General features: G+C 40.6%; 6 protein-coding genes across 6 annotated transcripts in view; 3 read left to right on the forward strand and 3 right to left on the reverse strand.

Annotated features, from left to right (window-relative positions):
• Positions 1-6,761, forward strand: part of LOC141004071 (zinc finger protein RFP) — an 8,705-nt gene extending 1,944 nt beyond the window's left edge. Inside the window, exons 2-15 of the mRNA XM_073475566.1 lie at positions 624-765; positions 1,519-1,780; positions 1,901-2,118; positions 2,497-2,601; positions 3,084-3,179; positions 3,993-4,226; positions 4,316-4,463; positions 5,088-5,135; positions 5,254-5,280; positions 5,455-5,519; positions 5,741-5,851; positions 6,223-6,341; positions 6,430-6,526; positions 6,609-6,761. Of these exons, the coding sequence (XP_073331667.1) occupies positions 625-765; positions 1,519-1,780; positions 1,901-2,118; positions 2,497-2,601; positions 3,084-3,179; positions 3,993-4,226; positions 4,316-4,463; positions 5,088-5,135; positions 5,254-5,280; positions 5,455-5,519; positions 5,741-5,851; positions 6,223-6,341; positions 6,430-6,526; positions 6,609-6,761 (1,824 nt within the window). The 5' untranslated portion in view covers position 624. The remainder of the gene's footprint in view (positions 1-623; positions 766-1,518; positions 1,781-1,900; positions 2,119-2,496; positions 2,602-3,083; positions 3,180-3,992; positions 4,227-4,315; positions 4,464-5,087; positions 5,136-5,253; positions 5,281-5,454; positions 5,520-5,740; positions 5,852-6,222; positions 6,342-6,429; positions 6,527-6,608) is intronic.
• Positions 6,762-8,404: 1,643 nt separating this feature from the next.
• cmasa (cytidine monophosphate N-acetylneuraminic acid synthetase a) lies at positions 8,405-13,759 on the reverse strand. Its single transcript, XM_073475329.1, has 8 exons — positions 13,399-13,759; positions 12,438-12,580; positions 12,181-12,336; positions 11,245-11,378; positions 10,874-10,971; positions 10,547-10,718; positions 10,297-10,462; positions 8,405-10,200 (listed from the first exon to the last, which is right to left on the reverse strand). The coding sequence occupies exons 1-8, from the start codon at positions 13,611-13,613 to the stop codon at positions 9,989-9,991; spliced, it is 1,296 nt and encodes a 431-aa protein (XP_073331430.1). The 5' UTR covers positions 13,614-13,759; the 3' UTR covers positions 8,405-9,988.
• A 7,481-nt stretch (positions 13,760-21,240) lies between these two features.
• Positions 21,241-30,079, forward strand: ovol1a (ovo-like zinc finger 1a). The gene is made up of 5 exons (XM_073475330.1): positions 21,241-21,763; positions 28,408-28,637; positions 28,779-28,982; positions 29,163-29,307; positions 29,393-30,079. The coding sequence occupies exons 1-5, from the start codon at positions 21,664-21,666 to the stop codon at positions 29,713-29,715; spliced, it is 1,002 nt and encodes a 333-aa protein (XP_073331431.1). The 5' UTR covers positions 21,241-21,663; the 3' UTR covers positions 29,716-30,079.
• A 1,834-nt stretch (positions 30,080-31,913) lies between these two features.
• On the forward strand, positions 31,914-36,957 carry mus81 (MUS81 structure-specific endonuclease subunit). Its single transcript, XM_073474973.1, has 17 exons — positions 31,914-31,966; positions 32,228-32,378; positions 32,727-32,856; positions 33,352-33,437; positions 33,683-33,820; positions 33,911-33,991; positions 34,094-34,182; positions 34,383-34,574; positions 34,652-34,813; positions 34,886-35,013; positions 35,129-35,241; positions 35,430-35,549; positions 35,672-35,767; positions 35,888-36,025; positions 36,164-36,267; positions 36,613-36,696; positions 36,818-36,957. Exons 2-17 carry the CDS (start codon positions 32,238-32,240, stop codon positions 36,882-36,884), a joined length of 1,869 nt encoding a protein of 622 aa, XP_073331074.1. The 5' UTR covers positions 31,914-31,966; positions 32,228-32,237; the 3' UTR covers positions 36,885-36,957.
• A 1,378-nt stretch (positions 36,958-38,335) lies between these two features.
• On the reverse strand, positions 38,336-43,635 carry tmem185 (transmembrane protein 185). The gene is made up of 7 exons (XM_073474974.1): positions 43,464-43,635; positions 42,026-42,202; positions 41,705-41,912; positions 41,479-41,562; positions 41,208-41,384; positions 40,663-40,786; positions 38,336-40,571 (listed from the first exon to the last, which is right to left on the reverse strand). Exons 1-7 carry the CDS (start codon positions 43,499-43,501, stop codon positions 40,321-40,323), a joined length of 1,059 nt encoding a protein of 352 aa, XP_073331075.1. The 5' UTR covers positions 43,502-43,635; the 3' UTR covers positions 38,336-40,320.
• A 1,812-nt stretch (positions 43,636-45,447) lies between these two features.
• On the reverse strand, positions 45,448-51,145 carry LOC141003406 (myelin-oligodendrocyte glycoprotein-like). Its single transcript, XM_073474738.1, has 5 exons — positions 50,965-51,145; positions 48,927-49,304; positions 48,243-48,326; positions 47,133-47,236; positions 45,448-47,031 (listed from the first exon to the last, which is right to left on the reverse strand). The coding sequence occupies exons 1-5, from the start codon at positions 51,053-51,055 to the stop codon at positions 46,969-46,971; spliced, it is 720 nt and encodes a 239-aa protein (XP_073330839.1). The 5' UTR covers positions 51,056-51,145; the 3' UTR covers positions 45,448-46,968.
• Positions 51,146-70,121: the final 18,976 nt, after the last annotated feature.

The following is a 70,121-nucleotide window of genomic DNA, read 5'->3' on the forward strand; positions in this document are numbered from 1 at the left end:
TTCATTCCTGACGTCTTTTGACCATCCATATCTGATTAGTGGCGACAGACGTGATTTGTGTGTGTTACATAATGTGTCTATTTTCCTTATTTATTTGAACTTCAGCCTTCCCTCCATTAAGCTTAAATTCTTGACCGCTTTCAGTCAACTTCTAAATGAAACAGCAACTAAAAACCCTCAATTTTAACCTTTGAACGTCACTGTTTCTCACCGGTTTCTCCAGATTCAATAGATAAACCACTTATGTAACCCTCTCCAGAGTTTAAGGACAAGCTGCTGTCACATAACAAAGACAGCTGGACTGAAAGGTGACAGGGTTAAAAAGCTTGTCTACCTAGCTTCACAACAATCTGCCCGTAGGTCTTCTTATCTAAATGGTGATATTTTGACCTTAAAGTGTCACTGGAAGAAAAGCCAGGGGTCACTCAGGAAATTCAAGATTGATTTCTTAAAGATGCCGTGAATATGTCTGGTTCTGGCGGTTTGCTTTAAATATATAACATCACGGGCAAAAGTATTGATACAAACAAAAAAGCCCAAGCTCATTAAAACCAGTAGAGATCACCTGCTGGGACCATTCAAACCAGATTTCACGCCAACTATTACTTTCTGTCTCCGTCTAGGATGTCCTTACACGGTAGCTTTCTGTCTGATGAGCAGTTCCAGTGTTCGATCTGCCTCGATGTGTTCAATAACCCTTCGTCGACACCATGTGGTCACAGCTTCTGCATGGGCTGCATCAGCAGATACTGGGACGGAACGAAGGTGGGTGGTTTGTCTTTGACTTCCTCTTTCTCTTCTTCTATCCTTGTTACCTCACTTTACTCTTCCATTCCCTCAGTTTGTACCAAGACTTCCTTTTTTTTTGTCTGTCTTCTTCTTTCCTTCATTTCATAGCAGTCGCAAACATTGCACCAATGTACGAGCTCCATTCTTAACATGTTTGCACGTAACATGTTTGGGGATGTTAGTGATTTTAGCCATTTAGTTGCTTCAGTATGGGTTGGATTTTGTTGCCAGTTGCTGAAAAGCGACAGATGGGAGCTTTGTAATTAAAATGAAGTCATTATTTTGTGTTATTTGCTTTAAATTCAAGTAATTTTATGTTTACTTTATCTGTTCTTTCACCTCCTAATGTAGCCGACTCTGACTTTACATCAAACATAGATTATGTCTGTGGTTAAAACAGATTTCTAAAGGAAAAATATATATGTATATATATATATATATATATATATATATATATATATATATATATATATATATATATATATATATATATTATTAATGATTCATTAAATAAATTACTTAAAATTTGCATCCCTGACAAGCGTCACATCAAGCTAATGTTATCAAAGACAGATACTGGAGTTAGTACCATCAGGCAGATTGTGTCTCTTGTTTAAAAATCAACCGTCTAGCCGTTCATCCTGACTCTCTCTGCTCTTGCTTCCATCTTTCCCCTATATTTCTTTCCTTTTTTCACTTCCTCCCCTTAACATCCATCCCTCCCTCCAGATTTGCCAGTGTCCTCTGTGTAAGAAGACCTTCCAGAAGCGACCGGACCTCCAGATCAACAGGACGCTGCGAGAGATCACCGAGCAGTTCAGATCCATGAGAGGAGGTGGAGGACTGGGGAGGGAGAAGAGAGCGATGAAAGGAGGAGGAGGAGGAGGAGACGGAGGCTTACCGGACGGTTTATTTGATGAACTGAAGAAGAAGCTGCCTCGACCTCTCCCAAAAGGACCTGTGATGCCGACCTGTGAGTCTCAGAGTAATCGTGGGGTAGAGTATAGAGAATCTATGACGGCTCTTCACGTCCTGTAAAACCGTAGACCTCATCATCTTAATTCAGTGAGTCAGGACGTTCTCTCATGTCCTGTATCTTCTACCTTGAAAGGTGAGCCCGTCCTGACTTCATTTTCAGCCGTCCCGACCTCTCTGGCTTCTTCGGTACCCAGCCACAGTCCGATCGCTGCCATGAACCAAAACGGCGCACCACCACCACCACCACCTGCCACCTACTCTTACTCCAGAGGCCGGAGAAGGTTCACCATGTCTGGGGCTTCAAGCGACCAGAACCTCCCTGTCTGTGAGACCCACCACAGAGGAACAGTGGTACGGTACTTATACCTCAACCCAGTCGCCAAAATAAATGTAATGTAATCAGTCGTCCTTTCTACCACGAGTCCCTCTTCCTTGTCCTTTATACCTCAAGTCACTCCTCAGCTTCCTTACTACCTTGAGTCAATTCCCACCTCCTGTCCACTTCCTGACATAAAAGTCAGCTTATCCATCCATGATTTGCAGAAACGTAAAACATTTTACGACGTTTGATCCTGGTGACTGGGCTGTAAACCTACATTATAGACCAATATCTGTCATTGATTGTCGACTTTTCAGAGTTAGATTTTAGGTCTCTAAACATGAGGCTGTTTATATTTTTAATGGCAGATGAAGGTTTGACGCTGCAACACTCTCTCTCACCGATTCCAGATTTACTGTCGGACTGACCGAGTATGTATCTGTCCTGAATGCGAGACCCTGGACCATTATGATCACGACACAGTGACCGTCGAAGACGAATGGTTGGAAACCAAGGTCAGAGAAACACAGGGATGTTTGAAGCGAATCATTCAGACTTGTTTAGTGTCTTTGTTCTAACCGGAGAACGACGTCTATAAGAGGAAGAACAAAAACAAAGCACATCTGTGACAAAGTAGGTCACGGTTGACACGTGTTTGTAAGAATTTCCTCATTTGAGTATCTGAGCCAGACAAAATAAATTTGATAAAGACAAAAAATAGTTTGCATGTAAAGGATAACACCCTCCAAGATGTACGTTTCCTTGATTGGAATGGATGATGTGGAGGCTAAAAACAACCCAACATGACATCGTTCGTAGCCTCGAACATACAAACTTAGAGGGTATCTATTGATTTCTTTATAAACATGGACGGAGCTCACAGATCTGAAAAGAGTTATGAACCCCAAATGTCCTGTTGCATGCTCAGAAATGAGGCAGAACTATAAATCCAATAGATGAACTTATTTAAAAGTGTGTCTACGTGTTGTGTGTGCAGGCTCAGCTGAGTGTATCAGAGCGGGTGATCCAGGAGATGATCAGACAGAGGATCAGGAAGATAGAGGAGATCAGAATGTCAGTGAGTGAACTGGAGGTAAGACAAACACTTCTGTGTAAATACCACAGCCATGTGGCAAAACCTGTAAATCCTCCTGTCAGCCCTTCATCAGATTGTAATCAGAAGACACACTCCCATCAACTTCTTCAGGTTTTGTTTCTCAACAACATTGACAAGTATATTTTCAATGTTCAAGGTTTTAAATCCGTAACTTTGGGTATTTATTTCATAATTCCCTGGATTTTGTCTGTACTATCAGGTATATTTGTGAGTTTTCAAGGTTCTGCCTGCTGTTTTATTTGACTTTTGGGATTTAAACCATACTTTCTTATTTCAATTTTCACCTTCTTGAATTTTGTTGGTTTCTACATGAATGTTTGGGGATGTTTCAGAGCTTTACTTGCCTTTTTAGGTTTATCCTTACCCCATTTGGCCCAGATTTGGTTTTACCCCAATTTTCAAAAGCTACATTTACCCATCACGGTTTTAATTCCCTATGCAGGAGATTTTTGCCTTATTTTTGGGGGATTTTGCCAATACTTGTTTGGTTTTAACCATATATTCCAGGTTTAACTTCAATTTTCAAGCTTTTAATTCCCTAATTTGTGGTGTTTATTCCATAAGACTGAGGGTTTTAAAGAAACTTTGGGATTTTAACCATTTTTTAGGTGTATTCTTGTTGTTTCCTTTTCAATTTTGCTGAAATTTTGGAGTTTTACCCTGGTTTTCAGTATTTTTTCTGGGGTACTTGTTCCATTATTCTTTCACACAAACCTTTAAGTGTATTACTGACTTCTCAGGGTTTGTGCCTGGTTTCTGAACTTAACTCATCACTGGTAAATTTCCCAGCTGGCAGTGGAGAGAGAGACAGCGGGCAGCGTTTGCCTGTTTTCTAAGCTGGTGTCGGCCATCGAGCGCTCCCAGGCAGAGCTGATGGAGGTGATGGAGATGAGCCGGAGGGCGGCCGAGCACCAGGCCGACGCCATGATACGACAGCTGGAGCTGGAGGTCAAAGAGCTGCGGAGGAGAGAAATCGCCCTCGCCGAGCTCGCCGAATCAGACGACCACATACACGGCCTCAAGGTTGGTGAAGATCTAACAGAGTTCAAGCTGATCCTATACTGACACTGTGGGAAACATCAACGTGTCATTTATGTCTACCTTCCTCCTAGACGTTCCCCATCCTCTGCAGCCCTCCAGCTGCCAAGGACTGGTCCGGGGTGTCGGTGGACACCGACCTGGGAACAGGAACCATCTACAGGTCGCTGGCAGCTCAGATGGAGAAGTTCCAGGCAGAGCTGAAGAGAATCACAGAAACAGGTGAGTGAAGTGCAAAACACAAGATAACAAACAATGAAGACATGAAGATCAGGAGGAGAGAGAAGCTTTTCACTGGAAAGGAAGGAAGTAAGGAAGGAAGGAAGGAAGAAAGACAGAAGGAAGGGAGGAAGGAAGAAAGACAAGGAAGGAAGAAGGACAGAAGTTAGGAAGAAAGAAAGCGAGCAAGAAGGAAGGAAGGAAGGAGGCAGAAAGGAAGAAAGAAAGAAAGAATGAAAGAAATAAAGAAAGAAAGACAGACAAGGAAGAAAGGAAGGAAGGAAGGAAGAAAGACAGAAGGAAGAAAGGAAAGAAGGAAGGAAGAAAGACAGAAGGAGGAAAGGAAGGAAGGAAGGAAGAAAGACAGAAGGAGGAAGAAAGAAAGAAGGAAGAAAGGAAGAAAGGAAGGTAGACAGAAGGAAAGAAGTGTGTGAGAAGTATTTAAATGCTGCCCTCTGGTGGTCGAGCTCAGTACGAAATGTTCATGTTTATTTACTCTGAATAAAAGAAAACTGTACAAAACTTTACAAAGTTAACTATATAACTTCTGATTTCTCCAAACTACACAGAATAAAATGTTTGAATTTCAAGCGTTCAACACTTCGCTGTCTTCTTCTTCCTCTCCAGGATTTCCTGCCTTAGTTCGTGAGCCCAGTCCGGTCCGAGCACAACCCAGTGAGTGTCCACTCCCACTCCACCTTAAACAGGCTCATCATAAACATCTTTACTAACCCACCTTAAATGAGTTTTTAACAACTTTTTGTCTCGTTTAACTGAAACTGTTTTCCTGCAGGGATGAAGAGGGTGCAGGACTACGCAGGTATGTTACATCCACACAGACTGAATCAAGAGAATTTGTTTGAGTTAAACCCGTCTAAAGTCACATATCGAATGTTAACTAACACCAGCTGTAATAAAGCATCTAAACAATAATAATAATTAAAATAATACACCTAATTTGTACATTTCTTCACGTTTTCTTCCTTCAACACAGTGGATGTGACGCTGAACTCCAACACTGCCCACCCCAGGCTGGTTATGTCCGAGGACATGAAGAGTGTGAGACACCTGTTAAAATTAAGTCATAACAGGATATTTCTTTTCAGTATTACATGTGTGAGCTTGTTTCTGAAGGACGAGAGGGAAAATTGCATAAATCAAATGAGAGATTATTACATTATTACATGTTTTGTCCATTTTTTCACCTGTGGCCGTTGAAGTAGATCATTTAAACTGGATATAAAATGACGTTTCGTATTAATTAAACTGTGTTTCTGCAGGTGAGGTGTGGAGATCGACACCAGCTGCTTCCAGACAACCCAGAGAGGTTTGACAGAGTCGTCTGTATACTGGGGCGGGAGGCCATCTCCTCTGGGAGACACTACTGGGAGGTGAGACGACTTCCCAGTATGTCTGGTCATTGACACGTTTGGTTACAAGAACAGAAAAGCACATTTCTGGTGTTTTTGCATTTATTTTACAACTTTAACAGAATGATCACCGTCAATTATCAACCCTAATCTGATTTTAATGTAACAAGATTATATTTATGAGATCACACACATCTGTTTTAAGTATTAAGATAAAGAAATATATCTATTTTCAGCTGACCGTAGTTTTTCATCACCAGACACAGAACGTTTGTTATGTCGTGATCACAAAATATGTTTTTAAAATAATAATCTCGGCACTGACGAGACGACAGAACAGGATCTTTTACATGTTTCGGTGTTTGATTGTGTTTCCTGCTTCCTGTGAACAGGTGGAGGTGGGCGGGAAGACGGACTGGGATCTGGGCGTGGCCCGACAGTCGATCAACAGGAGGGGGAAGATCGAAGTCACCCCGAGCAACGGATACTGGTTCCTCAGCCTCAGAGACAAGTGAGTTGTAGGTTTAATTTAATTTAATTTAATTGCCTCTGACGTGAAATATGAGTTTTGGGTCAAACTCCTGTCCTCTCTTTTTCAGGAACAAGTACGCCTTTCGCACCGAGCCCTCCACAGACGTCCAAATAACCCTCAGACCCAATAAGATCGGGGTATTTGTGGACTTTGAGAACGGACAGGTGAGGTCACGGAAACACATTGTTTTTACAAACATCGAGGCGTTTATGTTCTGTTTTCAGACGACACAGCGTTTCTTCGCAGGTGTCTTTCTACAACGTCGACGCTAAAATCCACATCTACACTTTCAACGACGTCTTCAACGAGTGCATCTACCCGTTCTTCAGCCCGTGCACCAACAAATCTGGGAAGAACGACGGGCCGCTGACCATCACACCTGTAAACAGGACGGAGTGACAGAACACCTGAAGTTATTTCTTGTTTCTTCTTCTTCTCTTTTTAATATAATTACTGTACTTATACACTTTGATTGCCCTGTAAGTCTTATTACATACTACTAGTCATATTTTTATAGAAATATTCATTGTTGGCTTCTTTAAACTTTTTGTTGGTTTGATGTTTTACAGCTGAGATATTTTAATGTTGTGTTTTCAGTGATTTTCTGATCATTTAATAAAACAATAAAATGTTTAAAAAAATATTTAATATTATTCTTGAATTATCCAAAGATTGAGCTTTAGTTCAACTTTCACTTTCTCGCCAAATTAGATTATTGATACTGTCACTCTGAAGCTACAGTCAGCAGCCTCGTAGCTTAGCTTAGCATAGAGACTGGAAACAGGTGGGAACAGTTAGCCTGGCTCTGTGCTTCCACCTGTCAGCACCTTGAAAGCTCATAGAGGATTTGTTACCTACCATTTTTTTTCAAGCTCTCAGCTGTTGTTCAGTAGTTTGAACACCAGGGGGAAGATTTGTTTCAGATGTGGAGACACCAGAAGTCACCAGAGAGCCAATAATATTTGTTATAACACTTATAAATGTCCATAGTAAGTACAGTGAGCACATTATTCCAGTACTTTACTCCTCTAAGGTAACTGTACTTTACACCTTTTGTCTGGAGAAGTCTTAATTTGTAAAGAAACAGGTAACTAAAGCTGTAAAAGTACAATATTTCCCTCTGAGGTGTGGTGGTGCAGAAGCAGAGGAAGGCATGAAGAGGAAAGACTCAAGTAAATGTTCGTACTTAAACACAGTAAGTTTTATCATCTCACTGGGATTTATGAACCCTGATCCAGAGGGTCTTCAGGAGGTGTTTGAGCCCTAATTTTAAATTTCATCCCAAAGCCAGACAGACAATCTGCTACACTGAGGTTAAAAATCTGATTAATCACCAGATCGAGATGAAAAAAGGGGGACAACACTTGAGGTGACATAACATCTGGCACAAGCTCATCTTCACTGCACTGAGATGACATTTATATGTGCAGTTACACAACAACATAAGTAACACACCCTTTTCTATCCGTCTGTCTGTCTCCAGTTAACTACTTCTGTGTTCCCTCCTCCTCCCATAAACACCAGACACACAGGATGAATCATGTACAGAGACAGTTGTTGGGACTATTTACTGAAAACAGTCGTCAACAATTGTACCATTTAGTCCTGTTTGAGTAACGTTTGCTAAAACTACAGTGACCTGCTGTCTTTTATAATATTTTGTGTTGTCGGAATTATCATTAAATTCAAGTGAATGCCCTCTAAAGTCGGAACAAAAGCTCGGAAAGTTGAGAAAATTTAAGTGCACGAGTCGACTTTATACGACGATGAAACATGGTGGATGAGAGTGAAAACAACGTCTGTTTGGCGTCCATTTTGCTCCCACATGAACGCACCGAAAAAACTCGGGAAATGGGACCATCCGAGGAGCACTTGAATGCAGCATAAGGTCCCATTGTGGTCCACCGGAAGGGGCAAGACTTCGCTTCTCTGTTAGCTTAGCTTAGCTTGAAGATTTAAAACAAATGTTTTAACAAATCTGTCCAAAGGTACCAAATCTTACCTCTGTCGCGTATTAAAAACAAAAACACCACAACTTTCAGTTATCTTCAATCAACGACTTCATTGAAAATGATTCACACATCAAAATCGCTCCCATACACAAATATTAAATAAGAAAAAATAAAATCACATTAATGAGCCAAATGACACGTAAACATTACAACAAAACAATCAATCATCTCTGAGGAGGGTGGAGAAAAGACAGAGAAAGACAGAATATTATATTGCTGTACGATATTAAATAGAGCAGACACACAGGTCGTTGCTGTTTCACTGTCCTGCAACATGTGAAACCACCCAAACCCACACTTCACCTGAAAATCATCTGAAAATATTTGTCTCCAAACAAACAGCAGCTACAACCTAAAAACATTAATCCTCCCGTTTAGAAACAGGAAGTTAGCGTGCAGCAGCAGGCACCGTCACAAAGAGTTAGCATAATGCTGCTTTCAGGTGCATTATGGAAAATGTGATTGCAACAAACAAAACACTTTTATTTGCTTTCTTGCCAAAAATCAGATGAAAGGCTCAATAGCACTCTCATATCTAGCTGGTAATAAGCTACCAGCCGCTTAGCTTAGCTTAGCATAAAGACTTGAAACAGGTGTAAACAGCTAGCCTCGCAACGTAGTTGTAGTTTTACAGGAAGTAAGTGCTCTGGGCGATGAAACAGTTCCTTATAAACCTTCTGTAAAACCATAAATTGCCGATTTTTAAACTTTTTGTGTGGAGATTAAACAAACACGATATGTTACTAAATTATCGAGTTTTAAAAGTGATGCTTTGGTGGATTTAAGTATATTTAGACAAAGCCAGGCGACCAGTTTCATCCGGTTTCCAGATTTGTTTATCAAATTAATTGAGTTAATGCTTTTATTTATTTATGTTTTGTTATCTATGTTTGTGTTTTATTTGATCTCTTTGTAAAGCGCTTTGGTCACAATGTTTGTTGTTTTTAAATGCTGTCTAAGTGGCCTGATTTCATGCTAAGCTAAGCTAAGTGGCTGTAGCTTCATATTAAGCGCACACACATGGACGTGGCATCGACTTTTCTATCAAATTTTTTGCAAGAAAGCGATAATCTCACAAAATATCTAACTATTGATTTAAGGGCACGTGAGAAACATAAACAAAAGTGCGTTCAGGACGACAGGGTCAGTTTTTTTGTCAACACTCGAACATTTTTTGGAAACTGAACGTGTCGCATTTTGGTTTGAAATGCTCCAACTTGTATATAAAATATCAAGGCTTTTAAAATTATAAAAAGAAATATCTCTAATGTTACAAATATAATAACAATAACACATGTTTTCTGTTTAATACCATATTTTTTGATTTGGGGCACTAGTTGGTGTTAATTCCTTAAAAAAAAAAAAAGGGTTTCACATTTTGGAACTTCAGTTAAATATCTAAAAAATAATAAATCTCAATTTTCAAACCACTTATTGCATCAGTAATCACTCCATGCTCACGTATTTTGCTGGTTTGAGTTCAGTTGTAGTGTCCGACTGACCGACAGAAAAACTTACACCGTAAACAAAGTGAATTATTCTTATTCTCAATTTAAATACGTAGCGTTTCATTTTTTTCTACGAACTCTCCTCGTAGATTTACTGTGTTTAAAATCAGCTGCTGCTGTCGATGCGGTCCTGCTTCATCTGGGACTTTCCTTTCTGTTTCTGCAGCAGAATGTATTCGGCGAACTCCCTCATGGCTCCCTTCCCCCCGATGCCGTGGCAGGTGTACTTGGCGGCGTTAATGGCGACCACCGGGGCGTCACCGGGTACTGCGCTCAAACCCGCCCTGTTCAGACAGTTCACATCTGGTTTGTCGTTACCTGAGAGAGACGAGAAGACGTGAGAGAGGATTAAAGACTGTAAATAGAGATCCACGCTGTATTCTTGTCAAAACTTAAAGGTGCAGCTTTGTTTACCCATGTACGCCACGTCCTTCCACTGCAGCTTCCTCTTCTCCACCATCGGGTTCAAATCGTCCATCGGCTCCTCTCCCACCTCGATCACCTGGCAGCCCGTCCTCTCGGCCAGTTTGCCAGCCAGCGACTGGGCCACGGGGTCCTCGCTGCTGGTCAACAGCACCACCTGAAGGAGACACACAGAGGGTAGCGAGTGTGGTCGTACGATACGAGCCAATACACCAAATCCATCTTTCTCTCAGATTCCAACCTCCACTTCTTCTTTCTGCAGCATGCGGACGCCCGTGGTGTCTCTGGTGTTGATGGACAACATCTCCTCTCCGGACATGGACAGAAAGATCCGTCCTTCTGTCAGACATCCGGACACTTTACAGAACATCAGACGGACTACCTCTGGCGTCTCCCGGCCGAAGTAGCCATACCTGTGGAGAGAAGCACAGGCTGGGTGATACCTGCTGTTCTCAACTATCAGTATTTGAAAACACCATTAAACCGATGAGTTGGATTTTTCAGACAGTCCCTGACGCATTGGATCGATTACAAGCTTATTGACAAGAGTTTTTATTTTTTATCTCACCTGAGAACTCTCTGCTCTGCCACAGGCCAGTCGATGTCCACGTCTATGTCCACGCTGTGCTCTGGCAGCATCTCGTAGTAGCTGATCTTCTTGCCGCCCTGCAGAAAGGGAAACAGAAACGTCACCTAAACACGTGAAAGCACAAAAACAGTAACACCAACAACCATCACACAGACTAAATAAGAAAATAGAAGTAAAGGAAGGAAGTCAGATATTTTCAGATCCAAGACAATCCTCCTGTTCACATGTTGAGTCACATGTTGAGTCACATGTGATGTCACATGAAGCACATGATACACTGTACTGGCAGGTTTAGGAGATATTAAAGGAGTGGAAACAGGAAAATACAGCTCACTGTGCTCCCCAGTTACCTGCAGGACTCCTTTCTCGATGAGCTCCCTCCCGGTGATGTAAAAGGAGCCGTTCTCACACAGCTCTCCATCCCAGTCCTGACGCCGCGGCCGGTTCAGTGGGTCCAGATTTAACGGCTTCGTTGGCTCACCAGCTGGAAGAAGAGAGACTAAGAGTTAAAGGTCCATTCAACAAGTATCATTAAACATCCTCTATTTTTCTACACGACGATGCTGAGCTGATTAAAATACTAAATCACGCTTACAGACAGATAATATTCAATACAAAGGTCATGCTAACAGCTCTGTGAGGCTGACTTGGTCCCCTTTGTTTACAGTTTGGCAAATTGGCACCATTAGTATGCCGAATTAGCTGTTAGCACTTCCCGTTCACAGCAGACCCACTGATGTACAGACAACTGTCACCAGATTAGTTTTTCACTGACGAAAACTTAAAAATTTGATAATTTCAAGGCAGGTTCTGAACTGTCTTTTTGTGAGATTTCTAATCGGATTCAAGGACGTTTATTCACAATGGATATCAGAGATAATGATATCCTCCTGAAGTCTACATGAGGCTGAATTATATAAATAAGTGTTTTACAGCTGCGACAATACGTCCATTGATTGATAAGTCAATTGAAGTAAGCGTTTCAGTCGAATTTCAAGCAAAAAAGTCAAATATTTACTGGTTTCGGCTTCTTAAATTTGAAGATTCGCTGCTTTTCTTTGTCATTAATGACACTAAGAGTCTTTGGGTTTTGGACTGATGTCTCTGAGGTTAAAGTCATGACTGCGAGAAGGAGCACGATTCTTTACTCAAATTCACTTCACCCAGTATCTTTACCTCTGCTACACACCATATCCTGTCATTTCCAGTTGGTTGTAAAAAATAATGCGATGCAGTCTAGATCTTCTAGCACCAAGTCAACTGTCCTCCTGCATCTGTAGACTCACATCCTTTCTTGACCTCCTGCCAGCGGAACTGGTGTCTCCTGACCACCGAGAACACCGAGTCGAAGTCCTGCTGCTTGATCATATCCAGGGCCTCCTTCAAGTGACGCGGATGGAGACACGGGGACGTAGCCTGGATGTTACACACTACATCCACCTCTGTGAAGTCAAAACAGGGAAACATTAAAAAACAGCTACTTTTGCCTTCACTCCACTGCTCATCACACAGACCCGTGCTGGAGATCAGACGGTCGGCGCACCTTTGTGGAACCTGATGAACTCCTGGATGGTTTCCAATGACGTCGAAGAGTCTTTGGAGACTTCAGGACGCCTGCGGTGCACCTTGGCGCCCCAGGCTTTGGCCACCTTCTCGATTTCATCATGGTCTGTGGACACCCACACACTGAGGAAGACACAAACGCATCATCATTATAAATTATAATCACCTGTTTTCATACCTGCATCAGTATATACCATCTTTCTAACTCGTGTTTTGCTTTTATTTTATTTTCCCTGCATCAGGACCATGTTTACAACCACAACAATCATATCTGAAGCTAGTTTTCAATACATGATCTGTTATCAGGGTGTTATTATTGACGAGATTCATGTATTCTTCTAAATCACAATATTTTATAAGGGAAAAAAGAGAGTTAAAACAAACTACAAACTCCTGTAAAGTTTAAAATTCAAGACACAACCAGTTCAGTGCACGTTACCTCGATAAAGTCATTATAAGAGCGGCAACCTCATAATCATCCCGCTTGCATAATGTCAGAAAATGATGATAAACGGCTCATCAAACCTTAAAATCTTCATCTTATTTTGTCCGACCAACCATCCAAAACACAAATATACAAAAAAGCGACATAAAGCAGAGAGAAAAACAGCAAATCCTCAGTCAGAAAAGCAAAAAAACTCTGCCTTTTCTCCTTTAAAAGTCACTTAAAGATGAACTGATTATCAATAAAGCTTGTTTTAAATAAAATGCAAAGGCTGTCTGATGGTCTGCAGCCAGACTTAAGCAGAAAAACACACCTTAATGAAACCTGGAGCAAACCTATGCTTACATATTACACCACTACACAGAAAAAACACAGTTAATACACATAAATCAGCCATGTTAAGTGTTTAAAGTGCGTTTTGAGGCTTGTGGCTCCAGTTCTGGTGTCATTTCTCAACACTAACAGTTCATATTAGACCCTACAGGTGTGTATCTACCTGTCAAAACACTCGGAGTCCAGGGCAGCCCTCAGTACCCATCCGATAAGAGGCACTCCGGCCAACATTTTGATGTTTTTCAGAGGGATCCCTTTGCTTCCTCCTCTCGCCAGGATCAGGGCAGCTACGTGTCGGGTCTTGACCTGCTTGCTAGCGGACGGCGCTGCGTCCAGCTCCCCGTTATCCGCGGGACGGGCTCTCTTCCTGGAGGCCATAACGACCCGGACTACTCGGGGGGTGTTTGTTTAAAAAGCTGGGAGGCAACACGGCGGAGATATCGACCAAATGTCGCTTTGTTTATTGAAGGAAACTCGTAATAGAATCAGATATGATGCTACGAGGACTTCCGGATGTTTCTTCTTCTTTCCGGATGTTCGTCTTCTTCGCGTGTTTAATTCTGGTCGCTACTTCGGCGACGCGGCTCACTGCCGCCATCTTCTTCTCCGGAGGATGACGTCGTCACCAAAGACTAAACATTTTCTTTTGCTAATTGTTTTAAATTATTTTTTTAATGTTGATTATTTTTAACACGGTTATTGTACTTCTTGGCACAATAAGAACAAATTCATCCAAAAAAACCCAACAACAACAACAACAAAAAAAAACAGCTAACCGCTGCTAACTAGAGCTGCTATTAGCTAGTTAGCTCGGTTAAGCTAATCAGTTGAGTCATTTATCTTGTAAAAACTTTTTGTGGTTGTGATGCTTTTTTAAAAAAAATATTTTTATAGGCTAATTTCATTGTTTCGAATAATTTTGCCGTTAGCTCGGTTTGCGAGCGCAGGAGCTTTAGGTGGGGACGTGGCTAGCTGGTTAGCATGCTTATTTTTATCGGCAAGACAATATGGACGTCATAACATCGAAACTGTTATTTCTTCACGTTTTGTTGATCATTTCAGTTAATTGATGACGTTTTCAACTAAAACGATTACTTATTACATCTGTGAGTGTACATTTGGGGTATTTACTACAATTTTCTGAAAGGTTTAGCTCGATACTTAAGATTTTTGTACAAAACATTTGAAGAACTTCATCATAAACTAAGATTTTTTTGTTATAAAATCAAACTAACGATTAAGTGCATTTATTGGTCAGTTGATCAGTCGGTACCTATAGCCTATTTTGTTTTTATTTGTTTTTTAAGTAATTTTTCATTTTGCCTAAAATCTTTTCATGGTTTCAGCTTCACAGGTGAAGGATTTGATGCTTTATCTTTTAAATATTTGTATAAATTTAAACACTTTTCAATAATTTTGAGGTCTGGCCTGTTGGTTGGACAAAACAAACATGCTAAAGGTGTCACTTTGGGTAATGTGACGCCATTTCTGAATATTCTCAGAAATGTTACATACCGAACAACCATCATCATCATCAATTAATGGAGAAAATAATTAGCAGTTTAATCCTTAATTAAAAATTAAGAACAGCCTAATTATTAGTTGTAGTTAGTGTTACCTGAGAGCTTATAAAATATCATGTTTTGTTACAAATCTAACTACCCAACAGTTTGTACAAGTGCAGCTTACACATCTAAATCAATTAACTGGTTGGATGATTAACAAAAAAAACAATTGGCACCTCTTCTATTAATCATTAGAGTCATTCATCTTGTCAAAACTTGAAAATGAGCTCCACCTCAACCAGCTACAACTGTAACATCCTGCTTTTACATGAACACATGAGTTGGCCTGATGCATAACAGTAGATTTAACAGTCTCAAGGCTGTTTGTAACAGAGTATTTGTACACTGTGGTATTAGTACTCATACTTACAGGATGTGATTTCTTCCTCCACAGCTGCCTCATCTGTCCCCTTTTCTTTCTCTTCTTCTTTTTCAGGTCTTTTGTCTCGCAGCCCCAACATCTACCTACTTGTTCTGCCATATGTCGTGCAGGAGTGTGAGTGTGTGTCTGTGTGAGGTAAACAGAGGGTGGCGGTTTGAAACCTGCAGAGTAAAACTTGTTTTGGATGACTGAAAACTGGAGCAGCAAGTTAACAGATGAGTTTACTGACCTTTGCCCCGAGGGCCTGTGGTGGTCTATTGCTCAGCAGCGCCACCTTTTGACATGTAGTGCACATTGGCTGCACATTTTGTAGTCTGGTCTTGGTAATAAGCTCATGGATGTGTCAAAGGAAATAATTTAGGTTTTTAAATTGCTTTGGATTAATAGTCGATGGAAATATCCATTTAGTGTGGTATTTTTAATGTTTTATGTTTTATTTACTTACGTTTTGCACGAGTTGTTAGGACTGCTCGAGTCCTAACAAGGACCAAAAAAGTAGATCACATCGCTCCAGTTCTTAGATCTTTACACTGGCTTCCTGTCTGTCAAAGAATAGATTTCAAAATCTGCATCCAGGTGACTTTAAAGGGGCATGTTGTAGTTTTTGGGAAGAAATCTGAACTCAGAACTGAATTAATGAGGTAACTCCATAAGTGAATCAACAAGTTGTTCTCAGAGGAAAATAAGGTCCCCAGAACACTGTTTGAAGCTAGAAAGGTGGCAGGGTCCGCCACATATAAACAAAGTAAAACAGTATGAAATTGTGTTGTCCTTTAAAGTTTGTTTATTCAGTTTATTCAGTCATGAAAACAAAGAGAGTTTGATTATTTAGTTTGTTTAGGCAGACAAAAACTACAGAGTGCCCCTTTAAAAAATAATTCACAAAAGAATAATACACACTCACAAATCAGGCAACTAAAAAATACAACATTTCAAAATAAAAGCTTTTCTTTATGTGATGAAAAACTGGAGCAACAGATGTAGTTTACTGTATCGTTTCTCTGATCGATGGCGCCACCTTCTGGACATTAACAGCAAATGGGCTGTTTTGTATGTCGGTGCTAAGGTGAATGCTAAGGTTGTCCTGTATTTCCTCAAAGTGTCAACGGGTAACTTTTAGCTCACTGTATTGACTGAGAGGGAGATAATATATCAATTAATGCCGCTTGAAGGGACACACCTGTAACCCAACTGTGCCAAATCTCAAAGGGTGTCGACTTATGACATTTTTTTGACTTCAGTACCTACACACACACACACTGACTCACACCAAGGTATGCTACCTGACCAGTGCTCCCACTCATTACTGAGAAACCATTAGCATTAGCAGAAGGAGGGAGGCAGAAAAGACAAGTGATGAGAATCGAAAGACAAAAACAGAACTGAGTAGGTCAGTAGTGTCAGAAACAGTCCAGTCACAAATCAGACTCTATCACACTATCACATTTCTTTTTCATCAGATTAAAAAAAAATCTTTTATTTTTTAAGGTATATAGAGCTTAATTTATTATTTCCACTATCATCATCTCAAAATTTCCAAGTCCGCAGATACTTTATTTTTGACAAATACCTGAAAAACAAATGAACTGCCGTTAGCCACAGTTGTAGTTTGTGTTTGGTGCTTAAGCAAATGTTACCACGCTAACACGCTGAACTAAGATGGTAACTATTAAACGCTAAACATCACAACCTTAGCATTGTAAATATGATATTATGCTGACGTTAGCTCAAAGCACTGCTGTGCCTCAGCTTGTGGCAATGCTAATGACAAAATGTTACCATGCTAACATGCTAAAGTAAGACGGCAAACGTGGCAAAGTCAGACATTTAAGGGGCCTCGATTACACCTGATCAGGTCAGCTGTTTTCACGCAACGTGTAATAAACTGCAGGTAACCATGGCAACAGTGCTCTGTGCTACATTAACTTCTGGTTAAACTGACAACAATCACACACAGCATCTGTTTTTCTTGACGTAAACACTGTGATCCACTCCGGGCATCCTGCGTCTAGAACGAAAATCATCGAGCTTCACGATGTTCAACTTGTGCATCGTTTCCAGCTTCACCATAAAAATGATCTGTGTGTTCCTTTCATAGAGAAACACGGAGAGAGGAGGAGTTAGAGAAAGAAATAACAGTACTGTAGCAGAGACCAGAGAAGAGATGAGGTCGTCGATCAGGTTCGACAGGTGTGATGTAGGCCTCACCTTGTCCTCCATGACCCTGTTGTCTCTCATCTTTATCTCTCTTTTAACTGTCCTCAACCTAACCGTGATTAAAATGGATCTGGGGGAGGAAAAGCACTGATGTTTGAGACTTTCCTCTCACTTATAACCTATAATAATACTTTATTTGTTGATTATATATCGTGTAATTAATCTGAATCCACAAAGTAACCAGTAACTAAAGTTAACAAATCAATGTAGTGGAGTTAAAAGTATAATATTTGCCCCTGAGTTGTAGAGTAAAAGTCTAAAGTGGCAGAAAATGGAGATATTTTAGTAAAGTACCTCAATATGGACACAAGAAAGAGGGTTAAAGGCGATGGGACACAAAGAATAACAGTATCACTGACAGTTAGGAAGAGGCTGTGACAGAGAGGCGACAGAGGAAGGAGGAGGGCTGCTCATCTGCCCCAACTACTCCGACAGCCCCGGCGACATACCGTTCATTCATCCGCCCGGCACCACGCCTCTCATCAGACACCTCCGTCACACCTGACTCCTCGTCCTCTGCTCAGAAAGAGGATTCAACAGCTGACAGGCCCCAAGATTGTATGTTTTTATCACAATTCAGGGGGTTTGAGAGCTTTTATTAACACTCAGTGTCCCTGTTTACACCTGGTATTAACATGTGACATGGGTGATCGCCAGACTCCCTTTAAAAATCGCACAATTTTGTGGGTTTTTGAGTTAGGAGACACTTTATGAACTTTGTTAAATGCCTTTCATGACTAATTCGTAATCATTAGGGCCTTCTTGTGAATTCGGCAAATGTTCTACATGACGTTTTGTCAAATGTCATGTCAAAATTTATAAAATAAGAAAAAGGATAAAAGGAAAAGTCATAAATTTGATTATTTTGGGGACAAGAAAAACAAACAAAACTCTGATAGATATTTAACTTTAATGTCCTCTTTAACTACTGAACTACATACCTAACATTGTTTTATCATTCCTCGTAAACGTGATGCATGTGCCTGAAATGTAAGACAGAAAATCAGTGATTATCGTCGCAACAATATTCTCCTAAACCCCTAACTAAGTATATTTGTTTGGGCTTTAAAACAGTTTGGGGGCTTCACCTCTTCAGCTGAGTCCGAACATCATTTTAGGAGAACATACTGTACGTAATAAAATAAATAATTTGGTCCAGGCAGTGTCTCAGTCCATATAACAGTTCAAGGCATTCAAGGCAATAATGCAGATTTACATGGGACACTTGTACATGTGTGGGCATCAAACTGGAGTAAATGTGAAGCATGGAAGGTCCTAATTCTGATTTCTGATATTATATACACATGTTTTCATCCACTTGTATGCATATTATAGTTAAATATCTGTTTGATCTTTATTCAGCTTTGTTTGCCATGTAGCTGTTTTATCTTCCTGTAAATTATTCTTGTGTCTGTGTGTAACAAATTCCCTGGATGTGTACGCATACCGGTCCAATAACGCTGATTCTGATTCTAGTTCCTGCAGTTGTTCAGGAGGACATCTATGTATTTACACACTTGGAGACCTTCTGCACATTGCTGGCTGCTGGACCTTACGTAAGCGGTTAACATCTGTAAGTGTTGAATCATCTGAGACTTAATGACTTGTGTCAAGAGGGAGCGGACTCAGAAACCCAGAGTGGGTGATGAGTCCTTTTGTTTCCTCAGGTGTGAAACTGATGTATGTGGAAGAGGATTAGGGCCACGGTGAAAACATCATAACAAGTTGAGTTCTGACTTTTTTTAATCAGAACTCTGAGTCAGAACGCTTTCTTTTATTTTACAGACGCCCTAATCCTCGTCTGCACTTCAGGGATGTAGATTGTTTTGTTTTGCTTTGTCGTTAAATGTCAGGCGGATGGAGAGCGTGTCAGTCAAAGCCGACGGAGGTAAAAATGTTACGAATGCAGTTATTATAGAGATGTTTTGCAGCCTCCTGTGTGTTATTACGTTCAGGTTTCAGGTGTTTTAGAGAGGCCTTTTCTGGGATATGTGTGTGTGTGTTTGTGTGGGTGTGTGTTTGTGTGTGTGTCGGGTTAATTACAAAGACAGGAGAACAGTGGAGAAGCAGGAGGGGGTTGTAAACACACACAGCAGGGAGGGAAAGGTGGGGCAAATAATGATCTCTGATGAGTCATTTACACCACTACAGGCCTGTATTTGTCCTTTTAATAATATACTGATTTAACTACTGTGATACTGCTGTTAACGGCTGCTTCACTCACAGCCGCAGTGTTTACACTGTGACAGTATAACAAATAGAAATCCAAAGTAATCAGCGGATCAACCCGCTGGTATCGGCTGTGCTTGGTAATGATACAGTTTCTTAATTTTCTTGATTGATACATTTATCATTTTGTGCATAAAAATGACAGAAAATGACCATTAAAAAGTTCAAAACTAAAAATATAATCAGTTTAATATCATAAATGGCAATAAAAGCAAGAAATACTCACATTTTAAAGGTAGAAACAGTGATTTTTTGCATATTTGCTTTAAAAAAAATGACTGAAACAATGTTTGCAAAATAGTTTATATTCTGTTAATCAAATAATTATCAATTAACTAATCATTTCAGCTGTAATCATTCAGTATTTCACATGCAGTTAGGGTGATTGATGTGTCTCTGGTAGAGATATGACTTGTCATTACTTGAAAAAGTCATCGCTTTTCTGAAAAGCACTGAATTTCTCTTTGTTGTACACTTGAGACTTCTAGTATCTTACAATAAAAGGTTATCATGTGAATTTTGTGTGAATATTTTGTATTATTTGAATTTACTCGGTGGATTTGGCTTATTTACACACACTTCCCTCATGATTCTGATATTTCCTGCAGGGTTTAAATGCAGCATAGAAACAAGGGGAGGTTTTCTGAAGGTTTTATTCTGCAATAAAAAGTCAAAAATAAGAAAAAGAGAAATTGGAGTACCGGGAGGAGACCAACGCAGAAGAGAACATGCAAACTCTGCATAGAAAGGCCCAACCTCAGGGATTCAAGCTCAGGACCTTCTTGCTGTGAGGCATCAGCACTAACCACTGCGTTACCATGCTACCAACCAACCAACCAACCAACTAACCAACCAACCAACCAACTAACCAACCAACCAACCAACCAACCAACCAACCAACTAACCAACCAACCAACCAACTAACCAACCAACCAACCAACCAACCAACCAACCAACCAACCAACTAGCAAACAAACCAGCAAACAAACCAAACGACCATCCAACCAATAAATAAATAAGTGTAAAAAAGTACAATATTTGCATCCACCATGTAGTGGGAGTATAAAGTAGCAGGATATGCAAATACTCAAGTAAATAACAGTAAAGCACTCAGTAAATTGAGTACTGTACTTAACTTAACTTGAGTGTAGTCAGTTACGGTCTATCTCAGTTGCTCATTAAGGCACCGTTCTTCACCCGAATCCTCAAAATCTTTAGGATGAAAACGATCTGACAGAAGGAAAGATGCTGCACATCAGTTCACCTGATCGTACTCTGCTCAGGTTTTTACTCAGCGGGTGGACTTAAAAACAAAACACACACATCATTAGCTCTGGTGAGGGGGAATGTGTGTTTGTGTGTTGTGTAACTGCCCTTTAACCCTTCCTCGCGCATTCTCTTGCCCCCAAATTTGCCTGTTGCTCTCTTGTCATTTGCGCCGCTCCCCACACCTTAAAGCGGAATGGAGAGGAGTAGGAGGTGGAGGTGGAGGCAGAGAGTGAGGAAGGAGGGGTAAACCGGTTCAGCAGGTATACTGAGGCCTTACCCGGGCCTGTTGTCACCGTTATTTCTGACGCGCATGCGCGGTGGCGCCTGTTTCCTGCTTTTCAAATGAGTACCTGTGCTGCTGTTTGACCCACCTCTATCGACTGAGTGTGTGTGATCAGGATACCGTGTTTTTTCCCCCCCCTCAGCCCACAAACTCACACACACACACTCCCGTTATTCCAGAGCGCTGTTACGACTTTACCTGTCCGGGGCTGCACGCACACCTGAGCGGACTCACCTGAGAGACTTGTCGTCATTGTCGCCTCAGCGCTGGAAGGAAAAAGGTTGAGAGAGAGAGAGGAAGGAGAAAAAAGGAGATTGAAGCGACGCACGGCTTTGCGAAACGAGAAGAAAAGGTGCGCGGAGGAAGGAGGAGAGGACACCTTCCATTTTTTTCTTCTTCCAACTTTTGGAGTTTCCTGCTTTTGGTTAACTTTCGCGTCGCTCCTCTACAAACTTCTCCGAGCGGACGGGCTGGTGATTAAACATGCCGAGGGCCTTTCTGGTGAAAAAGGCGAATGTGTCGCCGGGGAAGCGGAACTGGTCCGAGCTCCCTGATCATGAACGAGGGGACGTTTATATTCCAGGTGAGTCCACGCTGCCGTAATGAGCCGCTTGTTGCTCTAAAATAGTATCCGCTCCGTGTGCGTATTTTTGGTGCCTTTACGCACGGATTTGCTGGGTTTTTTTGATGTGTTTGGATGCAGCGGGACTGTGAGTGTGGACGGTGGGCAGGGGGTCTGGGTGTGATTGTAACGGGGCCACCGAATAACGGGAAACACAGCGGGCCGCGGAGGGAGAGTATAGTTCCTGATTTCTCTCTTCTGGCTCATTTAACCTTCGTTTTAATGTTTTATCTGCGTCACATTTAAGGTCAGCGTGTGTTTGCGCCTTTATTCCCACTTCTGTCACCGCTCATTGTGCGGCGTGGCCCGTTGTTTTCCACACAGCGACCTTCAACCCCAGATTGCAGCGTTTCTTCCTTGAACGACTTCACACCGCGTTGACTTACTGACAAGGACTCACGATTATTTACATTACCGATAAATACCGATTATTGTGGGGCTGCTATTATTTGACAGATATTATGATTGTGATATGGTTCAGGATTAATGGTGATGATCATTTTTTGCATCACTATTTTCATTTTCACTAAAAAAACTTCTTTTGACATCTTTTCATTGCTCCTTTTGTCCAAAACCCCCCAAAACTCTTCATTTACTGTCATAAAATATAAAGAAAAGAAGTAAATCATCACATTTAAGCACCTGGAACCAGACAGTCACAATAATACAGTGATTATTTAACACAAAATAAAAGAGTTGTGCTCCATTGTTAGTGGATTGAGTTTAAATCACAGGGTTGTAAGTTTTGATTCCTTGGTTGAATATTGAAGGAATGTATATTTCTACCAAAAAAAAGAAAACGTAGCCGTGATAAGACAAAATATTAAAGATAAAAAGCCACTGTGAGTTAAAACATTGAAATTTTTAACTGTTTATCCCATAATTAAGACTTTTCATCCCATAAATTCATTGTTTTACCTCATAATTTCGACATTTATGTTACATTTCAAGACTTCATCTAATAATCTTTATTTTTTATCTCACAATTTCGACTTTTTGTCTCATAATTCTGATTTATCACAGGAAATACATGTAATCAAGCTTATTTTTTGTCTGGTTTTCTCTTCTTTAAATGGCAGAAATGAGCCTCCATACATGAAATACGAGTTCTAGCCACATTCTTCAGACCCAAGTCGTCCTCACATCCATAAGCTTAAACAGGACCTGAGATGGATCAGTGGGTCCGCTCCTGTTTTTGATTCTGACCTTTCTGTCCATTTGCAAATTCACTGTTTCCGGCCCGGATTCCCCAACAAGAGCTGACACGTTCGCCAAACTGTCACATTTGAGCTCTGCTGTTTGCAGCTTCAGTTGTGGCGTGTTTACCACCGACTTTACATTTAAATGACAAATCAAGGGAGTCCACCTCCACCCAACTGCCCCTTCTCGTCCTGTCTTCTTCAGAACAATCCCTATTGTTGCCATCGGCGGCGTTTTTATTGTAAGACCACGTCGGTATCAGATAACAAGTAACGGACTACACCCTAAACCTCTTCTCTCTCTCACACACACACCCTCCCCCTTCTCTCTCCGTGTCCTTTTACCTCCACATCTCATCACCGTTAGCTTTTAATCATTGACTTTTACATCCTCTCTGCTGTTTGGAGCCGGAACATGTGCATGAAGTGAAGCGACGCTGGCTTTCAGGTGGTTTTAATCCCGCCAAATAACATTTAATAATCTTAAAAGAAGCATACAGGTGTTTCTAGAACGATTATGAGCACACCTGAGGCGTTTGGGAGCTAATTTTACGCACAGAAAAACAGCCTAATTTACTTTTTAACTCAGTGAGATTATATAAATGTCGCTTAACTCGAATAATTAGTCTTGAGAAACAACAAAAAAATGAGAATCAGTCGTAGAAAAGTTGTTTATTTCCCTTCAAGATATTCATTTCCCCACGACAACCTGTTTGTAAGATTAAAGAAAAATGAGCGTCTGTGCGTAATTACGCATAGTTAACACTCCTCGCAAACGGTCTCGGCTACAGTTTCAGGTATGTGCCGTTACTTGACGTACCTGCCCGACGTGTGTTTTGTATGACAGGACACACACAAACACACACACAGTCACACACAAACACACACACAGTCACACACAAACACACACACAGTCACACACAGAGGTATGATAATTGCCCTCAGAAACAGGCAAGTTGAATACTTTAAGAGGCACCAGATGCCATAAGTTTCAACAGTTTTCTATGTGTGTGTTGTGGGTGTGTGTGTGTGTGTAGGAGTTTATTTTTATCTCCTTATCCACAAACATGTGCCCGGGCCTGTTTCTGATGGATCATCAGTCCCAAATCAGCCTCTGTTTTGGTTATAGTAGGGTTGATCCCTCCTCTCACTTCAGACACACGTAACAAGTTACTATAATCACTCACGCCAGCTGGTTTATGTGAGATAAGGTGAAAAAAACAGCTTAAAAATACATTAAAATAAATTGAGTTTAATATGGAACAAAAGAGAAAAACTCTAACAGGTGTAAGAAGTCAGTACATTAAGATACAAGTAGGCAGAACAAGGACATGCGTACAAAAATAAACCTTATTCGAAGCATAAACTGAACTACTGTAGGTCGGTTTTGATAGTGGATGTAAGATTTTTAGATTGTTTTGTAAAGATAAATGTTTATATAACTGTTTAGGACAACCAAGTTGTTTCAGTGGGTGGAAAGATAAAAGAAAGAAAGACATATTGAACATAACAATGTGAAAAAATAATAAAAACAATGATTCAAAGAAGAAAATATGATGAAAACACAGTTTTATAAATGGAACTGCTTTTGTAATCTGGATATTTTCAGTTAAAAAGTACTCGAAAGGTGAATAGAAAAGGTTTTTCTGCTCTTTATTCATAACAATGACATTTATAATATATTAGAATATTTTAAAAAGACAAGATTTCAACTGTTTCTCTTCTTTAAAATCAGAAAATTAAATAAAAATCAGCTTTTTATACCTCAGTTCCACTTTTCTCAAACTGTGGCACGAGTATCTTTTGTTAAAAGGTTATGTTTGTTTAATGTGTTTAAAAGCAGAAGTGTCAAAGTAGTGTTGTTTTTTCACCATGAGGTTAACTGTAGGCTCCAACAGCTTCCCCTCTGTTTTGAGTTTTTATGCTAAGCTAAGCTAGCTGTCACATGTCCTGTAGCATCATATTTAACAAAGAATGTGTTTGGTATTAATCTTCTCACCTGACTGTCAGCAAGAAAGTTGATATGCTTATGCAAACTACTACTTTAATAACCAAATTTAATGTGCTACGCTAAGCTAACAAGCTGCCGGCTTTGGTTTCATATTTACCACACAAACATGAGAGTGGTATCTGTGTGAAGATTGATACCAAACACATACCTGTGTTGATTAATATGAAGCTACAGGACATGAGATGGCTAGCTTAGCTTAGCATAAAGACTGGAAACAAGGGGGAACAGCTAGCCTGGCTTTGTTAAAATGTTATGTTTGTTTAATATGTTTAAAACCAAGTGTAAAAACATTAGTAGTCTTGTCATCACCATCACCGAGTTGAGCATGAACTACAACAGCTTCCCTCTGTTTCCCATCTTTATGCTATGCTAAGCTAAGCTAGCCATCTCATGTAGCTGTGGCTTCATATTTAACAAAGATATATGTGTTTGGTATCAATCTTCTCGCCTGACTATCAGCAAGAAAATTAATATGCTTATTGATCTTCTCGTCTAATTTTTGGCAAGAAATTGAACAATGAAATCTTCCCCAAAATCTTGAACTGTGGGCTCACCGAGGGTTTCCACTCTAATTCTATCCTAAGGCTGCTGCAAGGTTAATGTTTATTGGATGGGAGGAAATGTAACGGACCCTACTGACAGCCTACTGCTGCAGACGAGTACACCTTTAGCAAACACACACACACACACACACACACACACACACACACGAGGACTCACACCCTATGTTTGACAAAGTTATCTCCCGATTGTTGACTCTTTCTCCCGACTGAGCGACGTCAAATGGGCTGAAAGAAAATATGAAAGAAGTGCAACTCTCCCTCTCTCTTTTTCTCAACATTGAAGCAGTGTGGATACGTTAAACCCACTCGCCCTACCTCCCAAACACACACACACACATTCACTCAAGCACACACACGCTGTATTCACCGGTGAGGGGGAAGGAGGGGTGAACAAACAATACAAGATGAGATTAAATGTCCAGCCAGCAGCCGTCACCACAGAAACTATCACCACACGGGAATAATTAAAAAAGATTTATTTTTTCTAAAACCATTAGATTTCCCAAATTTGGCTTCAATGACAAAACATCTGTTATGTACTATTCATGCAGGACAAAAGGCTACATAGACGTTGCAATGAAGTTTAGGTAAGTAGTTTAGAAATGATAATGAAAGGGGACAAGAAGCTTTCTACACAAACTCAACGCTGAAGACTTGCTCCACTTGTAAAACTGGCTGTTATGAGCACTCCAAGCCCCTGATTAGGTCACGAGAGATGTTCAGATAATGAAAAAAGAGACATCCCACAATGTGATCAAAATTAGCAAGAATTAAATCATAATAATAATAATAATAATAATAATAATCAAAATATAGAATCAAAGTTGATGTGAAATGTAACGTAATGTGGAATGTTTGTTTAATGTGTTTAAAAACAGAAGTGTCAGAATAATCTTGTCGTCACCATGAGGTTAAGTGTAGACTCCCAACAGCTTCCCTCTGTTTCCAGTCTTTTAGCTAAGCTAAGCTAAGCTAAGCTAAGCTAAGCTAAGCTAGCCATCTCATGCCCTGTTGCTTCAAGCTAGGCTAACAAAACATACAATCAAAGGTGATGTGATCAGCTGTAAAAGTAAACAAAGGGACCATACACATTTTTCTTTTCTTTATTTTACACAGTTGTGTTCTTAACAGTTTAGCTGTCATGATAAAGTCTTTGAGAGCCTGGAATTAGTTGGTTTAGGGACCTTGAAAGTGCTTTAAAAGTGCTTGAATTTTACTCTTTTAGAAGCTGTACAAACGTAATACACTTTAAACACTACCCAAGTCTCTGTCTAAGATCCACAGAGGCTCTGTGAGTGATACCTTTGTACCAATCATGAATTGAAGCAGCTGTTGAGGCCTCGTCAGTGAACACAGAGCCGTCACTGTGTGTCGCAGCGTACCGTTAACTCTGCTGGTTTACCGATCGGCCGTCTCTCCATCTTTACAGCTCACTGTAGGGCTTCATTTGCATTTACATTTGTGTTTTATCTGATGGGGGCCCGGCAGAGTCAACTGATTCGTTGTCTTCGGCGAGCCGGACCACGCCTGCCTCAGGCCGACCTGAACACACACAAAGACATGCACACACACCTGTACAGAGGCTGAAAGGTTTCTATGCGCCTACATGTCGCTGTTTGAGTGGTGTTTTGTTATATTATGCTCACACACACACACACAGACACACACACAGACAGCCTGCGGAGGTGGATTGTTTGAGGAAGGTACAGAGCTGGTGCTGCAAGACTGTCTGGTCGGACGAGTCTAACTGCGGTGCTAATGCAGTGTGTTTGTGTTTGTGTGTGTGTGTGTGTGTGTGTGTGTGTGTGTGTGTGTGTGTGTGTGTGTGTGTGTGTGTGTGTTGGAGGGCATGTGTGTGCGTGCAGAATAAGTCACGCTAACAATAGGCCCAACATGTACACACCCACACCCACACACACATAAATACATACACATATTTAACTCGGCGTGTTTGCTAATTGAGAGATTGTGCAAATATGAAGCGGTGCAGGTCGGCGGCTTGTTGTGAAAGACTTAAGTACGAGACGTTTGTACTCGTCTCTCAACCTCTGACCTGCTGTTCTGTCTGTTTTCAGACATTTCTTACATACATTTACAAACACGATTTTGTACAAATGTAACAGCATCAGGATGAAGTAATACACAGGATGTGATGTGTTTTAGTATCCGGTGTTCTCTAGGTGTGTGGAAGACGTATTTGTCGCTCTTAAAGGATGTTTTTCTGTTAAAAAATACGCAATTTCACGTAATTTTGGGCCGTTATTATGAATGTATCTGTGTACAACAAGTAAGAGAAGCTAGAGCAGATAATCCCAAAACAACAACCAAAAAGCTTCATGATAAAACTCCACTGAGGTCTAACTACAACTGTTTGATCTGGGAAGGATTTTACATTGATTCTGCTCAGGTGGTGCCCAAAACGGGACTTGGGTGCTCCACCTAAGCTTCACAAAAACACAACGGTCAAAAGCTTTCCAGGAAAGGCACAGTTTATCTTGAACAAAACTACACTTCCCATAATGCACCTTAAACCCTCCGTTTCTTGTAAATGTCTAATGATAGTATCTTTTACTTGAATATTCAATTTTTAGCATCTACTACAAAGAGACCAAAGTCCAAAAAAATAAAGAAAAAAAGAGAATAATCAGCCAATTCTGCAGCTTTGCAGCCAGGTATGAGATGGTGGAGGCCAAAAACGGAGCTAAAAGAGAGTTGATATTTGCCGTACAGTCAACAGGTGGACAGAAGCATCACTCCGACCTGTTTCCCCGACAACATCAATAAGTGCAAGTTTAAGACGTGACACTAACTCTCTCCCCTCTCTCCCTCCAGTCTCCATCTTCCCTTCGTCCGTCCTGATGATGGAGGCTGAAGCCAGCCCCGCCGAGACGACGCCGCTCTGCCTCACCAAACAATCTCTGTCCGACACGCAAACACGCGCCGAGCTGCCGTCCAGCACCATGCTGGGCCGACCGCAGAGCCCCGCCCCCTCACCAGAGGAGAAGACGGAGGTCAGGAGGAGGTCGCAGGCCGGACCGCCGTACATCCGATCCAAGATAAAGGTGAGGAAACGAGCGGAGAGCATTTTAAGAACTTTTTCGTATATTTTCCGTGGATTTTGTGCGTATAAAGCTAATTTAAAAAGTAGCTTTAAAACTTCAGAATAAATGTCAAAAATACATTTTGTGTTCTCTCCGTCACAGGTCACGACAGGCGAGTTGCCTTCCGTTCTTTCTCCTCTTCCTCTCTCTCTTCCTCCCATTCCCACGCCGCCATCTTTAACTCTGCACACCGCCGTGATGCCGCTGACGAGCCCCGCCCCCATGGAAGCGGTCTCCATGGTGACCAGATCGACAGGTCAAAGTCGGAGTCCATCGCACGGGATGTCGGGGATGTTCATGTGCCAGGTGAGCCAACGAGACTACGACGACGGTTTCATCGTCAAGTCACAAAATTATACCGTATACTAGAGGGCAGCTTTAAAGGACCAGTTCACCAGAAAATGAGAATTCTACCATTATCTACCTAAATTTTTCCCATAAGTCTCTATGATGTCAGAGTAAAGTCGGTTGTGTTGCTGCTCGCAGGTTTGCCAGAAGTCCTTCCACCACCAGCGGATGTTAAACAGACACGTCAAGTGTCACAGCGAGACCAAGAGACACCTGTGCACCTTCTGCGGCAAAGGCTTCAACGACACCTTCGACCTCAAGAGACACGTCCGCACACACACAGGTATACCGACCACTTCCACATCTACACACACATGTAGTAAACACAACACATGTACACGAGCTTACATGATATTTTTTCCATCCAGGGGTCCGTCCGTACAAGTGCACCCTCTGCGAGAAGGCGTTCACCCAGCGCTGCTCCCTGGAGTCCCACATGAAGAAGATCCACAGCGTCACCCAGAAGTACGCCTACAAGGAGCGACGCAACAAGCTGTACGTGTGCGAGGAGTGCGGCCACACGGCGGGAACTCAGGACGAGCTGCTCGTCCACCTCCACTCGCTCCACCCCAACAGCCACCTGCTGAAGGGGAAGGCCGCGAGGAGGGCGGGAAGTGGAGGAGGAGGATCGACGCCGGGCTCTCCTCACGCTGCTGATAGCGATGATACGACCGAGTCATCAGAGCAGTAGAGGAGGAGGAGGAGGAGGAGGAAGGTCATTCAAACTCAGGGGGGATGGATGAAGGATGGATGTGTTAACTGATGGATGTAAAGGTGAAGTTAATGTATATTAAAGTGTGTGTACGTGTGTGTGGATTTGGGTTTCTGTATATAACGCAGGCTTTACATGAAATAACGCACCAGATAAGTGTGACTTTTTGACGACTAGATGTTTTTTACATGGGATAAAAATGTGGACGAACTCATTAACTAACGTGTTTCTCTTCATATCTACTGCATGTGTGAATGTTACCTGTGGGCGTCTCTGTACAGCAAAAAGATGAGTTTTTCTATGAAAAAAGTACTTTTTGTTCAATAAAGGGAGTAATATATTACACCAGAGTGAATCTTGTTTTTTGTCACAAATTGTACTTTTATTAAGATTTTACATTAATAAAAAAATTCAGCTTTGGGTGCTAAAGCTATTAGCTTAGAAGTGAGGTTGTAAATAAAGTCTGTTCAAATTAAGCCGGACAAATAGTTTCCGGTGGTTTTTTAACTTTAAAATCTACTTCAGTTGTTTAGGTTTATACTTGATATCACATTAAAATATACTGTTTATTATTAAATAATTATTTTTGCATTCAAAGTCTTCTCACACTGGAGAACGAAGGTCAAAGAAAAAAACAGGAATTTAAGTGTAAAATTACTTAATTCTAGCGGAGGGTGTTACTTGAAACAAGCTTATTAAACAACAAAAGAACAATATAAATAATAAATAATTTTAATACAAGATAATTAATCTCAGATTTCCAAATCTAAGTTGTCAAAAAACTAATAATTAAATATTACAGAAGCTGAGTGGTGATGGAAGAAATTGCTACAGGCACTAAAGGAATCCTTGGTATGACGGTCTGTATGTCAGACGAGTATTTCAGTACTTCACAATTAGATGAATGTTATTTCTTCCCTCTGTGAGTAAAATAGTTGATATTAGCTGTTATTTTCTGTGGATTTCTGCATCCTCGTACTCTTCGCTCCGACAGTCCAGCCTCATTTTACAACTTTAAATGTGTCTACATGAGCACGAGTGTCTGCATCTTCAGACTCTGTGTGCGAGTGCCTGAAAGATGAGTCTGCAGCTCCAATTATGCAACTTTTCCCCCCAGCTTCAGTGTGTTTGGGACAGAGAGAGAGGCTGTGCTGTGGTTGGGAGGGTGAGGTTGGATTCTTGGTCTCTGTCGGGTCTTGTTGGAGGATTCCTGCAGACTCCTCTTCAGCCCGAGGACACACGGAGGTGCAGTCAGCAACTGGATAACGGTCTGGGAAGTTAACTGACACTGAGTCACTTTTTGTCGTTCGCTACACAAACAGAGTGTTTTCAGAGCTTAAGTTCAAGTTTTACCAGTTTGTTTGATTTGTACTTGTCTTTTCTTGTATATAAAATCAGTTTGGGTTTTCTTTTAGCTCATTTTCCTTTAGATCAATCCTTGTTTTTAGGCTCTAGGGATGGCAGTGTTGCTTGGTCCAGACTAAAAAATATCTTTCAAACTTATGTTGACATATCGTACAGACGTACACAATCCTCAGAGAGTTAATCCTACTGACTTCGGTGACCTCCTGCCACACAGTCGACTTTGATGAGTTACTTAATAAATAAATCCTATGTGACTGACTAAATCTTTTCAAACCATAGCTTACAGTTGCTCCAACATGTGCTTCCTTGCTTTGCTCCAGCAGAGGGATAGCAACACAATGAGTGTATTTCCTCCTTTGACGTTTATAATTCAATCCTTCTTCTTTGTATCGCCAACGTTTTCAACATACATATGGACGTATGGGTATTGTCTTACGATGAAGTTGGAAAATGCTAACATATCCTAATGTGCATTCTCTGTATAAACAAAGAAATTAAATTAGAAAAATTAGTTGTGCAGCATTAATTAATTCAATAATTCCTCATTTCATTCATTCAGTGGCCTTATTAATAACACTTTTACCAATATTTGTTATAATGAAACTATCAATTTCTTGCTAATCTTCCTCTTTATATGTTTGTTTATTCATTAATATATTTATTTGTTTGTTTATTTAGCCTTTTTCGTTTGTTTATCCCTGCATTTTTCTTGTTATTCCTCGTGTCGCCGCCAGATGTCGCTGTTTGCATCACTGCAGCTCGCCCCGCCTCCCACTTCCGCCTACGTCACCGCTGTAAATACGGAAGTGCGCTGTGTCTTTGAAAACAAGGCGCCAGCAGCTGCCTGCAGCTTCACAGGTGAAAGGTGAGCCGGATTTTCACGCACAGACGCGATTTACGTCACTTATCCTGAACTAAATCTCTCTATAAACGTTTCTTACAACTTTTAAATCTGCCAGCTTGTCGGTGAAAACTTTAAAATTGCTAATTTGGTCTGCTAACGTTAGCTTGTGTTAGCTAAAGTTACACATTTGATATTTCCACCAAGCTGTGTTCGTCTCTTATCATGTTATCGGTGTGTTAGGTCAAATCCGACATGTTGTTCGTGTTGTTTCTCTCCTGGCAGGTCCAGAGGGATGCCAGCTTCGGAACCGGTCCGGCTGGGTCGGAAACGGGCCCTGCCGTCCTGCCCGAACCCGCTGTTCCTCAAGTGGCTCACCGAGCTCCGGGACGAGGCGAAAGAGAAGGGCCTGAAGATCCAGTTCACCTACCAGAAGGTACAGAGCACCTGTGCATCTGACTGTCAGTGTTTACTCATTTTAAAAACATATTTGATATTTTTTAAATAAGAAAAAGACAAATAAAAGATTATATATTCAGAAAGTGTAGAAAAATATACAAATATTGCTTTTTTATGGCACGTTTTCTATTGTATACACACATTGTATATTCTCATTTGGTTGAATTTGTATTTATCAACTCCAGTTTTCACCAACAGGCTGCTACAGACCAGTTAAAAGTCATATTTAACGCAAGAAGAAAGACTGTGAAATAGAAAAATATAGAGAAAATCAGTGTAATTTATCTAAATTCATGTGTGTTTTTATGTTTCTGTCTCTTTCTAGGCCATCAGCTCCTTGAATAAGTATCCGCTACCGCTTCAAAACGCCAAAGAGGCAAAGATCCTCCAGAACTTCGGAGACGGCATCTGTAAGATCCTGGATGAGAAACTGCAACGATACCTGAGAGATAACGGTAAGAAACACACGGATGGATGGACTGAACTGCATTTTACAGAGAGCATGAAGAGAAATAAAGATAATTTAAAGGAATCAAGTGCTAAAAATATTCTGTAAAATACGAGATAAAGTACCAATATCATAGAAAATGTAAGATATAGATTCGTGGCTGCAGTGAGAGAGGGGGAGACTGTGTTTAAAGTACAAGATGGAAAACTGATGATGCTAGAAAATATTTTTAGACTGGAGGAAATCAATACAACTGTACACTAACTACAAAAATGGTGACCTGTAAAATGAGAATAAGATGGGTGGTTTTAAACTTCTATAAAACTCTTTGCACTCTACGATAATCAACTTTATTAAAACAAAGCAAATTAAAAGCTGTAAGATTAAACAGAAAAGACTTGGAAGCAAAAGGAAGGAAGGAAAAATGATATGATTTCCTGAAATTTTAAAGGCAAAGTAGCTCCTCTAGTCTTCACTTCTTTCCTCACTTCCTCTCCTCCAGGTCAAGACGCTCCGATTCACTCTCTCCCTGAAGGAGCGCCCCCTCCTGGCAGACGAGACAACAACAACCTGGCTCCATCCAAGAAGGTAAACAGGCACTAGTGACTTTGTAAAGACACAATTTAAGTCAAGAAACGAATAGTACAATTTCCAAATTCATGGAAATGTATGATATGAGTGACAGTATTTTATTAAAAGAATCAGGATATTTCGCCGAATACTTTTATACTTTTATGAACAGGAATTTTGTATCATTCTGTGTAATTTCATTCAAAGAAAACTATATTAAAATGTGTTATTATGAACTCATTTGTTTTCATCGTTTCTTGTAGAAGAATGCAGCAGGGGATCATGGGAAAGACAAAGGAGGAGGAGGAGGAGGAGGAGGGAGGAAGAAGAAGAGGGAGTACGTTCCCCAGAAGAGGTCTGGAGGTTACGCTGTGCTGCTCGCCCTCTACAGAGAGTCACAGGTTCACCTCTCCGCCTCACACTCAGCTGAGATATTAACAAGTCGCTGCTCTGTTGCATCAGTAATGACATCATCATCTCTCTCTCTTTAGATCCCAGGTGGAAAAGGTTATATGTTTAAGATGGAGCTGCAAACAGAAGCTCAGCCTCTCTGTGACAAGTCTTTCACTGTCGTAAGTGAACACAGTCTTTTACACATGTTGATCCCTGCTGTTGATCTCACTCTCTGTGTATTTTACGTTCATTTCCTTCCTTCACTCTGTTTGTCTGTGTAGCCAGATCTGGGCAGTAAGTACACCGCCTGGTCTTCAGTGAGCACTCTGATCCAGAAGAACCTGCTGATGAAGACCCACAATCCTGCCAGGTACGCTGCGAGCACACACACCCTTCCAACAAACATGTTTGTGTGTTGATGTTCATCTGTGTTCATTGTTGCTGACTTTTTATTTAATTGAAGCCGTGTTAGCATCACGTGCAGCACCTTGTTTCATCGTTAATTCCTTGTTTTAAATATAAAATGTTAATAAAATGGCTCCTCTTCCTCCGATCTTCTTCTTCCCTCAGGTATTCTCTGACAGAAGAAGGTTCGGCTCTGGCGGAGCGACTGGACTCGGCAGAGCGAGGGAGTAAAGACGACCCAAAGGAGGGCAGGAGTGATGAGGCGGAGGAGGAGGAGGAAGAGGAGGGCGGTCCTGGGGTTGTGGACCTTACTGCGAGTGATGATGAAGAAGAAGAGAAAGAGGAATATAGGATACAGTGAGTGTACATTGAACAAGAGAAGTCTTTTTCATCTTCTTTCTCCTGCTTGAACAAAACAAATCTTCTCCTCACAGGCCTGCAGAGAGGCTGACATGTGTCGCCCAGCCGAGGACTGAGGCTGACGGGACGGGAGTCGCAGGAAACACAAAGGCAACGAGCAGAAAGCCGAGTGCAGGAAGTCTTCTGCCAGGATCATATGAAATTATTCTCTGTGTCGACTTCATCGAAACGACTGGGTAAGAAGAGCCGTCAAAGTCTGACTCTGCAGAAATCACGTGTGGATCTGTGACGTTGTTTTGTTCGTGCAGCGGCAGCAACCACCGTAAACAGGAGCTGGTCAAAGAGCTGCAGAGGAACGGAGTCAGCTTCGACGTCAGGAAGCTGAACGTCGGAGACTTCCTGTGGGTCGCTCGGGAGAAGGTCGCACCTGTTCCAGGTAACCAAAGACAAAAACTAGAGGAGATGTAGCAGAGTTCTTTGTGTTTACACATTTTCCTACAATCCACACAAACTGAGCTCACATCACAATCTCAGTCCTTCTCTGTCTCCAGGTCAGTTGCGCGCCCCCGCAGGCCGGGAGCTCGTCCTCGATTACGTCATCGAGAGGAAGAGGATGGACGACCTGTGCGGCAGCATCATCGACGGACGCTTCAGGGAGCAGAAGGTCGGTGTGTGGAGCGTTTTCAACTCTGTCACTTCATTTATTGTTTATTCCATCAAAATATTAGTCGTTTATTCAAAAGTTAGTTTGTTTTCTAGTTCGTTTTCTTCAGGGCTGATTATTAGTAGTCCGTACTGCTGAGAAAAATGTTTAGTCTACTGTTTATAACAATAATTTAACTTTTTCTTCAGTTCCGACTGAAGCGGTGTGGTCTCCGCAGGCCCGTCTACCTGGTGGAGGAGTGCGGGACGGCCGCCTCCCACCTGAGTTTACCTGAAAGTACGCTGCAGCAGGCCATCGTCAACACACAGGTGGAGCGCACACACACACACACACACACACACACACACACTCATACACTTACAGTCAGTTCACTGGATCCAGACTGCTGATGGAGTTTGCTGGTGTGATTTTGTGTGTTTTTATGTGTCAGGTTGTCGACGGCTTCTTTGTGAAGAGAGTCCAGGATGTGAGGGAGTCGGCGGCCTACCTCACCGTCATGACGCGATACCTGACTAAACTCTACCAGGTGACACACACACTCAGAACTATTGTCTCTCTTCATGTCTTTTTTTTAATCTAAGCCAACTCATTGGTCCAGAAATACTGTGACGCATGTTTTACACTTTGAATCCTCTTTTACTTTCAGAACTGCACGCTGACGTGTCGCTCCAGAGAGCTGGAGGGTGACGGAGGGAGTGATGAGGAGGAGGAGGAGGAGCGAGGAAGCCCGTCCTGCTCTCTCATCTCTTTCGCAGAGTTCAACCACGGTGCCGTCAAAAACAAGGTGAGTCATCAAGAACCACTCACCTGTGTTGACCACAATTTACACTTAAAATACTGCGAAACCTCTTTTTCTTTAAATGAAGAGTATCAGATGTGTTTGTGAATATATAAATCCACGTCTCCCTCTCTTCTCCTCTAGTGTCAGACGGTCAAAGAAGTGTTTGCCAGACAGTTGATGCAGATCAGCGGTTTGTCTGGAGACAAGGCAGCCGCTATACTGGAGCACTACAACACTCCACACAGGTATGTAGAGGTTTCACTCTCTCGCCAAGTATTATTACCTGTTATCTCTGTCTTTGCCTGGTAGATTTTAAAGGTCTTTGCTCCGGTACAACAGGAACTACAGTTTCTTTCTAACAAATTGTGTTTTTTACCACATTAATCTCACAGGATATCTTTTTTTTTTCTTGTGAATTTGTGACTTTAATCTCAGTTCATTTAAAAGTCTTTTAGAAGTTTTACAAGACTTGGAGTGTGAAGATGTGTGTTTACATATGAAGACACAGTTTCACGTACATGACACCAGCGTGAAAAACTAGAAAACTATTAATATTATTAAAACATTATTGCCTCTGTGTTCTCTCTCAGTCTTCTGACCGCCTATAAACGATGTGTGAGTGAAGCAGAGAAGGAGAAACTCCTCTCCTCCATCCGATACGGGAAGCTCAAAAGGTTTGTAGAGTTTGAATAATTCTTATAAAGTTCCAGTTATTCATGTTTCCATGTTAAGTTAAAGGATTATATTCACCTGTAAATCACCTGTAAAGTTTTATTTCCTGTCGTTGCTCTTCAGAAACCTGGGCCCGGCTCTGAGCAGAACAGTTTATCAGCTCTACTGCACTCAAGGAGCGCTGACGTAGATCAACGGTGCATCATTTATTTATTTTCTGTCTCATAGACGGATGCTCAAACTCGACCTCACTCACCTCGTACTGTGAATACATTTACTTATTAATTTTCAGTTCCTACTTTACTTGAAAAGAATTAATTTGAGGATGTTAATCTACATGTTTGTTTGTGTAAAGACGCTGCTATATCTTGTAAAATACCACAGATGTGTCCTGATGCTGCATCAATAAAGTTTATTATTTTGGATAGTATTCTGCAGTTCTGATGCAAACGTCAAGTGATTTTCACTGTTTTTCAGTTCTGGTTATGTTTACAGGCACAGAAAACGCTTGGAAAGGGTTCATAAACGATCATGTTTTGTTTTAAATTAACTGGTTCTGTCGTCACAAACCTTTTTATGGAAATCATCCTGACTTCTCGTTAAAGATATCCGACTTTGTCTCGACAAAGACGGCTGGAAATTGTTCCTACGACTCCTTAAAAACATCCGGTTTGTTGCAACAAAGACGGCTGGAGATTGTCCTGACATCCAGTTAAAATAAATGTATTTGATGCGACAAACATGGCTGGAAAATGTCCCGATTTCTCGTCAAAAATACCCATTTTTGTCGGGACAAAGAGCTGGAAATTGCCACTTAAAAATATCCAACCTTGTTGCGCCAAAGACACTGGAAATTATGACTGAAATTATGATGTTCATATGACTTGTTAAAACATCCGATTTTGTTTAAAGAAAGACGACTGATGTTGAGGTGGTACTTGCAGTAAAATGCTTACAGGCAGCCCAACCTACATAAAACAAAAATTATATAAACAAATGCCTCTTCCGGGTATAATAAACAAATGTGCTCCTACAAGCCCCAGGGAAATAAAATGTTAAAACTGAAGGTGTATAGGGGTTTTAGGGTTTCAAGGGGTTCAAGAATAGACAGTTTCCTCACTAGATGATTATTCACACTGACGTGGAGCAGCCAAGAAAACACAACAGGGCCTAAACAGACCAGAGTTTCTGAGGGGGTGAGGTTCTCAGTAAGTCAGGGACAGATCCAGAATGAGTGTTAGAGCCACCTCCTTTTAAGCCTTCACAAAAGGGCGTCGTCACACCCTGATTGGTCGGGAGGGGAAAGCCCCAAGATGCTTCCACTCCTCAATCAGGAGTCAGTCTCCCCACCTGCACACAGGTGATCTGAATCCACTGCAATCAGTCTGGAGGGGTTTTGGAAAATCAGCCCAAAACAAAGAATGATAGCAAGTTTAAACAATGGGACGGCTACGTCGCCCTGACATCTCGTTAAAAATATCTACGTGTTGCAACAAAGACGGCTGGAAATCATCCCGACCTCTAGTTAACCACAATGCTTTGCAGGAACGCGTGAAACTGGGAAACCGAGTTACTTAATGATGATGCACATGAATCAAGTTGAAAACCATTTAACAGATGTAACATAACGACACGGTGCAGTTAAGGTTTTGATTCTTGTGTCAGTTTAATTCTAAAATAAATAAATGGACAAACAGTGAGGATGTCTGGAAATATCTGGGAATCCAGCAGCAGAAACTCGAGTTGTTCTACTTGCAGCATAAAAGGGAGATTAATGAGTAAATCAGACCAATTTAATGGAGGAAAAAAAGAGACAATACGTAGAAAAAATGTACACGCAGCATCCAGAAACCAGAGACGGGATGATTGTTTTTGCTTTTTGAGGAAATCTGGTGATGTGCAGACAAACAGGGAACATGAGGAGTTAAACTCTCTACTCACAGATGTGGATAAAAAAGTATCTCAACCTCTTAAAGCCAATATATTTATATGTTTGTAAAGATTTTCAAACACATCAGAGGACTGTCCGGTGTCCTGGTTTTAATTTGCCGACTTCTGCACAGATGAAACTCAATGAAAACAGAAATGTGTGTGATTGTTTGAGAATAATCTTTTTTTTCCCAGCTCTGCCTCTCACCTTCCACTCTGGTCCCCAACTCGACAACTTCTGTTATTTACAAAAACAACAACGACAAAAGGAATATAAAAACTGACGGTCAGACAGGTTAACAAAGTGCCATTTCCATTGTTCTCCTTTAAAAGGGAAGGCTTCGGTTCTTTTCAGGTCTGTCTTACAAACAACACTCCCACGGTGCGTTCAAAGATCAACAGTTCTTGTTCTGTGCAAAAAGTCATGCAAACGTTCATCTGTAGCCGACAACAGCCTTCAGATTTAGACAGATCGAGCGGCTATTTTCAAAAGTTTGACTCTTTTCTAGCACAAAATTTGTGTGGAAGTTAGGAAGAGATCACAGACTGATGACTCTTTGAGCATGTGAGTATTGTATCGAACTAAGACAGACTTAAATAAATCTGAACCCTTCCTTTAACTCCACCTCCTCTAGTTTGCTCCACCTGCACGGAAACCCAATCGTCAGAATAAACGTCGACACTGTACGTTCCTGCAGACCGCGGATGTTTAAAATGTACGCCTCTTATATGTTTCATGTGTTGTGTCAACGCTGTACTTAAGTGGTTAGGCTTAGGAAAAGATCATGTTTTTGTCACGACAAACAGCTGGAGAATGACCCAACGTCTTGTCAAAATTATTCAGTTTGGTTACAACAAAAGCAGCTGGAAAATGTCCCGACGCCTCCTTAAAAAATATCCAGCTTACATTTCTTAATGTTTCAATTTTATGTTGTGACAACACTTTACTTCAGGTCTGGTTGGGTTCGCTAAAACACCATATTCTGGTTTAAAATGTCCGGTTTTGTCAGTTGAAAAGAGGTGCAAACGGTGGACTTGCCTCCCTGTCAAGTAATATGATTCGTATTGTAGAAATGTCGACACTAAACGAATAAAACGTACAAATTTAACGTATCCATGTTCTGCAGAGACGTAGCAAGCCAACATTTATTTTGGTGACTGGGTTGTGCACGGTAAAAAGTGAGAACAGGAGCAATAAGGGTAAACTGATCCCAAATCCAAGCTCGAGTCTCTCCAGTGGTCCCCATCACAAAGCAAGGTGAGCGTCATCTCTGAATCAGCGACGCTTCAAACCCAAAGCAAAGATCTCCTGCTGTCACAGAGTCAAATCTTCACGTCTCAGTCGAGACACTTCTGTGGTCAGTTTGCCCCAAAACGTCACAATGGGTAAAATTAGGAGTGAGTAACACAGTGAGGCTTCACCTGCCGGTGAAAAAAAAAGCAGTCCTGTCTTTGTTTTGGTTCCAGGATTTAATCCTCAACAGAGTCGAGCAGGGAGTCAAGACAGCCGGTGAAACCAACGTGAGGATTCTGGATCCATCACCATAATGACACCAGTCACACTGATGCTGAGTTCAAGGTGAGGGGACTTAAATCCTTCAGGACAGCAGATAAAATCCAAACAGTGCCTTCTGCTGTTTCGGCTTCATGACTTGAACGCACCCGTCAACAGTCCCAGCCTCGTCAGCGCTGAGCGTTTAGTCGGGCATGTCGATGCAGAGTTTAGGAGGCGGGACGAAGTATTTCCCCGGACTCTGCGTGATCACCACGCCCGTCTTCTTGTGGAACATGGGGGCGATCTTCGGTGGCGGCTCGGGGACGGGCAGATCCTCGGCCGCCTCGGGGTCATCGCTGCGCTGGAGGTCGTAGGACACGTTACCGTATTCCCGCAGGAAAGGGAGGAGCTCCAACAGGAAGTGGCAGAAGTCCTTACGGATGCCGAACCACCCTGAGGGAAGATCAGAGGAGAATCAGAAAAATGACCTTTTAATCAATGCTGAGTACGAACACACAGCCCATCAGCTTCTGTAAATACTCACAGTGGTTTCCTCCCTTCTGACCAAACGTGGTCGCCATGAGTGTGAGCAGAGAGAGCCAGAGAGGCACGAACACACACACGTAGCTCAGACTGTTGTGGCCGTCCAGCTTGTGCACCAGAAGGATCTGAAGGAAGTCAGAGGAAGGAAAAAGTGTATCTACGTATCTGTAAAGTAATCTTAATCCCTCAGAGATGAAGATGGGCGGCTTTGACTGATTACTAGAGTAGGACTAGGTCATCCTGTATGAAATTAAATGAGTGTTTAAAGGGGCTGTACACATTTTACGCCACTAGAGGGCAGGGCAGGCTAATTTCTTTATTACATTTACTTGCTTTGAATGCAACTTTTTTTTAATTTGCCAAGACAAAGGCACTATAAGTGAGATTAATTAGTATGTGTGGACTTTATTACTAAATGAAGAGAGTTGACAGCCTGTTCTGCTCTCAGAAGAAATATGGCAGCCTCCTTTCTACACTAATCAATGAGTCACAGCTCTCAGGATGTAACTGAACATGCAAAAGAAAATGTTCGCAGTCTAAACTCACCTCAAAGGTGAGAAGCGGCACCACGATGGTCATCCAGCTGATCGCCATGGTGATGTGAGTCCGCCGCTGCTCGGCGATGATGTCGATGGAGCGGAGGAAGAGGACGGACCAGATGATGTAGTAGAGGACGACAAGGCACAGGAAGGACATCAGGATCCACAGAGGGACACACACCACCTGAGAAGATGAAGATCAGGAGAGCGTGATCAGACGTGTTGATACGTGACTGAAGAATCCATTTAAGGATCCATTTTGTGTTTGTGTCTCTCACCAGCCAGGGCCAGTTGATGATCCTGTCCAGCCTCAGAGCGATGAAGATGAACTGAAGAATGTTCACTGAACACAGCACCTCCAGCTGAGGAGAAGAAGGAGGGAAGATCAGGACTGAAGTTCAGCACTGTGTTCACTTTTAACAAAAATAATGATATACCAAGACTGAATATTTGAAACATTTCAATATTTATTTTCTTATTATAACACTTGTTTAATTTCCTCACCTCGAGGGAGCGGTCGTGTCTGAACCCCCAGACGCAGGCTGCTACAGAGACGGGCGACACGAAGAAGAGAGGCATGAAGACGAGCAGCCAGAAGTAGTTTCCTCTCGCCACGCGGTCGCACACCAACACCTCGAACATCAGCAGCAGGACGTGGAGGCCCACTGCGATCAGCATGGCTTTGAACTCCACACACGTCTCCCCTTCGGCCCTGACAGAGGACACAGGAAAATCAAAACATCAGAAAGTTGCTCCACACTGACGCGACGATTCCCACGATCGTGATTTAGAAGAATTGAACCCTGAGTGCGTGAGAGAGTCTACCTGTACTGGGGGTTGTGCGCCCAGACTCCGGTGCCCACAGAGGCCCCGATGATGACCAACAGCTTCCAGAGCCATATCGGGGTGAACACGGCCCAGTAGCTCCACTGGATGACTCCATCCAGCCTCAAGGACAGCAGCACGGAGAACAGCAGCAGACAGGAGTAGATCAGGAACTTACTGCAACAAGGGACAGAGAAATGTTCACAGCTGACACCAAAGATGCCTTTATAGACCCTTGTGAGAAGCATAAAAACACATTATCCAAAATCCAAGCACTTTTCAAACCCTGAAAACACATTAAAGGTAAGCGTTTTCAAGGATTTACTGCACCCACACGAACCCTGGTGAGTAGAGCCTGAACAATACTAGATTACTGGGCGTGATGCCTAATCTGGTATCAGGGAGTTATAAACTTCTGTTATCAATGTATCGGCCTATCAAACGCTTGTGACAAAGATATACGACCGCTGCAGGGTATTTTACAGTGTAACAATAAACTATACTGTTCAAAATGAGATCAGAGCACTGAAACAGCCACCCACACTGGGAATTTCATAACTATAAATTACTCCGAGCATTATGTTGGGTAAAAAAGTCTACACACCAATGCAGCTGTATCTGTCACTGGTTGATATCAGCAGATGATATCGATCGACTACATGTACATGCGATTAAACATGTGTCCAAATGTTAGGAAACGCAGGATAACGAGAAAGTTAAGGATGATGGAGACAGCCAATCAAATAAAAGTAAACAAAGGAAGTGTTTTTGGCCAAAACAGCTGATAGTCCTACAACAACACCACGACTGTCACCAGACTGACAGACTTGTGATTTCCCTGACATCATCCTTCACACCAGCACACCCACTAAACACTTACCTCATCTCAGTCTGTCACCTTTGTGGGGACTTTTAATGCTCTCACGTCTGGAAAATTATTTAGCTGCCATTTTGGCTCCCACCCAAGGACTCTGACATGTCTTATTGTCCTTACTTTATTATTGTCTGAAGTTTTCCCCTGAATTAATGCGATGTTACGTCAGGTTAATACCCCGGGCAGCACACAGAGACACTATTAATGCCTTTCCTACCAAGAGAAACATGCTAAGTTAAGCATTACTGCTGTAAACATTTAGCTACATGGCTAAAATTACCGTTTCTCTCTGATAACAAGCGAATCACTGGCGTTAAATTAGTTAGCATGTTAGCCAGGCCTCGTTTAGCTAAAAAACCCTTTTGCAGCTTTAACTAACTTATTGCAATCACAGTTAAACATCAGTTTACACCATCTGGAATAAGTGTAGGTAATTTCACACGTATAAAACACATTTTCTGAATGTTTTTCGTACGACAGCGCAACAAACGCCGCCCAGCCAAGTAAGTGCTAACTAGCCACACAGTTAGCTCAAGTGCTAAGTCGTATGATAGCTAACGTTACCTGGGATTGAAATCCTGAAACAGTCCTCTTAGATTCATGTTGCCAACATTAGTTTCCCGTGTGGTTAGCTAATTCAGCGGCTAATATGTATGCTAAACATGGTAATTTCGTTGGTAGTCGAGCTCTAGCTAGCCCTGTGTTTTGTTTTTTTTTGCTCGGCGATCACGTGACTGAAAGCAAGATGGCCGGCCCGGAAGTGACAGGCGGAACAAAAAACCCCCCGAAAAATAACATATTGATATTTAACTTTATTTATTAAGCAAACAATTTAAATAACAACAGATGATTAAAATAAAAAATATAGATACAAAATATATGTATAAATATATAAACAACAGATAATGCCATGAATTAGGGAACTAAGGGTGCCGAGAGGGCTGCAGCACCCCCCTAAAACGAGGCTATAACATACGCCGAATTTACAAGAAGGCCCAAATAATTAAGATTGCGTCATTGATAGCGCTTCACAGTGTTGAAAAAGTGCCTCCTAACTCAACAACTCACACAATTTCGCAATTTTCTAAGGGAGTCTGGGGACTTTCTTCACATCTTCATCTCTTGGCTGTTGTTGACTGTAGTTGACGCAGCTGCTTTGACCTACAGTATGTTGGTGTTCAAGTGTGCTGTCTGCTGTAGTGCAAAGTGTTGTAAATTATTGTTAATAACGACCAGATACATGTTATCCTGGACATTCAAATCAATACAAATAAATGCAACATTTAATATGAGGTCATTATATAGACTGACCTCTCAGCGACCCCACCTGTGACTGACTATCTGCGACCATAGGACAGACAGAGCAGTTCATAAAGATGTTATAGGGTACAAAACAAAAAATTAAATGTAGGAGTGGTTTCTTCCAGTGTGACGCGTTATGGGTTTCTCTTTTGTTTTGGTTTTTGAATGTGACCATTATATATTATACTTCAGTAGCCATCATGTCAAGAGGAAACATCAGATCCTTAAAAAATTGTATTTTCATATGTTGCTCATCTCTGTGACTACTACTGTCCCCTGAGACACTAGATGAAGAACTGTCGATTTCTATAACAGGAAACTCTTAGTCATTATGTGAATCATCAGCCATAAATACATTTTATGAAAATAATTCAGACATTTGTGACTCACTTGGTCCAAGTCTCAAGCAAATTGGGCAAGTGAAGTGAAGTGAAATGAAGTGAAGCAGAGTCCTCAGTTAAAAAATTCTAGTCTTCAAGGCTGCAAATGCATGAAATAAAGAAAACTTTCAAATGAATAATCTTCGAAATAATCAGATGGTTTTCTTCAGTTTCATTTTATTTGTTTGACAGGCTGTCAGGAAGAAGACATGATTTGATTTACCTGCAATTTCGCTTGATCAGTAAAAGGAGACACCCACTCGACACCTGTGCGACACCCACTCGACACCTGGCGTTGGAAACAGTAGTAGGTATATTGATATTTTGGTTTCTGAGTGCTGATGTTTCCTCTCACTGTGTGGGAACGGATGCAGCCTGAACATCCCTGATAGCTCAGCTGTCTGTGTCACAGGTGTTATAAAATAGAAACATCACATCATATAAAACAAATGTGGAACGGTTATTTCCACTGAATGAATGAATGGCGTTGTGGAGGTTAAAACTTCAGATTCTGATGCAGGAGATGAGCTTCAAGGAGTAAATCGTGTCTTATAGGTGAGAAGGTATGTTAACTGAAGCATTAAAAAGAACAGTTTACCCAAAAGTGAAAACTGACTCATTATCTCCTCACCCTCGTGCTGATGGAAAGTTAGGTGAAGTTTTTGTAAGTCCATAAAAAAAAATTCTGGGGCTTCACAGCAAAACAACTCTGAAACAACTGAAGTAGATGGGGACCTTTTTTAAAACCTTAAAAAACAACCAAAAGAAAAATGTAAAGTGGCTCCATACAGCTCATATGGCCTGATCTAAGTCTCTGGAAGCCCCAGAGATCCCAAATTGATTTGAAAAAATGTTATTTACAACCTTGACATGCGATCAGGCTCATGCACTTGTGTAAATAATGTCTTTTCAAGTCAGTTTGGGATCTCTGAACTTCTGGAGACTACCCATTGTATGTTCTTTCAGGTGTTTTTTTACGTTTTAAAACAAGTCTCTGTTTACTTCTGTTGTTAAGGAGAAAGCTGAAACGCTGGTTTGTTGTGAAGCTCCGGAAATGTTTTTTGGAAACTTCACCGAACTTTCCATCAGCATGAAGGTGAGGTGTTTCCTAAAAGCTAAAGGCCAGACAAACAATGTATTCACTTTCAAGCAGCTGTCAGCTGTAAGACAAACTGAACTTCATAACAGATACGCAAGTCATGGGCCAGAGCAGACATGATGCAAACACACTGTAATCATAAAAAAAAAAGTGCTTTATTTGGCTCATCTAAAATAAGAACTGACTTGTGACCTGTCTGACTAGGGGTTTTAAATAGAGTGCATAACTTTTTCAAGAGAGTTTAAATCACAGATAGACAAACAAATAAATAACAAAGTATACAGAAGAAGAAGACATGCTTACATGGTGAAACTGGGAACCTCATGGTAACACAGGCAGCCTTTAACATCTAATAATCAAATGCAACAACTATACTGATGTCTGCACACACAACACGAAGAACACAGCACTGACAAAACCCAAAAAGTACAAATTAACGCAAGGTAGTTCTCCGCAGAGCAACACAATTGTAATAAATTAACATTTTTAGGATAGGTGCCCTGCTCAAACACACGTTTACAGTCACTAGTGGAGCAGAGAACACTTCAACATCAGCTGATAAACAACCTCTTTACATAGTACAACTCACATTTGCAAGAACACTGCAGGTGCACTTCTAAAAGTGGCTTCAAAACTGAGAAACTGAACTTAACCAGTGATGTGTGGCATCAGAAGCTGGTTTGAGATATACCACATCTATTTCTGTGTGTTCAGTCACTGTAAAAAACAAAACAAACAACCTGCATGTAGATGATCTCAGGAAACAGTTTTTTTTCTTTTCTTTCCATGTTGTTTCCATGTTTGGTATCTTTACTTGACATGTTCAGGAAGAAAGAAAATGTCTCACCCTCAGTTTAAAGCCTGACTTTAGATAAAGAGCGATGGCATTAGATTCTGGTGCTGAACAAGGACCCACAGCTTTAAATAACCACCTGAACTCCATAAACTGACAGTGATCTACTTCTAAGCTGTAGATGTGTCAATGTCTGCAGCAGATGGGGGAACCAAAGTATGCAAATGACTCCACCTCTGATGCAAAGTTATGAAAATAGAGATGAGACGATTCTTTGTGTCCACATCTGACCAAAGTGCACATGCAAAGCAATATGGAGATGGAAATCCAACTAGGTCGAAGTTGCAGTGAAGAAATCCAGTGTCAGTGTGGACTCATCCAGGTCAACGGTCTCCAGACGTGACAAGATTTACGCCATCTGTGGCTTGAGGGGGTTGCTTGTTTGAATCCTTGCACTAACTGGAAAGATCCAGGCTGGTAGTGCTCTCGTCTCTGCTAACAGCTAACTTTCCCTTCGAGCAAGGCACCTATAACAGGTTCCTTTTTGATCTGGGTGGACTGTTAAAAGAAAATGATGAATCAGTCAACTGTCTCACAAAAGATAAACTGTATGTTTTGTTTCCAGCACTCAAACATTAAAATGAAAGCCTCTCACTTACTTCATGTTTTAGACGCTTGTGTCTCCAATATACTGCAGCTCCAACAGCCAGCAGGATCATTAATGAGACGCTGACACACAAACCTGCGATCAATCCTTTATCTCCTGCATAGACCAATAAGGATACCAATCAAACAAGCGATGATAAGAGCGACTGAAACTGGAATAAACCACTCAAAATAGTTTGCAGTTAATCAACTGGATGGGAAAAGGCTGAAGATGAGAAGATGGGTTTGATGGGTTTGATGGGTTTGAAAACAAGAAGGTTTCAGTCAAATTTGCCTTAACTTTGTTCCTTATACATCTTTTTCTGCTGTATGGCGGTTTGCAACAACATTACCGTCATCTACTATGACAAAGCGAGAACACAGAGAAAAAGAAACGATTAAAGATATTTTTAGTTGTCTATTGTTTACATGATATCAATATTTCTTTTTTTAAATATCACGGTTATTGTCAGTACCGGTTAGCGGCTACAAAATGCATTAAACCCTACGTGGGACATTTGAATGGAGTTTCTAGATGAAAGCATGAAAAACTGCTTAATTATGGGCTTTTTAACATTCTGTACATTCATTCTAAAGGGGAAAAAAATCACACAAAACGTTGAATATTTCAGAAAGCATGACAGAAATGAATGAGAAAAATTATTAGCCGTGGTTGTCCTAATCGAGCCGAATGTTTTGATGTATGAATGAAGTTTGTACGTTGGAAAATGCAGCAGGAGTTAAGTGTCAAAAATAAAGCCGGAAGAATAACATTGTGCTTTTATACTGTAGATAAGGAAATGTTCCATTGAGGGCACATTAAAAGTTCACATGCTCCCACGCCATATGTTTATTTTCTCACAGTGAAAAATCCATTATGAGTTATAACAGCACAAACAGCATCTCTCCGTCTCCTCTACAGCTGTTATAAACAAAAAAAATCCCCAGTTACCCTGGTTATGTTTGGTCTCATAATGCCTCACAATTAAAATGCCAACCTATGTTTACCCAGTGAAAACAGTTTCGTCTGTGGGAAATGTGTGTGGGTGATGAATAAACCGGCTGTTATCAGCTAGATAAAATTAAAAATAAACCATTTCTGCTTTAATTACTCATGTTCTCACCATTGACATCTGTGTCCTTTTTTGGATCAGGAGTCTGGGGACTCGTTGGCTGCAGCGGCGTCTCTGTTGTGACAGACTTTGGCTCTGGAAAAAACAGATAATTCAGTTTTTAAAGCAGACAGCAGCAGCTTCCTGTGGGGAAACATCAGCATCAGTTGTTGAGAAAATTAGCCACAGAGTTTTAAAGATATTCAAGGCACTCATCTTGTATACATGTTATTTTTTGACATTATATAGACAAGACAAAATGTTGATAAAAAATACATCGATTTTCGGTGAAACAATGAAAATAAGGTGCAATATGTAAGAATAGCACCAGAACAACTAACTGCTGCTAACTGTAGCTGCCATTAGCTCAGTTAGCTGTGCAGTTAGCAGTCCAGGCTGAGGGTCTTGAGTACCGAGGGAGTGTCAGCACAGGAGCTTTGGACCAGGCTGGGATAGGGCTACGGCTAGCATGCTAACCTCAGTAGATACCTCTGCAAACCCAGTAAAAGCATGCCATAATGTCAAAACTGATATTTCCACACATTCTGTTGATAATTTTAGTTATGAATGCTTTCAACTAAAATTCTTACATATTGCACCTTTAAGTTGGATATCTGGATCAGCGACGTTAGCATTCGCATCTGTCACAAGTATATTGCAATTTATCTGGACCATAAACAAGATTTTAACACTCACCAACAGAAAGGTAAAGGATTGAAGACTTAAACTGGCTCTTTAACTTCGGGATGAAACATTTATATCTTCCTTCATCTTCAAATGTCACGTTGGTGATCTTGAGCGATATGTTGCCTTGTTTCAGGCCGTCTGCGAACAGATCTGTCCTCTTGACGTACGATGCGATCTTCATGTCCAGGTCCTCTCGGGTGTCTCGATACAGATGGACATACTCGACCCGGCGCAGGCGATCCCTGGGGTCAGGCTTAAGGTCGGGGTTGGACCACTCCACCGTCAGTCCAGACACGTCAACCTGAGGCTGCACGTGACACGGCAGGATGATGTCATCACCCAGGGCAGCAACGATCGGCTGAGGTGACCCGATCACCCTAAAAGTCCCTGAGAAATGAAGGATAACTTTAAGTATTAACAATTGAAACTTTACATGAATCAATTGCTTTTCTCCAGCACATTTACAACAACTTCACCAAAGTGATGTCTTTGAAATGTCTTGATCCAAAACACAAAGATATTCTGTGGACTATGATTTGAAGTTTCTGAGCCCAGTTGGCTCCATGTTGGTGTTGGTGACGTGTGTTGAGCGAGACGATGTCGTTCACTGAGCACTTTAACACAAAACTACATGATATTTTACTTTAATTTACGACAAACTGTGACTTTTAAACTGACAAACATCATATTTGTGATTCATGACACAATTCAAGCGGGATCAAAACATTATTAGTCTCTCTTCATTCACTAACATACAAAGTACTTCTGAAATAAGGTCCCATGAGAGAAACCGAAGGCAGCGTGACTTCAGCTCTCTATATAGAACAAATGACCTGGAACGCTGTTTAACCAGGTGTGCGACACAACAAAGGCAGGGGATACCACAATGGGGTTGTCGGTTTGCACCGGTTCAAACTGGTCTTTGACATCAAACTGCAGCTCAGCTAAAGAAAGAGGTTATTTTAAATCAAATAAAAAAAGAAAGAGGAACAGAAGTTAAAACTTGTCTGTCAAATCTCACGTAGCATTTAGAGCAAGCAGCTGCATAAAGACCAAACAATTAATCGGTTAATGAAAAAAATTAATAGATAATCATTCTTATCGTCAGTCGGAGCTCCAAACTAACTTTTTCATTACGAGGCACCCAATTATGCATTTTATTTAATCTCTTAACACCTTATTTAAATAATGTAAAATAGAAATAAAGATGTTTTTCTTGATTTAAATCACAGCTCATACAACAAGAAAGGATATATATAGGATAATATTTGTTCAAAGGCATCTGTGTACACATCCTGTGGATGTTTGTTAAAAAGTATTCGTATCTATGGTCCTCTTTGTTCTGTGGCTCATTATGTTTGTGTGTTAAAGCTGCAAAAATGTACTAGTCACACAGTCGCACAGCTGCAGGATGCCTGACAATGAGGTATTTTTTTCTCTTTGTGGCTTTGTATAATTAGTAGCTGCTATGATGATGGTATGTATGTTATTAAGAATCTTTAGTGCAGTACCACCAGAGGACAGCAGCTTCCTTCCTCTGACATATCTGTCTGAGTATGTTAGGATATATAAAGACATGTTGACAGGAAATTCAATAAGTGACTAAAATAACTCGACAGATGTAGTCTGTCTTCTCGCTGATGGTCCAAAATAGAAGTGCCAGTATTAAACTGAGACTGTTTAATAACCAGTTAAAAGTGCTTTGTAAGACATTTGCTGCTTTCAGCTGAGAAAGCACCTCCTTTAAAGGGGCACTATGTAGTTTTGGAGCAGAAATTCAAACTCAGTACTTCAATATTTACAATATTCATGAGAATATTCGCTCAGAAATATGTACTTTTCCCATAACTGAACAAACAAGCTGTTCTCAGAGGAAAATAAACAAAGTAAATCAGAAGCAAGTTGAGTTTGTTTGTTTCAGTTTATTCAGTCATGAAAAAACAAATCAGTCAGTGAAGATCTTAAAATCTCTTCCCCAAAACGACATAATGTCCCTTTAAAAAAATATGAGAATAAAAATAATCTACTCAGTGTTTGCTGAGTTTACCTTCAGCAGGTGTGCAGGAGAAAATCAGCAGAAGGACGACGACAGTTACAGAAGAGAGAGAAAAACCGTGAGTGAGCTCCTCCAGGTCCATTGAAACGAGTTGGTTGGACGAACACAGAGAGAAGACTGAAGACAAAGCTGCTGCTCCAGAGGAAATCACAGAAACTCAGAAGCTCCGCCTCTGAAAGACATGTCGAGACGTGAAACAGACTCCATCACCAGACTCCCCTTAAAAAACGCTCAATTATGAGACTTAACGCGTTAGGAGACACTTGAATAAACTCTTCTGTTGACATTGTCTGTGTGGTTACTACAATAAAGAAATAAACAGAAATGTGCATATTAATCATATGCAATATTAATAATAAACAGAAACAGACTGGCATAAATTACACAATGCAATAATAAGGCTATGTAATGATAAACAGTAAAAAAGAAGGCGAGACAAATAAATGTGCGACGATCACTTAATGGACGCTCACTACACTGAAACAACTAATAAACACCTGAAGCCACAGCGATACACCATTAATCAACATAACAATATTATCAGGGATCATATACATCAATTGGAATATTAAATCGGCAACAATTAACCAATGCACAAGACACAGTACAGTACTATAAACTAAATTGCCGAATAACACCCAGAATATAATTAAGAACAGTAACAGAATGATAACTAACTCATTACTCACACACAAGACGGAGCAATCAACAAAAAAGGAGAAGCAAGAGTCCAGAAAAACACAGCTGCAGTCCAAACTGCTGGGATGAACGAATAAAATCCAGAACTCTCTTCATGGACCAGCGCCAGACACTTCTCACAGTGCAGCAGAGGTCTCTGATTGGTTCAGCTGCCATTAACCACGCGCAAGGTCACAGGACTGTGCATGTGAACTGTGGGCTGAGATGGGATTTATGGCTCTTTGAGGGGAGCCGGATCTTGGTGAGCCGTTCCTTTCAAAGAGCCGTTCAAAAAACTGGCTCATTTGACTGATATTTTTATTTATTAAGTTTTAAGAAGCCAGCCTGGTGGTAACTCATTTTATCTTGGAAATAATCACTGGGAGGTATGATGGGGTGAGATTTGGAACAAAATAATACAAAATTAGATATCCCACCAATATCTGAGTTTGAATTATTCTGAAATATTGATTATAACCTCATTTGACATGTGTGGACTAGATTTTAAAGTCTGATCTGGATTCATTGTAAATATTCCACAAGGTTGCGCCATATCACCCTGCTTTGACAGTGACATCACTATTGCCTGGGTCAGTTGGCTCTCTTCTCTTCTCACCTCTGCCACTGTCACTGTTGGGTGTTTTCAAGTGTCTATGCAAATTATTACTTGTTGAACCGGACTTAAAAGTTATTTTTCTAACAAATATTGCATTTTGCCTTACTGTCTTCCACAAGAGAAAAGTGCATCCAAATGCTGCTCCGCTTCCTTTGGCTCATTTTGTCCAAACAACGACGTCAGACACACGACAGACTGACTGTCCTCCTACTAATTAAGACCGCTGCAGCTGCTCTGCTCTCCCAGGCAGGGGCAGTCACATGTTTCTGTTTTTACACAAAGGCAGCGTACACAACTCAGGTGGCCTCTTGCTACATTTGTATATCTAATAAGCACCGTGCAGCTGAGCTGCGCTCCTCAACATGTAACTTTGTTTCCCCTCCTGTTCTCTGTCCTGCTCAGGGGAGGAGCAAAGGAGGAGCTTTTGTGTGCATCTGCGTGAAACAGTGATATATAAATAGATATATAAAAAAGAATGGTTCCCAGCTGCGACTCGGTTCATATGTTCATGTTAACGAGCCGTTCAAAAGAATCGGTTCGTTCGTGAACGTCACAACACTACTGATGAGGGATGCTATGTTACAAATTGGCAATGAAGGGCAAACCTTCTGAACAACCCTGCTTATAAGCTGCTTTCCTCTTATTCTTCCAGTGGTTATTCTCGTTATACTTCAAGCATCACTGTGTAGAAAATGAGCTCATCAAATGTCTAAGTGAAATCTCCATGACTACAAGTTAATAAAGCCTGGTGGTCGGACATTAGTTTGCAGTTGTTAAGCCAACTATGGCAACAGCAATCATGTTGCTATAGTTGCATTTAACCTTTAACCAAACATCTGGTGGCAGCACATGAGATGATAAAACAAACAAAATGAAGCCAAACTATCTGTGGCCATCTGGATCACGTCCATTTACCACAGTAGCAGTAGACATTTTTAAAGGGGCACTCTGTAGTTTCAGGGGAGAGATGTTTCTCAGTAGAGACAGATCTTCTTTCTGCCTAAAACAAACTAAACTTACAAACTCTCTTTGTTTTCATGACTGAAAACAAACTGAATAAACAAACAAACTCAACTTCATTTATACGTGGCGGACCCTGCCACCTGTCTATCTTCAAACAGTGTTCTGGGACCTTATTTTCCTCTGAGAACAGCTTGTTTATTCACTTATGGAAAAAACAAATACATATTTCCGAGTTTGAACTATTTCCCCCATTAATATTATAAATATTTGAGTTTGAATTTCTTCTACAAAACGACACAGTGCCCCTTTAAGAAAAGAGAAAGACTCATCATTTGATAAACATAGTAATGCTGTATTTACCTTCAGCAGGTGAGCAGGAGAAGAACAGCAACAACAGGAGGACGATGGAGAGGATGAAACTGCAGCTGAGCTCCTCCAGCTTCATGTGTATCGAGATAATTCATACAGAGGGATGTGATCTCACCAGCAGATGACTCATCACAACAACACCTACGCTGGCTTAAGAAAACCCTCCTACCATCATTCAAATTCAAACTCGTGACTCCTGACCTTAATCCTTTCAATATAATTTAAAGATAAGTTGGACTTAATAAATGAAAGACATCTTTTTCAAACATTTCTGAAAGGTGTTTCTGTAAATCCAGCCAAAAGGCAGCAGTATAGAGACAATCTGTAATGTTAAGCAGCCTAGTTTCTTCCTCACAATCACAAACAGAGCATCTGTTGTTGACATCTGTGAAAACCCGACAAATATTAATAGTCTTTTACGGGCGATTTTGGAAATTACGCGGTAATTAAATGCCAGTCCCGACTAAGCGATGATGTCAACATCGGACTTACAGGGTTTTTTTTTTTTTTTTGGGGGGGGGGGGTCAAACCAAAAGTGCAAGTGATACACAAAGCAAGTGGGAGTACGGGGGTTTTCCGAGAGTCTCGTGGCCACATAAAGTGTGTTTCTGTAACAGTATCGTTGATAGTTTATTATCGCGGAAATAAAAAATGAAAGTTACCGAAAGCAGATGGTTTTGTAAAAGGAAACCAGGCTCACCTCTTAGTCCACGATTTGGATGAGACAGGGTTTTATCCATTCTTGCTGTTATTGTAAACCGATGGCTTATGGAGGGCGCATGTACTTTACAGAGAATATAAAACAACCACACGGAGGCTCCAGTGTGGGAACACGCGTGGGGTCGACTCTAATACTTTTAAACTGTGTGAAAGCAGAAGAAGTTGAATAAATCCAGCCCATCGTGGTGCATCTCACATCATCATTAAATATTCAGCTCCTTTCTTGCAGAGCGACTTCCGTGAGTCTCGCATCTTATCCGCGCGCACGTGTGTGAGACAGACAGAGAGAGACCTCCCATCAACTTCCTTCCACTTTAAATTTCCTTTTAATTTAATTTTGATTTTGAGGTGCCGAGGGGGCTGCAGCTTCCCCTAAAACGAGGCTATAACATGCCGAATTTACAAGAAGGCTTAAATATGTAAGAATTTGTCAGAAACAACACTTAATAGAGTTTATAAAGTTTCTCTTAACTCAACGACGCACAAAATCGAGCGATTTTATAAGGAAGTCTGGTGAATTTCTCTCCCTCTTCAGCACCTTTGACCTGTGGAGATGAGATGAGAAAAGTTGGATGAGATCTATCTACTTCCGGTTCACTCACCTGTAACTAATACCCAACACATGACATCACGAGTCATGATAGTTGTGATAGAAAAAAAACAACGTCATGTGATTGATGTGATGACTGTCCCAACATAAAAGTCCCTGAATATTATGTGTAATGTGTCATCACTGTTAGTCACGTTTGCATGTGATGTAACATGAGTCAGTTTATTGTGGGCAAAGTTTCACTGAGTACCAATAAACTGTGTTATGGCCCCAGTGTCATCAGGGGCCTGTTTCAGGAAGCAAGTTTAACAAACTCTGAGTCAAAACCTGAACTCTAGGTTGACCAACTCTGAGGCCAAAGGCTGAGGCCCGCAAAACAGGTGGCGGTCCACCACCACCACCACTCACAGAGGCTGAAGAGATGCCCTCAGTCAGAACAGTGGGCGACCTGTTGCTGAGGGCATCTCTGGGGGGAGTTCATCAGAGCCGGCCACGCCCCAGGGCCTACATAAGAGGTAAGTTATTCAAATGAATGGCATATTTACATTCATCCTTTTTTTCATCAGTTAAGGGTGGGTGATGTGCCCACAGGTGGATGATTTTCAATTGTTTCAACAACAAAAGATTAACTGTACAACATTTGTACTTCCAGGAAATAAAGAAGACCTCATAAAATAAGAGGCATATTGTCTTTCTTTGACACTGGGGAGGTGATGGGTCAGGATCATCGGTGCCTCCCTCCCCTCCCTCCAGGACACTTACAGCACACGTCTGGCCCGCAAAGCACTCAGCACTGCGGGCGACCCCACCCACCCCAACCACCAACTCTTCAGTCTCCTGCCTTCCGGGAGGAGGATGAGGAGCCTCCGAGCGAGAACCAGCAGACTGAGAGACAGTTTCATTCATCAGGCCATCAGGATGCTGAACTCCCTCCCAGCGCTGCCCCCCCTTCCTTCTCCTTCTCCGCCCGCTGCCCCCACTAACTATGGACATTGTTGACCCCCCCCCCCCCCCATGGCACCAGCCACTTTTACAACTCAAAAACACTTTAAAATCTATTTGCACTGTGTAAAAATGTTTACAATTTCATTGTCATAGACCAGTTTACACCATTTTATACTGTCATATTTATATCAAACTGCCATATTTATATCTATATTTATATCCAATCCCAATACTGACATACCTATTCCACACTATTTATATCTCCGGACTTTATATTCCCGAATGTCTCTTAGCTGTACATATTTTATTTTTATTTTTATTTTTAGATCTATATTTCTATTTTATTTTATATTCTTATATTTCTTATTTCTGTCTGGACAGAGGGAAACACAATTTCAATTCTCTGTATGTCTTGTACATATTGCAGTTTTGACAATAAAGTCGACTTTGAACTTTGAACTTTGAACTTTTTAGAAATGGTTGAAGCATATCATGTCTCTAACAGCTCTTCCACCTCGTGCATCAGCAGGGGGGGGGGGGTTAGGATTATTGTCTGGATCATCAGACCGCTGATAATGATAAAACATCCAATCAGGGTCTGATAATCCTCTCCCGACGGAGATTTCTGCGGAGTATTTGTGCTTCGACATCAACTGGCTCCTCGAGAAACGGACACGCCATGTCTGCCACTGCCTTCAGTCTGCAGGCTTCAACTTAAGAGCAGGGAAACTCAGGGTTAGTTGAAACAAACCTGCCAGTGAGCAGGTTTGTTTCACGGAGTATGTTGCCCGGGTAAGTGACTCAGAGTTACGCTGAACTGGCTTTGTGAAACCGAAAAACCAGAGTTTCCCTCATCTCAGGGTTGACTGAGTCAGGGTTTTCACTAAACCTGCTTTCTGAAACGGGCCCCAGTATGTTGGTCTGTTTCTGCTACTTAGACTTCATGTCTTTAATAATGGGATGAGTCAACATGAGAACATGTTTAATTTTTTCTGAAGTCACTTTCACATCCACTGATCCTTTAACTTCCTCATTTCATGTTCATACCGGCTTATTATAACCAAACCGACAGCTGTAAACATGAAGTCGGTTTTTGTGTGTTGCTACACTTGTGACACTCAGATTCAGGTGACTAACTGAACCTGATGACTCAGTTAGAAATAATAATGAAATAACTGTGACAGTGCACATTAAGCAATGTCATGCTGCTTTGTTTCATTCGTTTCGTTTCGTTGTGAACAACTACATTGCAAAACAATTATTGACAAAATCACGGCTGTCAGAGGTGAAATGAGCTTTGGCCATGTTGTTATTAAGTTGGGTAACGATACATACGGATCGATATATGATTCAAAGTGATGCAAAGTGATGACATCGATGCGCGTCGCTGCCATCGTGAAGATACGACTTTATTTAGAAATTCCAGTGGCTCGTCTGCGTCACCGTTTCGCCCAACTCCTTTCTAAGCAGTGCTAGCTAACGCCCAGAAGAAAATGCCAAGCAGCCAAGAAAAAGACAATGAGGATATTATTAACTCCCCTCTCTGGAATAAGTCAGCAGTGTGGAAATATAGTTGATATAAATGTAACTGATTGTGTTAAATGGGCATATGATATGATCTCATATCGATGGCAGGCCCCCTGTATCGAATCGAATCGAAATCGTATCGACTTCGTGATATCGGCACATATCGTATCGTTGTCCGAAGAATCGATACAATATCGTATTGTGATGAAATTTACGATTTACACCCCTTGTTGTTATAGTCTTGTTGGTTTTATGTGGCAGGTCATCCTTCGGAGATGCACACACCTGGCAACCACATCCACGAAGCTGTTATGGTTCTTTTTAAACAAGAGCAGAGAAAACAACACCAGAAATGAAACATTTTAAAGGATTAGTCTGTGATAATCTATTTTTTCTTGTCAACAAATCCATGAAAAACCCCAAAACAATGACTATATACTACCAACAAGTATTTAGTTGAAAAGCTGGATACGTAATCATGAGGTAAATAGCTTGTTAGGATGTATAAAAATAATACATTCACGATTAGACGGAGATCTGAAATGCGATAAAGCTTCTTTCATGTCTTTTATTAGAACTTGTTGTTGTGACGTTCGTGAGCCGTTTGTTTGTAAAGGATATCTCTCTCATCGAACATGACATCACAACACAAAAGGTGTCGGGTGGGAGTGTCAGAGCCCACGCAGTCTTGATTGTGTTTTTGCAGGCCACAAACAAACATTAACATTTTTCTTTTTATTTATAGTAGAGACACTAAAGGCTTTTTGTATACTGACATCAATGGAATGATGTACGTCCGTTCTGGTGTCACGCAAACCATTTGTGCAGAGGAGGCAACATACCGCCAAACCAACAGGAAACCACAGTCCTGCACACAAAAACATGTAAAGCTGTCAATTTAAACAATAGCTGCAGTCACACGGACAATATTTCTTCAACGCGATTGAAATCATTCTTATTAGATTCCAACTTAACTGTTAATGTTGCAGCTAAATCTGACAGGATTTCTCAATTTAAGAAACTTGTGAGACGTCAACAATCAAAGCTTGTTGATGTTGCAGTGAGTTTGAATAAAAAATATGAAAAATAAGAGTTCAGTGTCTTGATTTAAGACAGTCACTTATTTTTGTTATGCTGTTTGAAGAAATTGTCTTATCGTAATCTTGTCTTTGCTTTTAATGTTAGATTAAGGGTTAAATTCTTAAAGTCAGTTCGATCAAAAGACAAAAATTCTGATTTTAAGTAGCTCTATCTTGAAAAAGTTGTTTTAATTGTTTGTAATAAGCACAATTTGCTTAAATTTAGGCTTTTCTGTCCAGTTTTAAGGCCCGTTAAGGTCGTTCAGTGGCTTGAACTTTATGCTAGTCTTAAGATTTCTTGTCAAGCAAATTTGGCGTAACCCATTAGCAGATTTTTCTGCTCAGTACAAGAAAATTTGATTAAATTAAGAAGGGCTGTGTTTGTAGTGCAGAGGGAGTTCCCCCTGTCGATCAGGTGCAAAGATTAAAGTCCTTTTTTTGACTAGAGTTTCTATTCTTACTATAAATAGCCTCAGGTGTGGCCTACTTCCTCATTAATGAATGATTCACCCCATTTTCTTCACACCTTGCTGGTTATTTCCCACAGAGATCAGACAAGCTTTTTTTTTGTTAATCTCTGCAAAAACCAAAGTGTAAAAACAGCCCAGGGGACAGGTACAACCAGTTTTTGTTGGCCTACGCTAAGTTACGTTAGCGTCCTGTGGCTGTTAGCTTCATATTTAGTGTACAAACAATACAAACAGTGGCATCAAACTTCTCTTCTAACTTTCAGCAGAACATACGGAAAAAAACATTTCTGAAAATGTTTGACAGTTTGCTTTACCTGGATGTCGGAAAAATATCTGGCATCATCACTGAAATATTTACATCCTTGTAGTAGAGTAGGAATATTTTCCATCTTCCCCATTTCTCATCTGACATTCATCTGACTGCCTTGAGTTTCCTCTTGTGGTAAACACCTTACCTGTCCATGTGACTGACTAGCTGACTGTCTACATGTGTCAGCCTCATGCTTCTTGCCCAATGCATTTGCAGTTGAGAAAATATATGGAGTAATGTTTTCAGGATCAGAGCTTTCAATGTATTTTTTAGGTTAAAGATACTGTCTGTGATCCAAATAGTAACTCCACCACATCAGAACAGGGAGCTGATATCACTCTAAAACTCAGATCTTTTAATACAAATGCTAATAAAATAGTTGACAGCTTCACTGAAATGCAGTGATGTTGTCAACTGTGAACAAACAAATCTCCATACTTGAATGTGTGACACAACCCTGTATCAAGGCAGTTAGTGAATTAGTGATAAAATGTCAATTTTTTTCATGTCAGTCAGCAACATTTTAACATGGAAAGTTTGTGACTTTGTACATGAATCCTAAAGGTTAAATTTTGTCACTATTTCAAGAACAGATTTCAACATCTAACCAAAATCATGATGTCTTCCTACTTTAACTGAAGTGAATCCGACAGATTAAATGTCATTATTGTTACAGAAACTAAAAATATCTTTTCCTAACCCTAACACAACAGTTTTTGCTGCCTAAACCTAACCACACATGATCTTTTCCGAACATAGGTTTGTTGCCTAAACCATAAATATCTTTTCCAAACCTTTACCAGTGTTTTTGTTGCTGTTACTTAACCACAGACTGGATGCAAACCTTGGTTGCCTGCGTCCTAACCTTGGATTTTGTGCGCCCACCATCCGCCACAATTTCACCCCCTTGATGACAGTGCGATTTATAAATATCATGTTTATTTCAGTTGCAGTAGCTCAGAGAGAAATAAAGCTTGAATCATAATAACACTCAGAAACAGTTACAAACTGACTTTCAGGCCACATTAAGTTCTCTGTTGAGAATACTGCATGATGAAAAACAGACAAAAATATGAAGACAGCTGTTTGAGACTTTAACTTGTGGAAAACAAAATCCACCTGATACAATAACTTTAAAGTGAAGAGCGCCCTCTGCTGACCTTTATCTTTCACACCAGTGTTAACAAATCACAGCTTTTCTTTCAGGCCCAGTAACAGACAGTAAATAACAAACACAAATCAAACAACAGCACTTTATTTCAGTGTAACCTTCACATTACAACAAGAAAAGGTTTAAGCTCCACGAGAGAACGTTAAATCTGTTCATAAAATCTGGAAGATCATTAAGGCCTAATTCATCATATAAAGCTATACATGAAAGAGGGAACAACATAAAGTGCACAGAGTCGTTACACATGGTGTACGAGCTCGACATGTTTCCCAGCATTACTTCAGTAAAGTGAACACAGAGCAGATTTCAGATCTGTCTAATAAGTGACAGAGTTTGATGAGACGTCCTGTCAAAATAATGGACAACATGAAGGTGAAGAACAACGTTTCCTCCATCAACTCCATCATTGTTGTTCATCAGCTGTTCCCTCTGTTATTGATCAAACTGTGATGAGTCTAAATAAAGAAAACAAACCATCCAGCCGAAGTTGTGACATCTTCCTCAAATACTGTGAAATGAATTGATACACACACAATGATCCTTTTCAGACCAATCTGCACTTTGACCTGACAGCTGCAGTACAACATGATGAGACCTGACGTTCACGGATTCCAGTTTCATGGACCTGCAGACACTTTCACATATACGTGTATGAAAGAGGACTGAAATAATCCATCTATGTCCAACTGGAACGACCGTCTTTGAAAAGAGGAGGTGGCCTAAGACATTACTGATCACCCACCTACAATGCTGTACTGAGTTCTCTCCCCAGACAGCTTAACAACCAGTCACACCTGGGCTCACCTGGCCCTAGCAACCCACACGAAGGCCGGTTGGACCAATGACCCCCAATCGGCCCTAACGACTCTGAAACTATCAGTATTAATTGTGAACTAAGTAAGTGAAGCTAATTAGCATTTAGCCACTACAATATTAGTTTCCATGTTTTAAAGCAGCATTATAGTGATGCCATTTTCTGAACTTACTACACTGTTAGATAGATAGATAGCTTTATTAATCCCCGAGGGGAAATAAGGTTATCATAGCAGCGGGTACATTGCTCAGGTATCGAGGATGATTATATACTGATGATTATTGATCAGAAAGCATCGTGTTAGGGTTAGGGCTGTGGATGTAAGTTGCTCAGACGATGAACTCTGTTGATCTCCGTCACCAACTAAATTACAGCGTGTCTGTCCTGGTGTTGATCTGTGTGATTGACATGAGAGAAAAATAAGTTCAAACAAATCACCGACACAAACACATCATAACACACAAAATACACTGAACAAAAATATAAACGCAACACTTTTGTTTTGCTCCTATTTTTCATGAGCTGAACTCAAAGATCATTTTCCTGTATACACAAAAGACCATTTGCCACAAATATTGTTCACAAATCTGTCTAAATCTGTGTTAGTGAGCACTTCTCCTTTGCCGAGATAATCCATCCCACCTCACAGGTGTGGCATATCAAGATGCTGATTAGACAGCATGATTATTGCACAGGTGTGCCTTAGGCTGGCCACAATAAAAGGCCACTCTAAAATGTTCAGTTTTATCACACAGCACAATACCACAGATGTCGCAAGTTTTGAGGGAGCACGCAATTGGCATGCTCCCTGACCCTCCCAATAAAGCAAAACTGCACATTTCAGAGTGGCCTTTTATTTTGGCCAGCTAAAAAGATACTGTTCCCCCTCGGTTCAATATGAAAGGAGGCTCACACGTCTTTCAAATTCTGACTTCTTTCCCCACAACAGATAAGTCCTGTGACTTTCAGGCTGATATCATTACATTTGACCATTTAAAGTTAGTTTTCCATTTCTTAAAAAACAAACATCGTAAAAAAATCAACTTCTTAAAAGGAAAAAGGGATCGAAAGTCTTGACATGTCTCCACGTCTGCTTCTTTGTGTCCACATCCGACCAAAGTGCACATACAAAGCAAACATAATCAACACTCTCACTTACTTGTCTATATACTGCCACTCCAACAGCCAGCAGGATCATTGAAAAGACGCTGACACACACACCTGTGATCAGTCTGTTTCTCTTGGATAGACTACCTGGATAACAAACAAACAAGAGATGATAAGAGCGACTGAAACTGCAATAAACCACTCAAAATAGTTGGCAATTAATCAACTGGATGGGAAAGGCTGAAGATGAGAAGATGGGTTTTCTATTTTGTTCTCGCTGTGTTTTATTATCACTCTATGAAGCACCAGCTGTGCCGCTATATGTCCTCCATTGTAACTAAGCTTTCATTAGACTTGAATGTTTTGAAATGTTTTAATGGAATTTAAAAGTCAAATAAGACCTAAAAATCTAGAAAAGACGCAGGACTTAGGCTGATCATCATGGACAAAAGAATTCAGGATAACAATATTATCGTGATGCATATACAAATTTTGACAGAAGGTCTCAGTCAAATTCCCCTTAACTTTTTTCCTTATTTGTCTTTTTCTGTTGTATGGCGGTTGGCAACCAGTGTAAAGCCACTATTGTTTACATGATATCAATATTGAATTTTTTTTAAAATCACAATTATTGTCAGTACCGGTTAGCAGCTACAAAATAAACCCTATGTGGGATATTTGAATGGAGTTTCTAGATGAAAGCATGAAAAACTGCTTAATTATAGGCTTTTTAACATTCTGTACATTCATTCTAAAGGGGAAAAAAATCACACAAAATGTTGAATATTTCAGAAAGCATGACAGAAATGAATGAGAAAAATTATTAGCCGTGGTTGTCCTAATTGAGCCGAATGTTTTGATGTCTGAATGAAGTTTGTACGTTGGAAAATGCAGCAGGAGTTAAGTGTCAAAAATAACGCCGGAAGAATAACATTGTGCTTTTATACTGTAGATAAGGAAATGTTCCATTGAGGGCACATTAAAAGGTCACATGCTCACATACGAGTGATAACAGCACAAACTCCTCTACAGCTGTTATAAACAAATAAAATATCACCAAGTAACCCTGATTATGTTCGGTGTCATAGTGGTCGCAATAAAAAAGCCAACCTATGTTTACCCAGTGAAAACAGTTTCGTCTGTGGGAAATGTTTATGTTTGTGACAAGTAAACCGGCTGTTTAAAGATTAAAAAACAAACCGTGTTTGCTTGAATTACTCATATTCTCACTGTTGACATCTGTGTCCCTTTTTTTCACCAAAGTGATGTCTTTAAATATCTTGATCCAAAACACAAAGATATTCTGTGGACTATGATTTGAGGTTTCTGAGCCCAGTTGGCTTACGTTTCTGTTTGAAAGTTACGTTTCTGTTTGCAAGGACTTGTGGCAGCATTGGACGCTTGATCAACTCCCTCCTAAAACATGGCGGCCCATTTGTGAACTTCCTTTTATATTCTAAAAACAGCTCAGCAGTGTTTCTGGAGACATTTCAGGCAAGAAATAACTCAAAGTTGCCAAATTGTCTTCATTTTGACTCAAAAGTTTTTACAGGTTTTCAGATGCATCCAGTGCGACTTGCCGCCTCTGGAAACTCCTAAAAACTAACTGTTGTCGTGTTGCAATGAACACAGATTTGACACCTGCATGGCTTTAGTGTCTTCAGAAACACGTTTCACTGAGCTGTTTTTAAAATATAAGAGAGAGTTTCCAAACGAGTTGCCATGTTGGTGCGGTTCAAGTCCCGTAGCAGACAACCCACGAGTGGTGTCCGTCCAATCAGGTACAGCCAGGAGAGTTTGTGTGGTTGCAGCTGTCGATCGGGTCGTTAAATCAGAATTGGCGCCAGTTTCCCATGATGCATTATTTCTCTATGAGTAACCACCGTGACCTACCTTCAGTTGACGCTGTTGTGATGATGTTGTGTTCCTCATGTCCGCTGTTCTCTCCATGAGAGGTCACATTCAAGACAAAATGTTCTGTGGGTGTAAATCAGGAGGCTGTTAGATTCTGATGTCTGACCCGTGTGGCAGTAACATGTTTCCATCCTGCACTACAGCAGAGTTCAGCTTACCTTTGGTCACCAGAACCCATCTCCTCGTCATCTTGTTATAATTAGCAGCCAGATCACACCAGTAGTTTCCAGAGTCCTCAGTCCTGAGTCTGGACAGGAGAAGTCTGATCCGTCCGTCTCTGAGGGCATCTCTGTCACACTGGACTCGTCCTGCAAACTGTTGATCCTGAGACTCTGGGACCTCGACGCTGTTAACCATTTGATACAAAAGCTTCTCAGGATTTGACAGCAGAACACAAACCATGTTGGTGAGAGACATGTCCGTTTTGGTGTGAATGTCCCATCTGATGGTGATGTCATCGTCCTCCTTTGCCTGATAGAAGTTTATTTTCACAGCAAACATCCCTGCAGACAAGAGAGAGGGCAAAAAGAGACATCATGTGGAGTTACATCGCTGTCCATCCATAGCTGGATATAATATAATTAAAATAAATGTGAGTTGCAGGACTACTGACCACAGACAGAGGAGGTCAGAACGACGAGCAGAACCATCAAGATCATCTTCTTCCTGTCAGAGAGGAGACGCTTTTATTAGAGGAAGAAGATTTGACTCGTGACAGATTATTACTATAAGTAAGTAAATATACAGTATTAACAGGCTCGTTCATGAAATTAACACTTTGTCTCAGTGTCACGTTGTCATGACTCGAAATTTAATTTAATTTAACTTAATTAAAATTTCTGCTTAAACACAATAAATCATTTCACCCTTCAAATGACAATAAATACAAAACTGTAAATAACAAAAAAAGGAACATTTTATGTCACTTTTGTAAATAAATAAATAATTGTCTATATTTATTTCAATGTTATTTCGGTGAATTTAATGGCATATACATTTTTTATTGAGCGACTTTTTTATTTTTGCAGTCTTGGTCCTCCATAATTACAAGCAATGTTGTGCTCATGTGCTAATTGTTATACTGTACATACTAGTTACAGTTACATACAAATTATACTTAATGCTTGTTCTGATAATTTCTGATGACATTTTTCTATTTTAAACAAAATGGTTACATTAAAATAACAATAACATTTTTTTTTCATTCATAACAAGTCTGTTAAACAGCTGATTAAATTTGGACACATGTAATGAAAAGCTTCGGTGTGAAAGGTTCAGGATCCATCAACTCTTTTGACTGAGATAAACAACAGTGTTAATGACACTGATAAAATACAAAATAAATATAAAATATAAATAAAAATGTAAAGATAGTTAATATGTTAGTTTAGTCAGTGGCGGCCCTAGCTTGCATGACGCCCTGGGCAAACCTCACCTTCATCGCTCACCCCCTCCACAAAACTCTGGACAAGCTTAAGAGCAGCTTCAGCAACAGACTGATTCAACCTAAAGGAACAGCACAGGAAATCATTCCTACCTGGTGCCATCAGACTTTATAACGCTCACTCCACAACACACAAATAATGCTCTTTAAATTATTCCTCTTGCACCTTATGTTCCACTTACTTTACTAGAGGGAAATAAGGTCCCAGAACACTGTTTGAAGCTAGCAAGGTGGCAGGGTCTGCCACATATACTTATAAATAAATAAATAAATAAAAGTAAAACACTATGCAATTGTTTTGTCCTTAAGGTCAGTTTGTTAATTCAGTTTATTCTGTCATTAAAAATGAAGAGTGTTTGTTTCTTTAGTTTGTGTAGGCAGAAAAAATCAGCCAGTCTGAATGAGGCTGCAGGTTATGGTAACAGAAAATATGAGAATAAAAATAATCTACTCAGTTTAAGTTGAGTTGAAGACATGTCGAGACGTGAAACAGACTCCATCACCAGACTCCATTTAAAAAACGCTAAATTATGAGACTTAACGCATTAGGAGACACTTTATAAACGTCCTGAACCCTGTCTACAAAATATACTTAACTATTTAGGCCTACTTGTTAATTCGGCAAATTTTATACATGAAAATATGTTTCTTTGTGTAATGTAGGGATTAAAGGAAAAAAAACAAAAAAACAGGTGAGCAGGAGAAGAATAGCAAACGGGAGGATGATGGAGAGGATGAAACTGCAGCTGAGCTCCTCCAGCTTCATGTGTATCGAGATGATTCATACAGAGGGATGTGATCTGACCAGCAGATGACTCATCACAAAACCGAAAGCTAGCTGGCTTAAAAAAAAAACCTTCCTACCATCATTCAAATTCAAACTCATGACTCCTGACCTTAATCCTTTCAATATAATTTAAAATCTGCAACTTTAAAAAGTAGGACAGGAGGACAGTCTTTCAAACCATTTCAAACCAAAAGTGCAAGTGATACACAAGTGGCAACATAAAGTGTGTTTCTGTAACAGTATCGTTGATAGATTATTATCGCGGAAATAAAATATGAAAGTTACCGAAAGCAGATGGTTTTGTAAAAGGAAACCAGGCTCACCTCTTAGTCCACGATTTGGAGGAGACAGCGTTTTATCCATTCTTGCTGTTATAGTAAACCGATGGCTTATGGAGGTCGCATTTACTTTACAGAGAATATAAAACAACCACACGGAGGCTCCAGTGTGGGAACACACGTGGGCTCGACTCTAATGCTTTTAAACTGTGTAAAAGCAGCAGAAGAAGTTGAATAAATCCAGCCCATCGTGGTGCAGGTCACTTCATTATTAGATCTTCAGCTCCTTTCTTGCAGAGCGGCTTCCGTGAGTCTCGCATCTTATCCGCGCGCACGTGTGAGACAGAGAGACAGAGAGAGAGACCTCCCATCAACTTCCTTCCACTTTAAATTTCCTTTTAATTTAATTTTGATAGTTGACAGTAAAATTGGAGATAATAAATCGTCATGGAGATGGAAGGTTTTAGGAAGGATTTCGTAAATAGTCCATTTTTCTCAGGGAGATGCTTGGATGCGGGAACTAGAGGTGCCGAGGGGGCTGCAGCTTCCCCTAAAACAAGCTATAACATATGCCGAATTTACAAGAAGGCTTAAATATGTAAGAATTTGTCAGAAACAACACTTAATAGAGTTTATAAAGTTTCTCTTAACTGAACGACGCACAAAATCGAGCGATTTTATAAGGGAGTCTGGTGCATTTCTCTCCCTCTTCAGCACCTTTGACCTGTTGAGATGAGTTGAGAAAAGTTGGATGAAATCTATCTACTTCCGGTTTACTCACCTGTAACTAATATAAAGCAACCGATATAAAGTGATAATAAGAGAGCTCATCTGAGCTCTCTTATTATCACTTTATATCGAGTTATTTTTGTTAATCTCTGCAAAAACCAAAGTGTAAAGACAGGCCAGGGGACAGGTACAACCAGTTTTTGTTGGCCTACACTAAGTTACGTTAGCGTCTGGTGGCTGTTAGCTTCATATTTAGTGTACTGTGACTGGCTGACTGTCTACATGTGTCAGCCTCATGCTTCTTGCCCAATACATTTGCAGTTGAGAAAATATATGGAGTAATATTTTCAGTAGCAGAGCTTTAAATATCTTTTTTTAGGTTAAAGATACTGTCTGTGATCCAAATAGTAACTCCACCACATCAGAACAGGAACCTGATATCACTCTAAAACTCAGATCTTTTAATACAAATGCTAATAAAATAGTTGACAACTTCACTGAAATGCAGTGATGTTGTCAACTGTGAACAAACAAATCTCCGTACTTGATTGTGTGACACAACCCTGTATCAAGGCAGAAATAGTGATAAAAGTCAGCACAATCTTAACATGGAAAATGTGTGATTATGTACATGAATCCTAAAGGTTAAATTTTGTCACTATTTCAAGAACAGATTTCAACATCTAACCAAAATCATGATGTCTTCCTACTTTAACTGAAGTGAATCCTACAGATTAAATGTCATTGTTACAGAAACTAAAAATATCTTTTCCTAACCCTATTGCAACTGTTTTTGTTGTCGAAACCTGACCACGGACTGGATGCAAACCTTGGTCGCCACCATGTCACCAAATGTCATGTTTATTTCAGTCGCAGGAGCTCAGAGAGAACTAAAGCTTGAATCATAACAATAAAAAAATGCATGACCAGTCTGATACATCATACATAAACATTGAACTGGAGGTTTTTCACATACATGATCTTGTTCACAGATTAACATGAGCTCAGAAGACGTCTAAACAATCAGCGTGTGGTTGATGAAGCTGCCTCAACTCCATTCAACATCCTCCACCGTCAGACCTCTGAATGTCACAGCTGGTTCAGTGAATCACTGTATGGAGAGTTTTCACTCTGTGTCTTCTGATGGACATCGTTACAATACACTGCCTCTAATGTCCTGTTTATAATGTGTACATACTGTAAATAAATCTATTTTTATATGAGAGACAATGTTTATATCAGACACCCAGAAGATGTCAAAAAGAAGAGTTTATCAGCAACAAAGTTAATAATAATAAACTTTATTAACACTCAGAAACAGTTACAAACTGACTTTCAGGCCACATTAAGTTCTCTGTTGAGAATATTGCATGATGTCCTCACGGACCTTTATTATTAATTTAATACAAACCTGATATGAAACGTGTTTTACAGCATTTAAAGAGTCAATGAAAAAATGTGAATCATACAAATCAAACAGCAGCACTTCATTTCAGTTTATCCTTCACATTACAACAAGAAAAGGTTTAAGCTCCACGAGAGAAAGTTAAATCTGTTTTTTAAATCTGAAAGATCATTAAGGCCTAATTCATCATATAGAGCTATACATGAAAGAGGGAACAACATAAAGTGCACAGAGTCGTTACACATGGTGTACGAGCTCGACATGTTTCTCAGCATTACTTCAGTAAAGTGAACACAGAGCAGATTTCAGATCTGTCTAATAAGTGACAGAGTTTGATAAGACGTCCTGTCAAAATAATGGACAACATGAAGGTGAAGAACGTTTCCTCCATCAACTCCATCATTGTTGTTCATCAGCTGTTCCCTCTGTTATTGATCAAACTGTGATGAGTCTAAATAAAGAAAACAAAACATCCAGAACAGCCGAAGTTGTGACATCTTCCTCAAATACTGTGAGAATGAATTGATACACACACAATGATCCTTTTCAGACCAATCTGCACTTTGACCTGACGGCTGCAGTACAACATGATGAGACCTGACGTTCACTGACTCCAGTTTCATGGACCTGCAGACACTTTCACATATACGTGTATGAAAGAAGAGTGAAATAATCCATCGATGTCAAACTGGAACGACCATCTTTGAATAGAGGAGGTGGCCTAAGACATTACTGATCACCCACCTACAATGCTGTACTGAGTTCTCTCCCCAGACAGCTTAACAACCAGTCACACCTGGGCTCACCTGGCCCTAGAAACCCACATGAAGGCCGGTTGGACCAATGACCCACAATCGGCCCTAACGACTGTGAAACTATCAGTATATTTAGGCACTATAATATTAGTTTCCATGTTTTAAAGCAGCATTACAGTGATGCCATTTTCTGAACTTACTACACTGTTCTACTTGTTTCAATACTTTTTCTTTACCCACTCAGTCATTATATTCTCATTACTGATGATTATTGATCAGAAAGCATCGTGTTAGGATCTTTACATCTGCTCACATGCAGCTGTGGATGTAAGTTGCTCAGACAATGAACTGTATTGATCTCCGTCACCAACTAAATGATGGCACATCTGGCCTGGTGTTGATCTGTGTGATTGACAAGAGAGAAAAGTAAGTTCAAATAAAGCACTGACACAAACACATCATAACACACAAAATAGTTCCATTCAACACAATATGAAGAGCAAACACACCTTTAATA

Source organism: Pagrus major, chromosome 10 (assembly GCF_040436345.1).
Source record: "Pagrus major chromosome 10, Pma_NU_1.0".
Taxonomy (NCBI): Eukaryota; Metazoa; Chordata; class Actinopteri; order Spariformes; family Sparidae; genus Pagrus; species Pagrus major.

What these genes read in the sequence shown, in the direction of transcription:
- ovol1a (XM_073475330.1), top strand. Translation starts at nt 21,664, where the DNA reads ATGCCGAGGGCCTTTCTGGTGAAAAAGGCGAATGTGTCGCCGGGGAAG. An exon ending in ACATCCGATCCAAGATAAAG is followed by an intron (nt 28,638 to 28,778) that starts GTGAGGAAACGA and finishes TCTCCGTCACAG; the next exon opens with GTCACGACAGGCGAGTTGCC. An exon ending in ACACGTCCGCACACACACAG is followed by an intron (nt 29,308 to 29,392) that starts GTATACCGACCA and finishes TTTTCCATCCAG; the next exon opens with GGGTCCGTCCGTACAAGTGC.
- tmem185 (XM_073474974.1), bottom strand. Translation starts at nt 43,501, where the DNA reads ATGAATCTAAGAGGACTGTTTCAGGATTTCAATCCCAG. An exon ending in TTTCAGGATTTCAATCCCAG is followed by an intron (nt 42,203 to 43,463) that starts GTAACGTTAGCT and finishes CCCTTGTTGCAG; the next exon opens with TAAGTTCCTGATCTACTCCT. An exon ending in GACACGACCGCTCCCTCGAG is followed by an intron (nt 41,563 to 41,704) that starts GTGAGGAAATTA and finishes TCTTCTCCTCAG; the next exon opens with CTGGAGGTGCTGTGTTCAGT.
- mus81 (XM_073474973.1), top strand. Translation starts at nt 32,238, where the DNA reads ATGCCAGCTTCGGAACCGGTCCGGCTGGGTCGGAAACGGGCCCTGCCG. An exon ending in GACGCTTCAGGGAGCAGAAG is followed by an intron (nt 35,242 to 35,429) that starts GTCGGTGTGTGG and finishes CTTTTTCTTCAG; the next exon opens with TTCCGACTGAAGCGGTGTGG. An exon ending in ACGGTGCCGTCAAAAACAAG is followed by an intron (nt 36,026 to 36,163) that starts GTGAGTCATCAA and finishes CTTCTCCTCTAG; the next exon opens with TGTCAGACGGTCAAAGAAGT.
- LOC141003406 (XM_073474738.1), bottom strand. Translation starts at nt 51,055, where the DNA reads ATGGACCTGGAGGAGCTCACTCACGGTTTTTCTCTCTCTTCTGTAACT. An exon ending in AAAGGACACAGATGTCAATG is followed by an intron (nt 47,237 to 48,242) that starts GTGAGAACATGA and finishes TGGTCTATGCAG; the next exon opens with GAGATAAAGGATTGATCGCA. An exon ending in ACAAGCGTCTAAAACATGAA is followed by an intron (nt 47,032 to 47,132) that starts GTAAGTGAGAGG and finishes TTCTTTTAACAG; the next exon opens with TCCACCCAGATCAAAAAGGA.
- cmasa (XM_073475329.1), bottom strand. Translation starts at nt 13,613, where the DNA reads ATGGCCTCCAGGAAGAGAGCCCGTCCCGCGGATAACGGGGAGCTGGAC. An exon ending in GCAGGAGGTCAAGAAAGGAT is followed by an intron (nt 11,379 to 12,180) that starts GTGAGTCTACAG and finishes CTCTTCTTCCAG; the next exon opens with CTGGTGAGCCAACGAAGCCG. An exon ending in GCAGAGCAGAGAGTTCTCAG is followed by an intron (nt 10,719 to 10,873) that starts GTGAGATAAAAA and finishes TTCTCTCCACAG; the next exon opens with GTATGGCTACTTCGGCCGGG.